Source organism: Eleginops maclovinus, chromosome 15 (assembly GCF_036324505.1).
Source record: "Eleginops maclovinus isolate JMC-PN-2008 ecotype Puerto Natales chromosome 15, JC_Emac_rtc_rv5, whole genome shotgun sequence".
NCBI classification, from domain to species: Eukaryota; Metazoa; Chordata; class Actinopteri; order Perciformes; family Eleginopidae; genus Eleginops; species Eleginops maclovinus.
In genome coordinates, this window is record NC_086363.1 from 14,935,209 (window position 1) to 15,000,032 (window position 64,824).

At 40.5% G+C, this 64,824-nt stretch overlaps 3 protein-coding genes and 1 non-coding gene across 8 annotated transcripts in view; 2 read left to right on the top strand and 2 right to left on the bottom strand.

The window, feature by feature from the left end:
* The window catches only part of ccnk (cyclin K), a 7,179-nt gene extending 285 nt beyond the window's left edge, over positions 1-6,894 (top strand). The window contains exons 2-12 of one of the 2 annotated variants that reach the window (XM_063902781.1): positions 405-467; positions 1,684-1,913; positions 2,277-2,358; positions 2,451-2,582; positions 3,053-3,158; positions 3,249-3,306; positions 3,844-4,013; positions 4,108-4,310; positions 4,563-4,593; positions 4,846-4,917; positions 5,547-6,894. In XM_063902781.1, coding sequence (XP_063758851.1) covers positions 453-467; positions 1,684-1,913; positions 2,277-2,358; positions 2,451-2,582; positions 3,053-3,158; positions 3,249-3,306; positions 3,844-4,013; positions 4,108-4,310; positions 4,563-4,593; positions 4,846-4,917; positions 5,547-6,070 — 1,623 coding nt within the window. In that variant the 5' untranslated portion in view covers positions 405-452 and the 3' untranslated portion in view covers positions 6,071-6,894. The remainder of the gene's footprint in view (positions 1-404; positions 468-1,683; positions 1,914-2,276; positions 2,359-2,450; positions 2,583-3,052; positions 3,159-3,248; positions 3,307-3,843; positions 4,014-4,107; positions 4,311-4,562; positions 4,594-4,845; positions 4,918-5,546) is intronic. The other variant, XM_063902782.1, reaches the window with a different exon arrangement.
* Positions 6,895-8,469: 1,575 nt separating this feature from the next.
* ccdc85cb (coiled-coil domain containing 85C, b) lies at positions 8,470-53,262 on the bottom strand. 4 transcript variants are annotated; one of them, XM_063901634.1, is made up of 7 exons: positions 51,787-53,262; positions 22,593-22,672; positions 21,415-21,456; positions 16,783-16,884; positions 11,996-12,088; positions 11,465-11,563; positions 8,470-10,736 (listed from the first exon to the last, which is right to left on the bottom strand). In XM_063901634.1, exons 1-7 carry the CDS (start codon positions 52,502-52,504, stop codon positions 10,647-10,649), a joined length of 1,224 nt encoding a protein of 407 aa, XP_063757704.1. In that variant the 5' UTR covers positions 52,505-53,262; the 3' UTR covers positions 8,470-10,646. The 4 variants fall into 4 exon arrangements, with proteins under 4 accessions (XP_063757704.1, XP_063757703.1, XP_063757706.1 ...); XM_063901633.1 differs by having other exon boundaries at positions 16,783-16,887; XM_063901636.1 differs by lacking the exon at positions 21,415-21,456.
* A 992-nt stretch (positions 53,263-54,254) lies between these two features.
* Positions 54,255-59,595, bottom strand: LOC134876615 (cholesterol 24-hydroxylase-like). The gene is made up of 15 exons (XM_063901632.1): positions 59,012-59,595; positions 58,810-58,887; positions 58,565-58,646; positions 58,338-58,408; positions 58,071-58,157; positions 57,822-57,960; positions 57,570-57,680; positions 57,319-57,481; positions 56,715-56,780; positions 56,072-56,144; positions 55,917-56,001; positions 55,430-55,540; positions 55,190-55,278; positions 55,032-55,098; positions 54,255-54,933 (listed from the first exon to the last, which is right to left on the bottom strand). The coding sequence occupies exons 1-15, from the start codon at positions 59,149-59,151 to the stop codon at positions 54,784-54,786; spliced, it is 1,512 nt and encodes a 503-aa protein (XP_063757702.1). The 5' UTR covers positions 59,152-59,595; the 3' UTR covers positions 54,255-54,783.
* Positions 59,596-59,667: 72 nt separating this feature from the next.
* trnat-ugu (transfer RNA threonine (anticodon UGU)) lies at positions 59,668-59,740 on the top strand. Its single transcript has one exon. It is a non-coding gene; the product is annotated as a tRNA-Thr (tRNA).
* Positions 59,741-64,824: the final 5,084 nt, after the last annotated feature.

Genomic DNA, 64,824 nt, shown 5'->3' on the forward strand with positions numbered 1-64,824 from the left:
TAATGCTAATTCTCAACTGTATTTATTTTACAATTGAATGTGTTTAGCTTGTCCGTGTCTTTAGCTGACCTTACCGGCATACAGTTTAGCCCATACATAATAGACTTATACCAACGCATTGGTGGTTATTTTGCGACGTTACCTCCACGCACGCCAACTTTTAGTTCCCATTAGCCATAGCTCGGTTAACATGATCAAATGCTAGTGAGTTGTTAGCAGTTAGCAGTTTTGGTATGCTAATTCAGCATATTCTTCGTTGTGTTTAATCCAATAGGAGTGTGTTAATCATGTCACATAATGAATGTGTGTCTGTATGCGTAGTGATAGCCTTGGCAAATGAATGGGATGGGTGGTGCAATGCCATCCATAATGTCCAACGTCTTCTTTTGCTTTTCCAACTTTAGGATTGTTAAACTGTAAGCAGCTAGTTAATTAATCTACAGAAACTGGACATGAGGAAAATACAGGTTAGCAAAATGTAACCCTTTCCTTATTTGCATAGTTCTGACTGACTATGAAGAAATGTTTTAAGGTAATTACAGTTACTAATTAATTGATGTTAAAATAAGTATACCCAATGGTGCAAAATACACAAGTACTATACGTAAGTACAACTTTGAACTACCTGTACTTCACCTGAGTATTTCCAGTGGGTCAGTAGTTACTTTGCAGGTTCATATGATTAATAAATAATTAAATCAACAAATAAATAAACAAAAACTTAAAAATGAATACAGGAAACCTGGCAGAATTAAGCTGCAAAATTAAATACATTTTTATATTATCAATGTCATTTTGCATAAGTACTTTGGTACTATTCGTGGATGGTAATACTTGTGTACTTTTACTAAAGTAAGATTTATAAGGCAGGACTTTTACTTATAATTTAATGGTGAGCTGTCCAGTAGCTATGTAGCTGATTTAAACGCGCAACAGTTTAGCCCATACATAATAGACTTTCAGTTGGTGGTTTTTTGCGAGTTACGTTCCGGACCAATTTAGTCCGCTAGCTGCTCCGACATGTCATGCTAGTGAGATGAGAGTAGCGTTTGTCTGTTTACTCTCGTTGTTTAATAACGTGTCAGCGAATGTTAATCGCATTTTCACATAATCAATGTTTTTGTGATGGTGGTAGCCTTGGAATGACATGGATGGTTCAATGCGACCAATAATGTAACTCTTCTTTGGCTTTTCCGCTTTAGTTTGTAAACTGGGCAGCTAGCTGAGCAGAGGAATACGGGTTAGAATGTACCTTAGTCCTAATTTGATAGTTTACTGATATGAGAATGTTTTAAGTATTAAGTACAAAATGCGTTAAAATATTACCCATTAAATAAAAAATAGTATTCATTTGAACTACCTTACTCACCTGGTATTCATTATTTAGAGTATTTCTTTCACCACTGAGTATACCTCTTAAAATCTCAGCCTGTAGTAAGGTTCAAGGTGTTTACAGGTTGCCCTAAACACAAGACTAGCATCTATATATTTCAGATAGAAGTAGAGGGCAACACAAATATGATACAGAAATGATCATGCTATTTCAGTGGTAGTGTTTATTGTTGAAGCTATTATGTTAGTCTGTCTGACAGTGTACCAAATACACCAGTGTTCCTAGTCTGAATGAAAACTATTTCCTGTGAATTTTGTCTATAACTGCGGTGTTGTTTTATGCATTGGCAGTCAGGTGCAGCGGGTCCATCCACCGTTGCCTCTCCTCAGCTCATGAAGGAATTCAAGGAGAACTTTTCAGGCCAAATAATTCTGGACCACATCAAGCCATGCTGGTACTGGGACAAGAAGGATTTAGCCCACACCCCCTCCCAGTCTGAAGGCCTGGACCCGGGGACAGAGGCTCGGTATCGGAGGGAAGGAGCCCGCTTCATTTTTGACGTTGGGACCAGACTTGGCCTGTATCCTCGATTTGGTTTTATTTGAATGTGGAAAAACAGATAATGTATATCTTAAATTATGATCAATGTGTCAAGACATAACAGCATTCAAACCTTGAAGAAATTATACAACTGAAATACCCTGTGCTGTCAAGATGTGGTGTTTTCTGCTTTCCCTCTCCACTTCAACGGAAATTGCATTAACATTTTGTATTAAAGACAATGAGTTATTATATCTAATGATCATAACGTCACATTCAAAGTGATCCATCATTTGTCTGAATTGATTTACATAGCTGCTAAAGAATGTAACTTAGCAGCAGCTCCCTATCTATCTAAATAACTGTGAGTGGTTTTTGTGATCTCCTTGACTCTCATCTTCAGACACTATGACACGCTGGCAACTGGTATCATATATTTCCACCGCTTCTACATGTTTCACTCCTTCAAGCAGTTCCCAAGATATGTAAGTTGAATGAATGGTATTTGTTAGATTTTCCTCTTCTTTTAAAATGGACCAAAAATGGTGGATTAATGTTGTGATTTGTGTCCCAACAGGTGACCGGTGCATGCTGCCTTTTCCTAGCTGGCAAAGTGGAGGAAACCCCCAAGAAGTGTAAAGACATCATCAAAACTGCCCGCAGCTTGCTGAACGATGTACAGTTTGCTCAGTTTGGAGACGACCCGAAGGTGAAGTTTGTTTAACTTAAATAGTTTTTCCCTGTATACTTTTTTTCTTTGTGCAGAACCGAAATGAATGGTCCTTTTTTTTTTACCTAGCTTTACACATCCCTTGCCTAACATCATGTTTCTTTACAAACCAAAACAACTAAAACTTTCAGTTAACTGCTACAGAAAAACAATCCTAGTGTTATTAAGGAAGACTGCCTGTTGACTGGTTTTTGTACACCTGAGTAAAATGTGATTTAAAAAAAGGTTACAGTGCCTCAAAAAAACTAAACGTATTCTGACTACACGGTGCACCTTTGTTGAAGTTACTAATAAGTATTTTGGCTACAGTTGTGCCACTGGGTCAGAGGTGGAAAAACATGCATCTAGCTGAAAGGCTGTGGATTGAGTAAGCCATTAGTCCCCCTGCTTGAGCCTGTTGTGTTTTTGCTCTTTAGTATATTTAAGGTATTCTTTGTTTCTTTCAACAGGAAGAGGTGATGGTGTTGGAGAGAATTCTGCTCCAGACTATCAAATTTGACCTGCAGGTGGAGCACCCTTACATGTTCCTTCTGCGCTACGTCAAGCAACTCAAAGGTGACACAGAAGAAGAGTGATCCACAGAGTGTGATACATTAGTTCTTTAGAAATCTGGTAAACTAATTGATGTCTTTCTTCTTGTTAAAGGTGAGAAGAATAAAGTGTGCAAGGTGCTTCAAATGGCATGGACCTTTGTCAATGACAGGTGAGCAGTTGGCATGGAATCTGTCTTTGTATAAGGCAGTGTCCACATCGGTTCTTTTATCTAGAGACATATTTTGAAGGTTATTTTTTAGAAAAATATAGTACGAGTGCAATAGATGAGGGCACCGCTAACCGTTTTTGACCGACATAAATCTTGTTTTCTGGCATCACTACAATGTTACGGGGAAAATTTGCATTTCGGTACGAGGGCACAGCGCCTGTTACCAGGTTAAGACAAATCCCTGTATCATATCACTGCTCTGTTAGACTGACTAGCTTTGCAACCCATTTCATTTTATTTGGGTTACTATTTATTAGTTTGATACAACTAGGAGATTCTTGCTCTTACTATGAATTACATTGTCATGGCTAAATCTAACAGCTGTAAAGTACAGAGATAAAAGTTTTAAAGGGCTTCTCCATCTCAGTTATGATAGTTTCTGTATTAAAGACATGGTGAATATAGAATGAAAAATAGGGTGATGTCTTTTATTGTGGAGAGAGAAGACTCAAACAGTATTCCCTGTGTCCCTGGCAGCCTGTGCACCATGCTGTCTCTGCAATGGGAACCAGAGATCATTGCGGTGGCCGTCATGTACCTGGCGGGCCGCCTCTGTAAATTCGACATCCAGGAGTGGACCGCGAAGCAGTCGTCACGGCGCTGGTGGGAGATGTTTGTGCAGGACGTCCCAGTGGAGCTGCTTGAAGGTATTCATCAATACACTCCCTGCCACTCGTACGATATTCAGTTTCATCCTTTCTTCAGAATTGTCTCAGCAAACAAAAACTCTTGTCTTCCCAGATATTTGCCACCAGATCCTGGATCTGTACTCCCAGGGAAACAAGCCCATCCCTCAGCAGATTCAGGAGAAGGAGAGGGCAGCTGCTCCCCAGATCCCTCCAATCCCACAGGGACTGCCACCAGCCCCTGCCCCTCCCCCCCCACCACCAAAGAAGACTTCACCTCAGGGAGGCAGCCCCGCACGCCAGCTTAAACGCTCACATGTGAGTATACGCCCGAATTGCATTGCTTAAAACAAAGGCCAATGGAAAGACCCCCGATATAGATTTTTGAATATGTTTATTTAAAACACAATATATGACTCGGCAGCTTAAAGACATGAAGAAACTATTATTTTCCGCTTCGCTCTAATGCATTATGTTCCCTGTAATTTTGTCTGGAAGTGTATATTTTTGTAGAAAAACCCCTGCTGAGTATTTGCATTCATGTTTTTCATGTTGTTTTTGTTTTTTCAGACATCTCCAAAAGATGAACCAAAGGCTCCAGGTAAGACTGGTTAAACCTCATGCATCCTAAATCCTTCTCATGTGTTTAAAACGGTTTACCTACTGAAATACCTCCAAGCTAAGTTTGCTAATTCATTGACTTCAATCAAGATAAGAAAAATGGCGACGTTACAGTTTCATTCTGGAGATTCAAGATGCCAAGGGATTTATTAATACTGAAGCCTGCATCAACGTTTCTTATGCCATCACTAAAGTTTAACATCTTTCTTAACGGGTCTCTTTTCATTGACAGAACAAGTTGGATCAAAGATAACTCGACTGGAGAGCCCCATGCCCCCTCTGCCTACATCGCAGCCTCCCCCAGGTAAAATTACTGCTCATCTTAAATTGGTAGATCTAGTTTGGGAGGAAATTGGAGTGATTTAGAGTTGGTTATCCTGCGTCTCATTTGGGACACTTCCCTTCCCTGCATGTCGCACACTGTGAACACAGCGCTGTCTGAAATCGCATCCGGCTCTCCAGCGTTCCTCCCTCAATCTTCTGCTTTTTGCTGTACCTGGCATTTAGACGCACTTATGCCCTCTGAATAGCCAATGTAAGCACAGAAGAATGCAAATATAGACTTGGCACCATAGTATACGTGCTGGCCCCTTCCCAACACCCCGCTGTCTGTTTGCGTGTCCCATCGTAGAGCATTAATGAACAGCAGAGACCCCCTACCTGGGCCCCCAGCTTAGAAAGCAACCCCTCTTAAAGATTTGAGTCCTCTCAGTCTGCTTACATAACCAGCCACTCGTCTGTTTCCCAACACACGCATACTCCTAGCCTCAGCCCAATCCCAGACCAATCTGATTAGTGCTTGAGCCCAATAATGAGACCTCCTGTGTCTGGGAACGGAGAGGTTATTTTGAACATTTTGGAATGACTAGCAGGGTTATTTCCCAGAAAAGATGCCAAATTTCTAAGTTGTTTTCTCCTTGTCCACTCACTTAGATCGCAAAGCCCCGGTTCCTGCCCCTCCCACGGAAGCAGAACCAATAACCGAAGCTGCTCCTCCTCTCCCGCATGCTCCACCTCCACACAAGCCGCCTCCACTACCCCATCGTCCTCCTCCACCTCCGCCCTCCAACTACATCATGTCCACCACCAGCTCCTACATGTCTGGAGAAGGCTACCAGAGTCTGCAGTCCATGATGAAGACAGAAGGCCCCTCCTATGCCCCGATGCCTCCCAGCTATGCGCCCCCTATACCGCCGTATCATGTCTATCCACCCCCTGCCGCACCACCTCCAGGCCCTCCTCCTTCAAACTACCCGCCGCCCAACTTGGCGCCGGCGTACCCACCGCCAGGCTACAACAACTACCCGCCTCCACGCATGCCTCCAGGCCACGTTCCCCCTCAGGTTATAGGTCTTCCTGCTGGCTACCCTCCACCCCCCGTGCCCCCAGGACAGTCACAGGTGCCCATGCCCCCTCTGCCTGGCATGCCTATGAATCACGGTGGGTGGATGAGATGAGATGAGATGAGTGAAACAACGGTCCACGAACTGAAACTGTGCAGAGCCACAGCTGGAGATGGAAACAACGGGAACTTGTGTTACGCAGCGGGCACACACAGACGGAGAGCCTGATCGCTTCCAGTCTGACTTTTGTTGACGGGATTCATAATGAAGCCTTCACAACAAAAACACTTGAATGGAAAAGTGAGACCTAGATCCAGCAACTTGTAATGAAACTGTTCACTGTTATTGTACTGGAAATTTAGCAAGAAATATTAGCACCCTGAGTTCAGATTTGTCAGATATGCTCATTCATTAATTGTGGAGTTTTTACTTTACCTTTTTTGAGTAGAATAAAGGTCTTGTATTTGCTTCTACACTATCACCCTGATTTTGATGTTTCAAATTTCCACTCGTACAAACGTTTATTTTGCGGCAGTATGTTGTGTTTTTTTTACTCAACATTCCTACTGTTTTGCTGAGAAAAAACTTGAGAAGGCTGTACATGCAGTAAGTAGGTAAATAAGTCATACTAGATTTCTGTGAAAACACAGTCTTGTCAATTTATGCCACTGCAACTAATTTCCTGTCGAATGTTTTAATGGATCTGCACTGCAGACAGTATTACATGTAATAAATACAAGTCATCTAGCTAATCATGTCTAACACTGGACAGTCAGTTATATTTGTACATGTCTGTTCTTTTCATTTAGGCTTCTTTTTTTGAGTTCAAATCCTTATGTGCCTTAGTCAGGCTTCTCTTTTCTGTATCCTGAACGCAGCTTTTGTTTTGTGTCTAAGTGGGATTTACGACAATAAAGACCTGCTTTTCCTACTTAGAACTGAGTAGTGCGTTTTCAATCTGTAGTAGTCGAAAAATGCCATTAATCTGCACCACTGTATGTTCTTATCTGTAGCCTATAAACTGAAAGCAGATAAAGATATTAAAGCTAATTGTATAAAGTGGATATAGTTTAGAATGTCTTCCATAAAACCAACATGCAGCGATATATATTACTTAAAGCTACATTTTAGCTAGTATTGCCATCAGTATTGGTTATCTATTTCAACTGTTTTACAAAAAAAAATGACTTAGAAAAAACGAAATAGTATAGTATGTCAAATATATGACAAAACATGAAAAAGTAGGGTATGTCCAACATATGAGAATACAACACCTAGTCTGTGCTGAAAGGATCAGAAAAAACAGCATAGTCTGGTACAAAAATATGATAAATGACAAAAAATACAACGTAGTATAATAGGTCCAAAAGATCAGAAAAAGAAATTGGTATAGTATGTATCAAATTATTTGAAAAACGTAGTATTTTAAAAACAACATAGTGTGATATAAACGATATAATATGTCCAAATCTCATAAAAAAACAACATAGTTTAACATTTGTCGAAAATAAGTGTAAAAGTTCATTAAGAAGAAGAAGATGAAGAAGATTCAACTTTATTGTCATTGCACAGAGTACAAGTACTAGGACAACGAAATGCGGTCTCTGCATTTGACCCATCCTAGTGTTAGGAGCAGTGGGCTGCCATTATGTACGGCGCCCGGGGAGCAGTGTAGGTAACCAGTGTCTTGCTCAGGGACACCACGGTGGCACTTGGTCTTTCGGGGACTTGAACTGGTGACCTTCCAGTTCCCAGGCCAAGCCCCTATGGACTTCGCCACCACCGCCCAAAGCGACGTAGTATGTCATGTTGAATCTGAAAAGACATGGTATAGTATAGTTTGTCCAAAATATGATAAAAAAACAACATAGTATATTGTGTCCAACATTATATAGTAATTCATGTCAGAAAATCTGCAAAAAAAACACATGGTTTCACACAGCTCGAAAATATGAGCAAAAACGAAATATTATGGTATGTCGAAAATATGAGCAAAAACAACATAGTATAGTTTGTCGGAAACTAGAATAATATGTTGATATATGAAAAATAAACATAGTATAGTATGTCGAATGTATGATAAAAGACGACCTCGTTTAGTATGTCGAAAATATGTCAGAAAACAGAAAGATATAGATAGAAATATTAGACAAAGCAACTTACTATAGTATGGTGAAAATTTGAAAAAAGATCATTGTATGGTATGTTGAAAGTATATGTATTTTTTAAAGGACACAGTATTGTATGTCGAAAATGTGAGAAGCAAACAGTGTAACAGTTACAGTATGTAAAAAAATGTTGAAAGAACGACAAAAAGAGTCTAGAGTATGTCAAAATTGACATACGTGAAACATTTCACGAAAAACTTGAGTTAACATGTAGTAGTATATAGTTTGTCGAACATTACAGAAAAAGTGAGGACATAGTGTGGAGCATCAGCTTCACTTACAGAACTGAACCAGCAGAAGGCAGTCTAACCACAGGCTTCATCAAATAAAGACAGCACTTCACAGTTTCATTAACCAACTTCGTTTATTTTCTCCCAAATTGTTCTAAAAGTGGACTATTTCATGTCTTCCTTTCACCAGCCACATATTCATCTCATCAGTGAAATTCATGAAAGAAGTTACAGCCATGCTAGTTACTACAGGAATCAACATTTACTCTGTAGACTCTAGGATTCTGTACTGTGGTTTTAGCATATAGGCAGAAAAAGAAACACTATAGATGTTTAAAAAAAATACAGTTGGGTTCCAAATCAAACTACCATGCAGGAAAAAATGTGGCACATTTCAAGTCAAATGCCATTTATAAAGTATTCAAAATTGCATCATGGCTTTAAATCAGCTCCTAGAAAAAAGGACACTTTTAAAAAAACCATACTTTGATTTATTTTTGACCCCGTTGCTTGAGAGGAGCATGGCGGACAGCCTCAAAATGTTCTAATTTGGAACAAATAACACTAGAGATGGGAGAGCCCGACCTCGCAGTCACTAAACGTATCTATCAAATAACTTTGAGTAAATATGATACATTTAAAATATGACTGATCAGTTATCGATTGCTCTCCCATCTCTATCTGACACCTTGCAATAAATACTTTGACAAACAGCGTTTGTTTATTATGACATCAAGAAATACTCGTTTTTAAATGTTAGTTTTTTTTCAAGAGACATCTACGGGAAGACTTATCTCATATTCTAATAAAAAAAGATTTGAATAAACATGCACCGCATAAACACACCTGCTGAATCCACAGAAAAGGACTGAGCTTAAGAAAAGTTTTTCCTTTCATCTACTGAGATATAAAATGATAAACATGTAATTAGGAGCAATCCAATAATGCTGTCCAAAACTAAACTTAGGGTTTAATATTTGGCCCTGACATTTTTTTTAATAATGGGACAAGGCTATGGATTCAGCAAATGCCTTCAGCAGTCTTCAACCGCGTTGTAACCAGGGTTCAATAGAGAAGAGGAGGATTCACAGGCAGATGCTACAGCTGCAAGGGAAGCATTCAGTCTCTCCACACTCACACACACCCACCCACCCACCCACCCACACCCACACACACACACACACACACACACACACACACACACACACACACACACACACACACACACACACACACACACACACACACACACACACACACACACACACACACACACACACACACACACACACACACACACACACACACACACACACACACACACACACACACAAAGCTGTAGCCCTCCCAACCTGAGAAAATGATTGTCGAGCATGCAAACAGCATACAGTTTTAGTTCATTTTTACAAAGAATATTAGCCCGAGGAGATGGTCTGATTCAGAATGGCCTACAGAGAGAAGGAATTACAGCAACACATCTGGAGAACAACTAAAAGAAGGAATTTAAAGAACAGTAAGTTTTGTTTTTTTACCAAAAGAAAACCCTGTTTAAAAAGGTCTGGTTGTGTATGCTTTTCCAACTAAAATTATTGATCACATGGCCACGCTAGAATACAAAAAAAGATAAAAGTAAAATCAACAATAACATTGAAAGTAGTGCTATGGTTTTATACATAATATACACAAGTTAACAGTGATCTCTAGACGTTATTATCCATAGACTTGTCTTATGAGCACAAGGTGCTAGGTCACAGTGGGTTTCACATTAGTTAACACTTTGATGCTAATGCTAGTTATACTTATTGACCACTAGGGGGAAGATACATGTGACAGGAGCTAGGGGGTCTCTAAAGGAGGTACTATCAAAATGTATCTGAAGATACCGCCATCGTGTTGACTTCAGATCCACAGCAAGACGTTGAGAGATTAACGCCCCCTTTTTTTCTGTGCTTGAAACCATGTTTTATCGTTAGCTTAATGTAGCACAGCTATGCTCTGAGATTCGAAAAAATTGTAGAGAGAGATCAATGTGTGACCTTCAAATTAACGAACAAAATCGGTGAAACTAGCTGCCGACGCTTCATAAGCTCTGAGATAAAAACTGTTGTGCATGTGGATAACAGGCTAACCGGTCCATTTGGTAGCTATCTGAGCCAGTCCTTAGAGAGCGTCTGTCGGAGGAATGCTGGGTTCTGTAGGCAGTAGGGGAGCACGGCATGATGGGTTGTGTAGGCGCAGGTGTTTTCAGGTGTGCACTGTAAATCTCTCTCTCATTCTCTTTCTGTTGCCATGCTACAGCGGCCCTTTGAACTGGTTCCCAGAGAGGTGCTGTCTGATGGACAGCTTTGATCCTGCTGCATCACCCAGCTTTCTCCACACCACCTGCAATACGAAGCGGAGGGAGACGTTGAGAGAGGAAGAGCAGGAGAAACAGAGACTGAAAGAGTAAGGATAGGGGGGGAAAAAAGAGACTTTCTTTTTCAAGAGTGAACTCTTCAAATACTCGCAGTTTTACTTTAAGCTGCACACACACACACACATAGACACACATATGTTTCAGTATCTCTGTCCTCTGTCTCTGTGAGATCTCTCTGCCAGTGAGTGGGGGCCCCCCCAGGGGACCCTAGTGATATTACAGAGGTACTATTGTAATGCTCCCCGGATTCCTGGCCTGTCACATACCTCTGCAGGGCCCAGATAGCCTTTTTTCTCTCTAATCAGGGGACCTTTTATATCCCGGGTCGGGTCTTTCAGCACCCATAGAAAAAGATGGAGGGAGATAAAGGGGCAGAGGAGGGGAAGAATGGAGGGGGAGTTATTTTTCCCCCCGCCGCTCTAGTTTAATTGCTCTGACAGCTCAACGACGAGCCTTTACTTCAGTTAAGAGTTGGCTTCGGAGCAGGGGAGATGGAGAGACAGATAGAAAGAAAAGCAAGAGGGCCAGGGACACTGCTGCATGTCATTCCAAACCAAATGAGTCCACACGAGGCTCCCTCATTAGTGAAAGCAGCTCAAAACCTGACCTGATTTGCACCCAGCAGAGGAGAACTGTGTAACTGACGGACAGAGGGGACAGAAAGAACTGGAACATTGTGAAGTGTTGCACTTACGTTGCACATCTCTCGCACAATGGCCTTCTCTTTCTCGCTGAGGTCGTCCTCGTAGTCTTCGGGGACCTGCTTGTCCAAGTTCTCGTGGACCTCCAGCACCTGGGGACATATGACATAGCAGTCGTGTGATTAAAGACAATTAAAACATCAGCATGCCAAGATTTCCGACTTGTTTTTCTTGAAAGCTGTGTTTGTGTAACATTAGTTTTCTTTATTATACTATGATGCTTAACCCCTGAAATGAGAACTTATCCCCTGTGAGCTAAAATTATAGAATAAGATAAGATTATTCTGCATGGCTTGTGTGAAAGTAAACAGATGTCTTCTTTCACTAAGGAGTTATGCAAGAAAGCAACGTTTAATTCAATGTAGCATGGGATGTAAAAGTGTTCATTTTCCAATACACAAATCAACATGGAACAGGGGGAAAAAAAACAAAACAAAAAACCACGTTTTGAATAGTGGGATGGTGATGGTGAAAAAAAGAAATTATCCTCGCCACAATCCTGCTCAAATTTAAACTGTATGTACCTTCATGGCATGAACCACGGCCTCAGGCTTCTGGGCGCAGGACAGGTAACCTGTGGCAGGAGAGGACTCGCTGGTGGGGAGACGGCCAGTACCCTGGGGGGAGAAGAGGGTGGTAAAATTAAGTGTTTGTCTCATTTCTTTCAGTGCAAAGCAAGAAAAGGTGACAAAGGATAAAGCAAGAACATCTGGTGGACAGGACAAACTCCGGTCTTGTCACAAAAAAGAGCACCACCTTATTTTTGAAGCTCAAACACAGAAAAAAAACCCTCTCTGCTTCTTAATGGGCTTTTGGTTCTGATTTACAACGAGGGATTTCTTGTACTCTAGCAGTGAAAATACCATCCCTTTCATCCCAATTGATATCACCTGTCCTCCCCTTGTATTTATCTTCCCTTTCACTACGCATCGACTCGCAGCCAGGTCTGCTACCTGCACAGTGTGATGTTAACCCGGTATGATGGGAGCAGCCAGTCAGGCAAGAGGACCCGGGGGCCGCTCGACTCATCCCAACCCCCCGGTTAGTTCCAGACAGTGGCTCTCTGTTAGAGGGACACAGAGATCTCCGGGACACACAATGGCACCATTCACTGTAACCTGGCATAGGGGCCCTGCATTAGACACAGCTCTGTGGCTCTGTTAGCCAGGGTTCAATTCTCCGCTCGCCGCTGATGCATTTGTCAGATCCCTCCGCACCCGCTGGCCCCCTTTTAGGTGCCAGAATGAGCCCACACAACCTAATAGCACAGAGATAAAATAATAATCCCACTGAAGCCAAAGGGGATGTTTGGTGGAAACTTCCTAACAGTCTATTCATATCACAACAATCACTAAACTGATGTTGTTTTGTTGCTCTTACAGGGAGAGCCTGGCAGCTGTTTGATGATATTTATATAGTTTTTCTCAGATGGGGAATCAATGTGCTTAAACTGAAAAAAACACACAAAGCTGTGGTTTTGCTCTTTTGTTTTTAAGTCGAAAAGAAATATCAAACATGCCTTAATAATATGGAGATGAGAGTCTCCTGCCATAAGGAATTGCATTCATGAGCTTTGATTTACAAAAATAAAAAGGTTAATATGAATTTCCTTCTTCTTTGTATTAAAAAGGTTGCCGTTTTAAAGCAGGCACACAAGTTTCTGCACCACAGAAAGAGTTTTCAGAACACTTGCAACTTAATATATTTCTCTTTGATACATTAAAAGGGGCCCTATTATACTCCTTGGGGTATTCCCATTCCCGTAGAGTGTTATATAGGTTTTTGTGCATGTAAATGGTCCGCACAGACTAAAATCCCTGTGTTCCACACTCCCCCCCTACCTGAAACTCCTCCATTGGACTCCTTTGTTTACTTCTGGGACATAGTGACCTCACCATGCAGCACTTGCGCTTCTATTGGCTGGTGCTCCAACTCATTGTACGTAATATACTAAGCGGCAGGGCATCTCTAAGAGGTTGACCAATCGCAACAGCTAGCTAACCAATCAGAGCAGACTGGGATGTGGTTTCAGGCAGAGGGTGTAAAGAGGTGCTAATGCTGATAAAAAAAGACAATGTTAAAATAAATATAACTTGTAATGTTTTGTTACAAATTACATTATTTTCCTTTAACAAAACAAACCAAAGTTCTGAAATGTTATGTGTCATCGAAACACAAGCATAGAGGAATTAATCACAGCTGATATAAAGTAATCCTAAATTAATATTTCACGAGCTACAACATCAATCAGTAATAATAGGACACTATTTTAACATATTTTCATATATTCAATTTAACATTGACAGGGGATATGTAGGGCGGCTGCAAATTTATATTTTTAAAGTGCATTTGTGGTCAGATTTTGAATGCAGGACTTTATCTTGAAAAAAAGTTTTACAGCGTGGTGTACTGTAATAAAAGTATTATAATAGTATGTTTTTCACGACTGGTGTTACATAAATATCTCATGGTTTGATCCCTAGCCCTACTTGCAAGAGCATCATTATGTAGAAATAAAACAACTTTCACAAAGAAATACAGGCAATAAAATAATCATCAACCACATTGTGGCAACTTGTTTTTGAGTTTCAAAAGAAGTGGCTGGCTGAAAAATCTTAAGTTTTGAAAAACGGTCTGCATGATAAAACATGCAAAACCACTGTGAAGTTCCTTTAGAATATGGAGTAATACGTGGACATTCTCACAATTAAACTGTTAAAGTGGAATCACGGTTAAGTCCACAGTTATGAGGGAACATCTCCCTCCGAGTCAAGTGAGTTTCTTCTTGGTAAAGGTCACAGCAACAAAGTGACGGCTTCATTTTCCATACAGATTTTCATCCACTTGACTTTGAAGTTAACTAAAAAAACATATGTTAATCATCACTTTGTTTGATGCTCTCTACTGTGGCTATTATTTGAAATGTGTAAACACTTCCTGGCGGCAATCGGGGCCAGGTTTTTTTTTTGTTTATTTTGTGCTAGAGCTCAGTAGGGAAACAGATTTGGACAGCAAAGAGACACAGCCGGCTCCGGGCAATGTTTACTGTTCATATGGATGTACAGTCGGGGATGGCTCGGTTGCATAAACAGGCCTGATTTAGGCCTTGCATGATGAGGAGGGAAAACAAACGCTGCCAGAATCAATGGTTTGTGGTTGGAGAATAGAGAATCAGAGCCGACTGCTGAGTGTTTGTGAGAATCATGCATGCTGCCTGCTTCCTTTCTCTATCCATCTTTTCTCCTCTTCTTTTCTTTTTATCTGACACCCTCATGCACAATCACTGACCTGAAACTGGGCCTGAGTGAGACAAAGGACTAAATCGAAAGGATGAGCTGATAGATTAGGAAGGGTACACACAACGAAGAGTCCAGTTCACTGAAGTACCGCCGTTACAGTCTCCCACAACTCTCATCTCCTATTTCTCTCCCTCTCCATCTCCCAGCAAGGGCCTTCTCTTACACGTAGATGAAATTGGGGCTGCATTAGAGAACACGCTATCGATTACTATACAACTCAACATTAGTGTGTCTATACGGAGTTGTCACGACAAGAAAGACATCACGAGGAGGGGACACAAATTGCACAAATCACAAGAATAAGTTGTCTGTGCTCCATGCGACTCATCAGCAACTACAGTATCTTATTCTGAGCTTGCTTGGGTCTATTCTGGTAGCCCGTAAACCTTGCGGTAACACTAATAAGTATTCCTGCATGTATCCCCCCCCCTAAAACCTACCTTTGTTTTTTTATCGATCAAAAAATATATATATTTATAAAACGCTATATAATAAGATATATAGAGGAGCTTTTAAATCCATTTTGTCACATTTCCAGCTAGCTAAGCTAAGCTAAGCTAACCTAACCTAACTGGTAGTTTGCTGTAGCTTTATATTTACCATACTAACAGGAATGTGGTACCAATCTTCTCATCTAAAATACTTGCTAGACTTTGTTGATGTAAATATGACATTTTAATTTGTTTATGCATACAGAGACATAAGCTTTTTTAATAACTCGAAAACTCATGCGGCCTAAAGCTAGCGGGGACAGTAGCCAAATAACGGGCTTTCTTTTGTCATTCAGTTTGAAGTTAGCATTATTATCTATCATCTATTTTGTAAAATATAGTTTTAAATTTGCTAGTTTATACCATAAAGGGAATTTCAAGTTTCCTATATCTCCTATTCAATCTAAATTGGACATGTGTTATCAAGCTGACGTTAGCTCTGTTGATCCAGTTTCAATAATAAGAAAAACTGGCTCCACAGCGACATTCAATGTCATGTCAGGAAGGAACCAAAATTCACACCTCGAGTCAATATCATGACCTTCTTCCATGTCTTCCACACTGTGAAATTAAATAGGGGGGAGACAGCCATCAAGATAATTTGCAGTTTAAATCCCTCACCCTGCAGGGAGAGACCTCTTGCAGGGTCAAGGTTTCATGGACATTAAGGAACCTCCGAGGCAGTTTTGACCCGCAAGCTTAAAAAGGTGCAAACACACTCAGCCTGTGACCTCACACTGGGCCTGTGATTAAAACACTATATTGATTTTGACACACAAAGATTTAGTCCTCTGGTTAGTGCAGCAGCCCGGCTCTGACCTCCCCTAAGCAGTCAGAAAACAATTACCCATGCCTCTCCTCCCCAGACACTGGCTGGGTCAGGGGTGGCACTGGATTGTGGAGGATTATTACTTTCATAGTGGGATTCATTTTAAACAGGCCCCGGGGAGGAGGAAGGGCACAGGATATGAGAGGAAGACAAGAGAAGGCTGACTCCTCTTTATTTTCTGTTCTTTTCTCGCTGTCTTAGTTTCCCTCCTTCCTCTTCTGTACCCCCCCCCCTCCTCATTGCCTACCTCCTTACACTCACTCTTTTTCTCCCTGTGTATGTGTGTGTGTTTCACTTCCTGTCATGTGTAAGAGAGCGTGAGGTTGCCTGCAGAGGTATAATTGGAGTTAAAAGTAAAGTGGATTAGAGCTGACTTGACTTTATTCCACTGTGGAGGCACCCTGCAATTAAGTATGTGTGTGTGTGTGTGTGTGTGTGTGTGTGTGTGTGTGTGTGTGTGTGTGTGTGTGTGTGTGTGTGTGTGTGTGTGTGTGTGTGTGTGTGTGTGTTGTGCAATCAAACCCCATCTTTGTACTTAACCACGTTTTGTATAAGCAAAGTTATTGTGTTTTTCTTTGGCTATGATTGTTTAGATGTTATGAGTTGGTGTCTCATATATGCGTCAATGTGAATCCTCAAGTTCATTTGTGAGTATGTGTGTGTATGTGCGAGTTGGCCTTCTGGGTACTGACCATGTGCATGGCGTCCTGGCGTTGGGGCAGTGAGGACAGCTGGGACTCTGAGTGGTACAGGGTCATTCCCTTCCTCAGGGCACGAAGGTCACCTGGGTTGCACTGCTGAGCAAAAAACAAACCAACAAAAAAACAGAGATATAAGGGTTCAGTGCCATGCCCTCACAAAATGATTTAGCTTTACAGCAAAAAAATGTGATCAAAAACCCAAAATAAAATCCACATTGGGTCACAGGCCTTTTTAGGTTTTCTGCTTTCAAGGCTCATTGATCATTGAGGGTGCAATACAATGCATATTATATCAACTTCAGACAAAGATAGTGTATTTCCTGAACTCACAATCTACCACAATTACATTTAGATTAATTTTGATTCAGGTGCCTCCGATTGATTAGAAAAAACTATCATGTCTTTTTAACACAATCCTTTACATTAATATCAATTCTCAAAAACGCTTCTATAACATGATTTGAAAATAGTATTATTTGGCTCTTCCAGGTATTTAAATATAATATTTAAAAATCTTTCTTCTCTAAAAAATATAGTTTAAACAGATGTGCTACTTTTGAAGGTAAGCCCCATGTGTTCCCCTTGACGTCGATATTATTGGATCATTGAACATTGCATCAATATATATCGATCCAGATTGATGGATATGATCAAGTTATGTATTGAGCAGGACATCCCATCAAAAATATAACCTTGTCTCTGTCCCTCGGTTCATGTGGGTTGACTATAAACTCGGTCTCCGAGCTGTCAAGCCATGGAGCCATCAATTGAACCATTGGCAGAGAGCAGATGAATTAGTGTGATCTAAGTGATGTGGGTGCCCTGTACTTAGTTAAAGCATCTGGTACTAAAAGTCCATTGCAAGTGTTGCAGGTCTGTTATTATTCTGGCTCAACCTGTTTTGCTCACGTAAGCTTAAGGATGCATAGATAAGCCACATTTGAGAGGTTTTGCATTTGCCGGAGAAGGTCCTTGGTGCACTACTTTTTTAAATCTAAGAAATGTGTTAACAATGCCGCTAATAATGTGTGCTTTACACAATTCTATTTTCATAAATCACTGTTGCTCACTTTTTAATTTAGAAGAATTCCCTTGGACAAATTCTTGATGCATACATTGCCATTTGTCTTTTGTAACCAGACAGATACGAATCAATGCTGGTTGTGCCGTCATCAAGAGCCATAACGCAGGGACTGAGTTCCTCAGATATTTGACCTATTAGCAACCAAAGACCACTGGTTCCTGAAGGCGGTAACATGGCACCACCACTGTTCCCTATGACATTTCTCATGCCACGCACTAGTGTTCCCTCTGCGCGAGATGCGGCGTGTTAACACATGTGATCCCCCGCAGCGCTCAGGCAATAAATAGCCCAAATGAGCTGTGTGTCTATGAATGCATGGACATTGTGCTGTGTTGTCTGCCTCTCTGCTATCTCTCTATCACACACACACACACACACACACACACACACACACACACACACACACACACACACACACACACACACACACACACACACACACACACACACACACACACACACACACACACACACACACACACACACACACACACACACACACACACACACACACACACACACACACACACACACACACACACACACACACACACACACACACACACCTTTCCCCTTGTCTTCTCTCTCTTTGATAATCCCCCTCCTCGCCTCTTCTCCTTCAGCTCAGAATCCCGCTAGTGGTACTTTAACCTTTCACAATCCTTCCCTTGGCAATACTTGATCTATCCTCCGGGTTCCATATTCATGCCCTCAATTCTGTACCTTTGCGAACATCTTTTTATCATTTCTCCAGGCTTTGTGTCCATCAGCAAGCTAGGCCCTAAATGTCACATCTGGAGGCGTGACATAAACACACAATCCATGAAATGAAAACATATGTCAACGCAATAAGGGGAAATATTGTACCGACACGCTTTCCTGCATCTGAAGAACATTACAGTTTCCATCTTTACGACCATTCCTGAGTTGGCCTTGACCGCTGAGACCGACAAAGCTATTTGTTTGCCAGACAGCTGGGGACCGTTGGCCCTCTGCAGTCTTCTTGGCTAGCTCCTCCATTTATCCATCCATCACAATGTTCTTGGAAGTGACAGAGAGAAACTGTGGACACCACGCACCGTGTCCTGTCTGAGTTATGAGGGGCAGGGGTGATGCCGCCTTGACAAAAGGGTAGAGAGAATGGCAGCCCTCCATAATTTATTGGAGTACAGAATCCGATTAATCACAGTGGCCTGTGATCTTGACCTTATCTTTGATCTCATTTTACCTAATCTACTAGAAATAGTTAGATCTACAAAGCATGAAAAACAAATGTGTTTCTTTGTTTATCTGTGTCTTAAATTGGTGGGGTTAGGATGCTAACTTTTACCTGAGGTTAAAGCTTTGGCTTTTACCGAAACATAATGTGAGTAGCCTATAGACTGTATAATAGCTTTCAATTGCCTGAAGTTTTAAAGCCTCTATTTTGAATTTTATTATTTGGATGGGTGGCCCAAGCCATCGCCAATTTGGTAGTCACAACATTATTTTACCCTCTGCTTATTGACTGGGAAAAATAAATGTATCTTTAGTGGAATTGAGGTATCAAAAATTAAAGTGCAAGACTGTAAACCATATTGGGTGACTTCCGAGAACTGAAAGGTCAATGTTGTAGCAAAGTTCACCCTGTTCCAATCCATCTTCCTTTCACTTCTGTCTTCATTTAAATTGGACCTGACTGCAGTGCATGCTCACAAAGTGAGTTCAATCTTAAAGGATGCCGTATCATCGGAATCATTCAATTCTCAGAATCACACCGGACACTTACATGTTAAAGATAAAGTGGAAGTGAGCATGAAGGGAGAGCCACAGAGTGCCTCACCCTTCAGTGAGCTAATGCAGATAAGTAACGGATGAAAGACATGGGAAATCCGAAGAGGAGAAAAGAACAAATAGTGTACTTGAATGCGCCTGAGCATGTTTGAGTATGACCGTCGAACAAACCTGTTTTTTTCACATTGTTTTGACCTGTGCTATGCAAGCACTTGTTCATTTTCACCGTGGGACATGTTAACTCCCTCCCCTCTACAGTTACTACAGTCAAATCCTTCAGTCAAGCTGGTTTGGAGGGTCAACATTCCAGCGATAAGAGGCTATTGTTTCCTTCAGGCTCAGCAAGTTTCACTGGTCCAGTTTCATAACACAGGAAGTTAGGAAATATGTCCACTGAGGCAACTAATTCCATGTATTCCACCTTGTAGCATTCACACACATTATTAAGTAGATTAATGCATAAGAGCCAACTTACTCAGGACGCTCTATTGCCTCCATTACCCACTGGAGTACACTTATGTTTTCATTAGCAGTGTTACTATTTATTACAAGCCAGGGTTTATTAATCAAACACCTATCAAGGTAGGGCAGACATTCCATCATTATTCCGTTGCACTCACACGCCAGGTTGTCAGCAATGCATTATGGATATCTGGATCTACCTGAGTAGCCCCCTCGTGTCTTAAATTATTCAGCCCACCAGACGTCCCGACAAGCCGGGAGTACAAGAGTGTGTCATTTATGCACCAAGACACATTGTAGCATCCATTCACCTCAGGTAGCTCGTACTGAACATTGTGCAAAACAGCTCCAAGGACAGGAAACCACTTTCTTGCAAAGATAGAACCCATTCAAGCAGGGCCACCTGTGCTCATTGGACACAGAAGTAACACCTCGACAAGGTAATGCAAAACTGTTTTTCTAGGCCTTAAACACTAACACTGTATGACAAGGGCAAACCGAACAACATATAGTATGATAGTAATATTATGTCTAACACCAAGTCACTTGACCAAAGTTAGATGACAAAAATGATACCACTCTAATTTCAACAATAAATGTGTAGGAAAAGCCAGCAGCCATGTAGCTTAGCAAAGGTAGAATAGCATAAAGACCGGACCAATTGTACACAAATCCGTCTATGGTCAATTATTAATCTCATAAACTGACTAACTAATTGTAATCCTCTTTTCTCAAACCTTACAAAAAGTGTGTAAAAATCAGATTATGTGTTTGTTTGCAGGATACTCGTTAGCTAGGTATACAGTGATAACCATAGAGTTGAAAAAACAACATTATTTTCACACTTTGGTTTGGTCCTAATTAAAGAAACGATATATATAGTTTTTTTTTGTGATGTTTAGAGGTATTAGTTATTAATTTGTGTCACTTGTGGACCGAAGAACGCTAGCCGTTTTCCCCATTTCTAGTTTTCAAGCTGAGCTAAGCTAAGCTGACTGGCTTTAGCAACATACTCACTTACACTACAGACATACTGTAAGAATGGTATCAATCGCATCCTCTAAATTATACCAAAGAGTTGATTTAGCACCCATGTAAAAGTGTCAACATAAAATTAACATTTTACCTCTCAATGTTTCAGCAGCTAAGTGCATTACAGTGTACAGGTGTTGCTTTATTTGTGTCCACCCTCTGTAAATGACAAAGCAGCAAGCCCAAAGCTTTGAAAGTCCCTCCACCAAACTGATAAAAGACTGAAAAGGCTCAACCAGCAAAGGAGTCAACAAACTGTTCCAAAATGTTACCTTTTTTGTCTGTAACTGCGATAAACTATACCGGCTATTGGCCTAGGGAGAAAAAACATAACAGTGTTCATTATTTGATTAATGTATTTGAGGAGCTGTTAAAGAGAAAGAGTATTATTCTGAAGCTCCACATAAGATTAAAAAAATACTGTAAAAAAGAACTCTCAAAACTTTATGGAACAGTGTCCTGACTAATGGTAGAGTTAAGACTCCACATTCTTATAATGTTCAACTTGTAACAACTGAATGTGATTCTATGACATTCTAATCTATATTAAGTTCTAGACACAAAAGAAACAGATCATCAATTCAACTTTGAACAAGGACTATTAGTCGACTCTAAGGAGCAGGGTCAAATTATACTGTATGTCTTGAATGCTGTGAGACAATGTGTAGCACAAATTGTAGCATTTAAGGGCTAATTATAAGGGATCATTTCATCCGTGACTCTGGCCTACACTCTCTGCCTACATAAAAATCTACTGGGAAATAATTGGGGTACGAGAAATCCCTTTTTTTAAATAAAGGCTTTGATTAAAACTTTGAAACTCCAGCTTGCAATCAAATGAAAAATGAGCAATGAAAAGTTGTATTAATGTTTGACAAATTAATGAGCCATATTTGACAAATGTACCCCCCCAAATATGACCATTTCACATGACTCAGCTATTCATTTCACCGTCTGTGGTTGTGCGTATGCAACACACTCCTCTAGACTGACATGTGAACCCAATATGAACCAGGACCCTCCTTTCTCACACTCCCACCTCCACTCACTCAGCCCTCCATGTTTCACATTTGTGAGAAGTCAGAGCAAGGTCAACTTTGGGAGAGATTCTTTACTCTGTCACTGTCACTGAATGCTAGTTTCCACTCCCTTTTCCCCTCCTCTCATCTCTCCTGCGCTCCCACAGTTCGCCTCCAGGGCTAACATCACTGCTAGCGACCGACTCCCCATGAATTAAACATCGGTAAACATATTCTATGACTAACAGGCGGGCTGTTGTGAGGAGGAGACTTCAAGGAGGCATCATGCAACCACTTTACCTCATCACAGCTGCCTATCACATGTTTTGGGTTGAGTTGGAGAGTGGGGTTAAGGGAAGTTTAGAAGTTCAAAAAGTAATGGTGTGTACTAATATGCCATAGCATTTTAGTACACTATATTTGTTCTTTACCTGTGAGAGAAGCTTATTGTTATCGTCCTCCAGGATCCGCACTTTAGACTCCAGCTGCCTGATGTAGTTGGTGGAGGAATCTAAAGCACAGAAGGAGAAGAAAAAAAAGAGGGGAGGAGAAGTGATTAGCATTTCAAAGACCTCAAAAGAAAAACTGGCAGACACGACCACTGGAGCAAAAAGGACCAAATAGAGATGCTGTGCACTTTGAGAGACCCAATAAAACATTAGGGTTTAAAGTATTAAATTGAAATATGTACAATATCTTGTCTTGGTATTAAACAGTGTTCTTTTTTATTTGAAACTTCAGTACCTGAAATAATTATTTTGCAAACCAAAAACAATAACACCAGGTCTGATTATGTAGTTTGTTGTGCAAACGGTTGGTCATGAATTAGAATACTTAACAACATGTCTGGTCTAAGTATCAGCAGAGGTAAAAAGGAGGCACTTAAAAATAATTTAAGTATTAAAATGTACCAGTTTGACCTCAAAAAATGTGGGCAAAAAAACAAAAACAGATTAATGGTGTTCAGTGCTAAGAGCATAATTCTAACGTTAGCTCACATCATCTGCACAATGACATGCTAACATTCAGAAGTGTATGAGTGCAGCTCTAGCTAATAATAAAGGTCTTTCGTTTTAGTCTTAAGCTGAAATATGATGGTATATAACCGTAACACATATTAGAGTAATAGTTAAACTAGTGTTGTCACTAACTTTTTAGTAGCACAGCTTTAGCTAATGATGAAAGTCATTAGTCATTTAAGCCCTACCTTTAAACTGTTTAGCTTGTAAGGAAGTGGTTAACTTCTAAAGGTTTTATTCCGGCAATGATAATAGCAGCTTGTACAAGGTGTGCTATAAAAACTGGTCGTAAATTGATGTCAGGGGTCAAGAACTGAGTGTTCCCACCCAGATTAGCAGTGCTTGACCTAACTTTCGACCCCATACTGGAGTGGGGCCATTTGCCAGCTTGGCCCACATTCTCTTGTTCCACTTATTCACTGCGAAACACACATCAATGGCACATTTGAGAATTGTTCCAAAACTGTCTCTGCACTGTATAGACCTGAAAAACAATGCAACTGCGGCCCTAATTGCTCTGCAGAGATTCCCTAAGCTGTTATCTCTGCATTAAGATGAAACCCCGGTGCTGAGTTCAAACCAGGGACAGGAGCTGTGTGAAGTGTGGAGGTGCAGTTTGACTCAGTAGGTGGCACAGTGCCTGTTATCTAAAAAGGCATGTTTAATTTACAGTGGGATCAAAGCCGAGGTAGAGCACCTAGGCAACTTGTCGGGACTGCGCACATTATTTTGTGGTGGAAGTGGAAGTACAGAGAGACAGGCAGAGGAGAGGGTGATGGGGAGGTTAAAGATGAATATGCTGTGTTGAGCTAAATTGCAGATTAGAAGCCATCGTTTTAGGATACTGCACACACACGCATTACATCACAGCTTGTTGCACTGGTGACAAACTCTGTCTTTAGTTCGTTTGTTTATAACTCACCCTGATTAGCCTGTGTAATTCATGTAACCTGGTTGATCTGCACTTTGCAACCAGGGGGCGCTAATCTGCAGACACATGCTTAAAAACACACAGTGGCAGACTGGATTCTGTAGATTTACAGTCACAGATATTAGCTGCACCCTTGTTTCACACACAGGTGAACATAGGGTATGTTGAACCACGCTAAATATAGCAGGTTATTTTCAGCTTCCTGAAAGACCCTGAATTCTTAAATTATGCGACGCTAGATATCTAGTTCCCAAAATAGGAGTAATTGATTAGAGAAACCATAAGTAGTTAGATTTTTGCACAGAAATAAAGATGATGAATTGGCCATATATATATATATATATATATGCTCAACTGGTTTTCTAGAAAGGGTTTTTTAAAGACATTGAGTCAGACTTAATAGCACATAATGTTCTTTTTTGTTTTTGTACAATTCAAAAGCATACACAACTCTCTCAGTATCAAGTCTATCCTTCTAGCATCCTAATGATCTGTATTAATAAAGCAAGTAAAAGTTGCCAGCTCAATAATATAATGGATGGTGAGGGATCTGAATAATGGTCAGCTGCTTTCACCTGATTTCTCCTCATAACTTTTTATGTGCAACTGTATTATGTGTGAGTTTCAAAAACAAGGGGTGTACTAATGGGAAACCATTATCACTTTTAGAGTAGGTTAAAGATATTAAGCAATTTGATGGCTAAGGCTGTTACTAAAGATCACTTTTTCAAACGTCAAATATTTGAAATGTAATTGTGATTATGTGTTTCCCAAAGTCTAAGGTGATGTTTTTAAATGTCTTGTTTTGTCACTCCAGAACCTAAAACAGGCTCATGAATCTTTTATTATTTGCTTTTTAACGACTGTTTTTAAATCGTTTGTCTCTATGTCTTTCATTTTTGTAAAGCACTTTTAATTGCCTTGTGTTGAAATCTGCTATATAAATAAACTTGCCTTGCTTAAAGATATTTAGTAAACTCTAATAAAAAATACATTAATTAAAAGAGCCCCAAAAGTGCCTTTTCTGCCATTATTGCATAAAGAAATGACTTACATAACTTAAAATGTAACCGTCTATCAAAACCGTTAGCAATTTCTTTAGTCAACTAACCTTTGCAGTTGCACAAACAATCCATTTGCTACCACATCAAATATTTTCACATGTACAAAATTGATCGGTTTCCTAAGACCTGGGTGTAAACTGATTGAATGAGAGCAGCCCCAGCAGGCCTATCTAAGTCTAGCCCCTTTGATTTTATAGGAGGGTCAGTGCAGACAGTGCTGTCAGTTGGACAGCTAAAGGAGAAGGCTGCAGCGGCCAGAGCTGGTAGTGTTAATCCTCTCTTCCTGCCTTGTGACCCCCCCTAATCTGAATTCATCTGCTGGCCTGACCTGCAGCCAGATCTCAAGCCGATTAAGATGAAGGTTCCTCGGCCTTCACTCACCACCACCACACTCAAACAACAAAGGGAGAAGCCTCAGAGAGTGAGGGGGGAGGAATTGAAAATACATGTTCATCTCTTTGTTTCTCCATGGTGTGTATATTTAGATTATTCAGAGATTGAGATCTCGTCGTCAGTAATCCAATAAACTCAAAAGTCGCCCGAGTCTGTCTGGCTTATTTTTCATCTCCTTAGGACGAATTAAACAAAAAGAATCAAGATAAGCGATCAAAGATAAATATTGACGTATAGCTGAGGCGAGAGAGAAATCCCACTGAGAGGAGCCAACACGAGGAGCAGACTATTCACATACCGATACACCATCTCACCCTTCTTCTATAAGCCTTTGATGCATTGGTAACGTTAAATCTCAGAGCCTTCAGCATCACACATGAGATGATTAAGAGGTCATGCCTAAAGATCTGCCGTGGGAACGCGGGACAACATGCACACAATGCCAGGCCACCACCACACACACACACACACACTGTTTGCATGCAGAGAGCCCAGACGTCACCGTCTCTTTAACACCCGGCTCCAGACAGCCATCCTGGCGGGAGAGGGGTCAGGCAATCAAACTGTTCCCTCAGCTCCCCTGTTGCAACACCTCCACCCTTTTTATCCTTTCAGATTCTCCACAATGCTCCTATGTGAGGCTGGATGAAAAAAGCTACAGATCATACAGGGATCTGCAAAACTCAGCTCTGCAGCCAATGTTTTGTACACAACAAGCACACAAGGGAGAGGCCACTATTACTTATGCATAACCTGAATGCGATCTTTAAGGCTGATAAAGTGAGTGCGAGGTGCAGGGATGTAGGAAAGTATAAGAGCAAGCAGTAAACAAAGCAGAGAGAGAAGGGGAAATGTGTCCTTACAAAACAGTAATAAGCATGTTTTATTATTTACCTCCGTACAAGTGTTGTTTACCAAATGAATTGAGCCGATGTAGCATTATGCGTGTGTGTACAGGACAAAAGGTGATGCAGACATTGGCGCGAGTGCGTCCCCCCGCTCAGCACGTCACTTTGAATCACGTCAGTGGCGCTGTGACCCACTTCCAGCAGCCACTCCTTCATCTACTCTACTCCGCTCCACTCCCTATTTCCCTCTCTTTCTGTTTTATTACTTCTTTTTTTTACCTTCCCTGCCCATTGTATTTATGAACTGCTCTTTGAGAGTGTATAGATGTTTTGTTAACCTAGCTTTTTTTTCCAGAATGGGGCTGATTCTCATTACTTTTACAGGATTAGCTAAGCTTACCAAAAACTTGGTGCGGTCCTCTAAAGGTCATGACCCCAACTGGTTCCTCTTTGTGTCCTACTGTGCCCCAAACATCCCATCCCCATCTGTCTATTAGAGCTCATTTTGCCTCTGCATCATGCCATGGTGACTCAGCATTACATTGTTTGCATGTTAGGCAAACTGTGCTTAGAATAGAGCACAGTTCTTAATCCAAAATGCAAAAAGAGTACATCTGCATAAAAAACATTCTTAGAGGTCTTTGCAAACACAGTATCTTTAAAGATTTGCATCATTAGCATTAAAGTATATTCATGACCTCAGAAAAAAAAACTAGTTTGTCCAAATGTGTTGGGTCTGCAAGCTTTTTCCAGAGCGTTCGACTGTATCGTTATCAGCAGGAGTCATGGATAGTAAATTAAATCTGTGATCTGCTTTGGTTGAAAGACAGCAAAAGCCAGTGGTTGGTCCTTGAGTTGGGATAGTTTTCCAAAATCTACATCATTTAAGCACCAAAGCAGTATGTTTTCAAGTATAAGCTTCTTAACTATATGCATGCTGTAGAGGTCTAGATTTTTTGGGAATTTTTGTTTGTGCTCCAATCCATGCCGACTGTAGTTTCTCTTCATTTCAATTTGACGTGAATAGCAACGGACTCGCTTAAGCTGTATTATCCAAACACTGAACATCAAGTCTGCATTCATTTCTGTCACATTGTTGTTTCTTATTAATGCGGTTTAACTTTGCAATGAAATAATCCATAACAAGGACTTAATGTTCTGGTGGATAACACGAATCCACCAAAAGTCTGCAAATACACTTAATAGATCATTTTGTGGGATTTCATATTTTCTTATAATATCTTATAGATCTGATAATAAGACCAAATCAAAAAATTAATTATGTAGCCAAATCTTCATATTCCTCTGTGCTATAGACCTTTTTTGAAATCTATTAAAGATGTATAAATGAGCTCCACTGCGTAACATGCTTCTTCATGACATTGAACATGGGCACTGAGGTTTATTGTAAGTTGATCCTACATACACAGTGCTTCTGCTGTTAACTCGCCCCAGTGCATCCAATTTGCAGCTAAAAATAGTCCCCAACAAATTCACTTTTGCATTTTGCCATCGCGTTTACCTCTGTTTGAGAAACGTTGGCTGAAAACTACACTGCCCCGCTTTTTTAGGACATGTTTATGTTTTGTTGTTTGTTTTCTTCAGTAGGAACTAATGGGCTAGACTTCAAGCTATAAATCATTTTGGAAAGTCCATATCATAAAAAATGGATGGAAACCAGTGGTTGCATGGAAACATTTTTGGAATACAGCAAAAAGGGTTTATGTGTTAGGGTAAGAAATGGTCTAAAAAAGGATTAACCTTTAAAAGTTATTGTCCTTTGAGTGTGCACATCTTGGATAATATACCTAACATTTTACGGTATTTTCAAATGAAGTTTTCTTCTTAGATTTCTATATTACCCTTCCATCTTTTCATGTGTTACTTCTCTCTGTCACGCCCATATGTTTCAACTCCCAGTAGGGGGCAGCGTGTGGGACTAAGTTTATTGGAGGTCAATGCAGGCCACTCTTTTAAAAGCAAATTGGGAAGTGCAGGCGTAAAAGCATTGCGCCAGGCATGCCGGTAAATTGGCACTGCATGAATTAGGATGGCGGTGTTAAAATTAGACCAAACGTGTACAAATGTTCACCCGGCATCGTGCTGATTCTGTCGGGAATGTTATAATTACAGCAAAACTAGCTTCCGCACTGTTGACTCCAAGGTCCTTGCTACATCAAAGTAGCTTTGGTAAAATTGTATGGTTAAAAAAGACCATGCCTGCCTTATGTTTTCAACTCAGGTCCCACGGCCCATAGAAGCCTGCAGTGCATTGAAATCACTCTTTTATTATTCCTGGCTCAGCTCTGGCTTTCATCTCCTATTCACAGCTATATCGCAGTGTTTTAGCACAGAGACATGGATATTCTCTTAGCGGTATGTGTATGTGCGGAGAATGAATGAGTGCTCATGTGTAGCATTGGTAAGATAGGGAATTGATGTGGGATGCATGGGTGTCTTAAGCTGACTGTGTTTGTGTGTGGGAGGAAGGGAGAGCAAACAAGAAGGTTTGCACAAGAAAGGGGATTTTTAAACCCATCTGTGATCTATACTGTATATGTGTGTATGTGAGTGAGTAGGCTATGTGTGCTCAAGGCAGGAGGTTCGGTCAATTACCTCAAGATGTTGAAGAAAGAGCAGGAACAGTCCAAACATTCTCTCTTTCTCCTTTCTCTGTGCCACCCAGGTCAGAGTACAGAAAGTTCCATGAAATCTGACCCCACCAGCTACAGAAAGTCCAATTAGTCATACGGAAACATTTCCATTAACCAGAAACTTTGACAACCTCTTGAAAAATGTGATTTTCACTGAGGCTTACTTTACAAATAAAAAAAAAAGGAGGGAAAGGAGAAAAAAGGGAGGGAAAGGAGAAAAAAGGGAGGGAAAATGGGATGTGGCGTAAAAACCTAACAAAGAAGTGGCACCACTGCCTATAGTCAGAACACTGGTGGTCGATTTTTAGTACATAACATTTTAGAAGAGGGAAAATGCTTCAGATAACTGACTCACATTTTCAATTTAATATCTCAAATGTGAATAGTGTCAGAGTTCATAGTAACTTCCAGAAATAAAAGGCCTTTGATTTCACAAATAACTCAATTTATGATAACATCTGGCATATTTTATCAGCTGTATCTAGCTAGATGGATTAATGCTAACTTTGTGAGCTGGTTGAAAGCAGTAAAATCTCCAGGTGACTTATTAATGTTGCAGGCTGACTCCTTTCAAAAGGAGAGCTTTGCTGCTGGAGTGTCAACTTCCCACAAAAAAGAGTGCAAGCTAACATTTGCCTTAACTAATGTGGCATTCATGACCAGCTCCAACACAGACAACATGTCATCCCTGAACAGGGCTTTGTATAACCCAATCTTCAACCCAACAAAACAGTTTAGTTAGCGAATGATATGCTCTTGGCTTCGGAAGTAACGCCACATTATTGGTGGCAAGCTAATAAGTGAAGCATGCTAACAATTGAATTTGCACCAGAACGGAAAAACAAAGCTTTTAAACCATTCTTTACATTGTTGGCTTTGGAGAGGATAATTAAAGAGCATTCAAACTCTAGGCCCAACTCTGGAAATGTTGCTATGTGGAAAATTCAAGGCTCGACAAGCCCTAAATGCATTACAGTTGCTAAGCTATAGTATGGTTGAGAAATATTAGATCAGGGCATTGACGCTTTAAGAAACAATGGGTCCCTGGGTGCAGACATGTCAAGGGCCCCACCCTTTCTACATACAGTAAAAACAAGAGCCACATATTCAAAGGGACTTATTTTTGATTGTTTTCCTCTCTTTGTATAAGTGTTCATATTCAGTTGTTGCACATATCAACACACAAGTGCTGATGAGTGATGTTAGCCAATAGGTACACAAAGATAGCGATGTGTTATGTATTGCATGTCTGCATGGGTCTATTGCACCTACATGCTTTCATTCCTTCTTGTATGTATATGAACTATATATGCATGCATTGCTTTGCCAGCGTGAGTCCCTGTATGTGTTCCCTCCCCTGCTTGGCTGCCCACCTCTCGGTCATAGCCAGGGCAATCTGACCAGAGACGAACAAGTTAAGTGGGCACCCATGCTGCATTAATGAGGGGGATGCAGAACCTGGCAACCCAAGCACGTAAACCACAGGCCCCTGGAAGGGCTTCAAAGGCTCGACTGGCTCATCAGCTAGTGGGGAGCTAACCCCATCCGACAAGACATGGCACCCGCTCTAAGGGAGAGAGAGCGCCTCACCTCCCCACGCACTCTCTGGTGTGTGTGTGTGTGCTTGCGTGTGTGCACGCGCGTGTGTGCGTCTGGAAAGACATGTTTTTTCATGTGCATGTGAATGTTTCTAAGTGTGTCCCTGTGTGTAAAAACAGCCCATGTTGAGTAACATACCAAATGGATTTTGCTTAAAAAGGACAACGTGTGTGCATCAACAACTCTTAAAACATTGGCCAGGTGAAATAGGCATATTTAAAATGTGCTGCTGGTACACAGCTAGGCCAAGCAGGGTTTACAAATAAGTGGGGACAGCTCAGTCTGGATTTAACTCCGCACTGAATGCTTTTTCCCACTGATGTGAAGTAACAGAGCACAGGAGGACTCATCTGTGTCCAATACAAAACTGCTAGAAGGATTTTCCCTTGAGAAGATTTCAGAGACTTACATATTCAGTACACTTTTGTGTTCAATGCCATGAATATTATTCTGTGAGTTGTTTGATCTCGCAGTGGAAACAAGATTGCTGATTGCATGTGAGGGAATCTTGGACCTTGACCACATATAGATACTAAATAAACAAGCTTTGTGTTCACTGTTAAAGAGTAATACTTTGGTTGTAATCAGTGTTTGCTCTTCACTATCATTGCTTCTTTGTCTACTTCAAAAACAACTTCCAAGTAACTCCTTTTTCAAACACATTTGACTTTAAGGACTTTGATTAATCTTACGGAGAGCTGAAGCAATTGGTTGCTAAACTACATTCAACAAACAGGGATTTAGTTTTCCATCATCGGAAAATACATTGGCGACAAATTGCTAAAACAAATTAAATGGAAAAATACCAAATATTTTAGGGGTTTTCTTCAATTTGTAAAACAGTAAATGCAATAGTTTTGGGATTTGTACTGTAAGTCTGACAAAAAAAACAATCTTCAGCATTCTGAATCAAGTTCTGGGAAATGTTGGGAGAAATCTGGTAAGAATATTTCTTTGCAAACTTTCGCAGAACTTCTGGCAAACCTTTCTCTACATCCATTTAGTTTGTTTCAAGGTGTATGGAGATTTTAAATAGATAATTTTAAATTTAAAAAGAGGCTTAAACTCTGGTAATATTTGCATTAGAAGGCACACCTTTATCAATAATATCAATGAAGTATCGTTAGAAAATAATCACCAAGGAAAAATACTCTTTGGTTGCAGCTATTTTATTGACCAAATCAAACTGTGAAACTGTACCGATAATTTACATTACTGAGGCCCTCAAAGATTCTTGATCCACTGAGAAAGTTCCTAAAGTTGAATAACACTTGAAATGATGGTCCAGCTTCCAAACCAGTCAGTAAAATACCTTGAATACCTTGTTATAAATCCTACACCAGTTATACTGTATTTGGAAATTTGGAAACATTCTACATTTTTATGGAAGAGTTCAGTGTAAACACATTACAGAACATGTTCTTACTTTTTCTTGTTCCCTGACTCAGGGCTAAATCTCATTTCCTCTCATATGTCCCAACATAAATCAACCTATCTAGATAAAACAAAGGGAAGTTCATTTTGGACTTAATGTGATCACACACAAAAACCATAGCATGGTACGCAATTACACCTGTACAGTATTTGAAGTTGTTTGGAGTTCAGCTGGGGCTCTTTAAATGTGCCGACAGTTGTTAATGTCTATTGAGTGTAAATTGAAGAGCGGTGGAAATCTCTTGTGTCCAGCTATTGATTGGTGTTCCAGCATGCTTAGTGGGAAAGAAAGAGAGAGAGCTGGTTCATTTATAGGTATTCCAGCAGACAATAACACAGACGTGTGTCTCTTTGCTGTCACACATCGCCCCCACCCCCACCCATTTCCTTATCACGTCATCATCACCCTCGTAGGGTCAGCGGACGCCTTAAGCGCATGGCATCCCGGAGATGTGTCAGTGTACGTGTGATGCTCGTATGTGCTATGATTATGGTGTACGTGTTAATGTGTTGATGTGATTCATAAATAACAATCATTGACCTAGTTCCAATCTGGCCCCTGTACCCTATCCCCTCCCACTTCCACTTTGTTTGCACATTGGAGTGGAGGGTCTGCAGTATTAAAAGGCATCCAAAACCAATTAGCAGGGAGTGGTGGTGGGATTTAATCCCTCCATCAGCGAGTCTACGTTAGTGCTGACTTAACCAGCTGCCCTTACTGACCATGTGCATCGCCTTGTTTTGTTCGTCATGGAAGATGGTCCGTGCCAACAGATTTTCAGTGCGACTACCCTTGGAATTGGGCCATTTCTTGAACATAACATAGCAGTCAAACATCTGTGCCACAGTTTATTTGTTTCTATGATCAGGCCACTTGTAAATCTAGTGCCCTATGCCCTTAATCTTTTGATTAGGTAAGAAGAAAGGCAATATGGCAGCCAGTTCAGTTTAATCCCATGAAATCAAAGCTGTGGGCTTATATTTTGTCCACAAACTTAATTGCTATGTCTATGTGAGCGTGTGGTGGCATTTGGAGATGGATTGGCCATCGGCTGTGTTTAGTCAATGGTAACATACATGTTTTATACAATACAGAGTTGCTGGGTAAAAACTGTCAATAGACTGAGTCCATAAAGGCTACTGGTACTGGTGTTTTATAAGACTTTCTAGGTTGAACAACGTCTTCTGAGCAGTATTTTCTTATTCCCAGATGACTTAAAAAGCTTTTGTGACACTACCGGCCCTTGACACTGAAGGTCAGGGGTCTAAACTCGTGACTGATTCAGGGATGGGACACAACATTCCTTTGGTTCAGTCAACCAGGTAAACTAACTACTAAACTAAAACAGCAATTTCACTTAACTGTGTGTTGCCTGTAAATGTCTGGATGTCATCAACATGCCCACATTGCCCATGAAAGGCTTTGCAGAAGAGGCTAAAGAGATGGCTGGGTTCACCTCGCATAACCCAGAACCAATCACAATGTGTAAACAAACACCAGAGGGCATTGTGAGTAGGGAACGTCCTTCCCGAAGCCCATGGCCATCTTTAACCTCATTCCTCTACCAGTAACCACGGTTTCACCACCACAAACCCCATGGCAACCTCATTTGCATACATCTGCATACCTCCCCTTTCCTTTTAAAAGCCTGTCTGACTGACTGCTGAGCTGGCAAAGGTTGTGCTTACATAAGCAGAGTCTACCAGCTAGCAGTTATATGGTAAATACAAAGAATGTTCCTTCAATAAGCATAACTCTGAAACCCCTTTATTATCGCCCTCTGAAAATCCCATCTGCCATGCGGGTTCTGATGCATTCTGCGAACTGGGGGCTTCTTCCACTCCAGTAAAAATAACCTTTTCTTTCCAGTGACATCATCCAGTGGTTTCATTACCGTTTGTATGAATAATATCTGCCCTAGAACTCATTCTAATGCAAATCAGAGGGAATGGAGTAGCAGGCAAGATTCAACTCGTGGCTCTATTTAATCCAAGTGTTAAAAAATCCATTTTGCTCTGGTGTTTTGGTTGACTTATTTTCTAAACAAGCCTGTAGAAACATGTAAGCAATTCTAAAATACTCTGTAAAAGGGCTAGGCTACTGGTAATAATTACCTCTAAACCGCATTCAAACATAATGAACAGTTGCATTTTTGGTGGTGTCCCTGGAGAGCTTTCAAACAGCAAAAAGACAAAGCTCTCAAATGAAACAAAGATTCACATGTGTCATCCTTACCGACTATTAACAGAGCACTGATTTTTGAAAAAGGCTATCAGCAAAGTAATTGCCACAAAGAGAAAGAACTCTTACATAAGAGTTGTCCTCATAGACAGTTATCTCGTCCTAAACTGTGGCTGAAATTGGCTTGATGTTGGACTGGAGTTCCATAGCCTTTGACTCGCCCCGACAGCAGCATTTTGATTTGTGGTGAAACTAAGCAAGGGCGACAGTGCTTATACTCAGCATTTGTCGGCAAAGAGGCCTTTAGAAAGGAAACAGGAGAATCAGAGCGAGTCGTTCATACAGTTGATACTGTGGAGACAGAACACAAACTGGCATAAAAGTCAAGGGAATTCTATTACAGCCCATTATGAACAGTTAGTTCAGGCTTCTTCTGGGCCTCCACTATAGACGAAAACAAGAATAGCCTGGACTCATTATCCATGTCACCAAATGTATCTCTTGGTTTTTTCCACCCAATGTATCTGGCTTTGAGTTGCAAACATCCTTATCCTGTTTTGCACTGTAGAACGATCTTAGACAAATCCAAACGGCACATGTTGCTAACCGGCACATCCACAGCATAAAATCTCCATGTACATTTTAATCTTCCAAGCATCTGCGAATACACAGATTCCCTTTCCCCTGCTGATGGCAAGACACTTTGCGGCTTGACATAGAGAGAAGGAGAAGAAAACCTACATCTGTGTATGTTATTACATGTGAATGCTGCAGTCAGAGGTGTGAAACATCACAGAGAGGAAGAGTCAAGTGGGCGTAAATGCCAGCGACCTTTTAAGAGGCAAACTTCATGAGCCTTGACAAGCAGACATTAGGTTACCCTTCTGTTTTTATTTTTAACACGGACTTCGGTTTGATTGGAGCTGCCCAGCTTTTCTGAAGGTGCCTGATCTTGTCTGATTGTTTCCAGTTTAGACTGACCTGGAGCACAGTGCCCCTAAAAATGGTGTGTTTGACTGTTTCCAGCTCCATATTCATACCGTGGTGCTAAAAGGATTAGTTCATTGATTTTTTTGTAAGTTATTTGAGTCTAATACAGCAAACTGTTGAACGATCCCACATCTCCAATGTGACTTCTTCCACTGTTTTTAAAGAAAATCAGTATCACGCAATGGGCATTTTATTTTAAAACCAAATAAACTAAACCAAAGACTATATTGCCAGTTTTTGGGCTGGCATTGGCGGCTTGGTTAATTTCCAGAAATATTTCAAGATGTATACTACTGAAAATAGTGGAGATATTATTAAAATGTGAAAATAATAGTAACAGAATAATGGGAAAAGCAGCTTTGGACAGAGTTGCGAATAAAGAAAGTTGGAACGGTAAAGGAAAATGGGAAAATGCCAACCCCCTCCCACACACACACTGTGTGCTGACAGAATGATTATGAGCTCTACAATGTGTGTAATCAATAACACAACTCAACCTTACTCAGCTCCTGTTGTGTGATAGTGATTTATCACACAAATAAACATTTAATTGCAGCTAATGAATGGCATCATGGAGCAGCGTTGTTACAAATATAAACCCTTTTTCCATCCTTAGGGCAATAATGACATTTACAACTGCTGCTGCTGTTCAAACCAGTTTACAATTTAGGGCATTACATTTTATCCGTTGATGGAGTGGATTACGGCATTATATATATCCAGTAGCCCATTCCATAAGGGAGGTTTTAAATGTCATTATACACTGTGCTGTTGTATGGTATAAGAGTCCCTATTCCATAACTGCCACTTCAGCACTGAAGCACTCCATCCGTTTAATAGGCCTAAGCCCACCCCTAACTTTATAGCCATTTGGTTTATTAGTGTACAGTAGCTTGTACAGGGGGCACACATGCACACGCAGACACATACACAAGGGTGGGGCAAATTCTATTAAGAGACTACTGGTTTATAGCCAGATGGTTAACGTACCCTTAATCAATCAAATGAAGACTATAGTACAGTGGGACTCCATTTCACATACACATACATAGGCAGTTAAATACCTCATAAAGCCTAATGGAAACTCATTAACCGGTAATTGGATTATACAAGACCTCCCTGACACCCCATCGTCTGGTCGTCATGTCATGCATACTCACTTTATGATGCATGGCTATCATTTACACAGCAGGCTGGTTACAGTAGCAGTTTGGTTTGACACATAATCTGCCAAGCATCATCAATCTAACAGCAGTCTTTGAAGATCTTTTGGGAGTGTGGGTCCCATAAATAAAATGCAAAAATTGCTAAATGTGTTCCCAAACAATAAAATATAAATGTTTGTGACAGGAAAATTATTGGTGTAGCTGACGCTGATACGCTGCCACTGGATTCCAAAGCCACTGAAATGTTGGAGATGGTTGAATAACATGAGGAAATGGTTGAATAAAATAGTCAGGCTTCTGGGTAAATAGTATAAAAACTCCCCTCAAAACTGCTCCTGAATCTTCATGAAAGGACCTTTTCAAAATCTAATACAGCAAACACATCTAACTAGCTTGGTTAGGGATTGACTGATATAATATTAAAGAACTTAAAAGGAATAGTTTTGGAAATAAATGTACTGAATTTCTTGCAGAGATAGATGAAAAGATTGATAATACTTTCCTGTCTTTGTTGTAAGTTTAAAGGCGCAGCTTTTTCGCGTACATTAGCTTAGTGACAAAGTAACGAAACAGGTAGCGTGGCTTTGACCAAAGCACACTGGTCCTCTGGTTGTATGGCATTTAGGAAAATGCTAAGAAAAGGTCCATTACGTAACCCCCCTTTAAAACAACTTTGGCAAATTTATACTTCAACTTTTGTACAGGATGTGTGAATAAAATTCCTTCTTAGAAAACTATACCCCTGATTTCCCTCGTTTTTACTTTTTTGCTAATTAGCTACGTAGCTGCTGGCTACAGTTAGTTATTTACCACACAACACATCAAAGGGGAATCAATCCTATCATTTAACTCTCATTTGATATCTCAAAACATGACATCATTAACAAATGACTATCATACAGGTTTTTTTAACCTAATTTTGAATACATATTTTTACACCAGGTAAGAACTGGAACTTCTCCCAGCTGCATGTACTCACAGCTTGGGCATTAAGCATGATGTCAAGATTTAACAGGGCCATAGACATTTTATGATGTGTGATCTTACAAACGTGTTGCCAAGTTAACACCCAGTATTTTGCTCTGAGGCTGTTTGTCTACTAAAAGTCAACCAGCACACCTCCATTACATTACAGACCTTTGCAGCCACAGTGAAAAAGCACCAGAGATGAGACAACAACAGAACTAACTTTAGCCGGGTCAGACAGTGCTTGGCCTCCATTGTCTGTTGCAGAGCCAGCTGTCCTTTGGGAGCTGCTGTGTCAGCTCACATTAGCTTTGACTGACACAGATCAGAGCGAGCCAGTGGTGACCAGGTGGTCCCTCTGACTCAATGGATCTCTCTAACAGAGCCATGGTGAAAGGGAGGGAGGTCGACAGTAAATCACTAACTGTTGGCAGAAAGAGCCATGGATGGAGAGACAAAGTGAGAATGGAGGAAGAGACTGTGCATATTGTGCCTCAGGAGATTTTAAACAAGACTTAATGTTTTATATTTATAGCTTTGTAAAAGTGATTCAGAATTTGCAGCCGAGGAAGGTTTTATAGACGCTACGTCAGTGCTAACTAGACAACTCTTAAGCCATTTTATGCCTTTTTGCAAATGGAGGGTTATCAAACCTTTAATCATCTTACCTTAAAAGCTCCAGATTAGCAAATGGGAACATATGCTAGCTCTTTGTCCTCAACACAAATCTCTTGCTTTAAAATTCTACTTGATTCATTGTGTTGAACTCCAACACTGCAAATGCATGAAGATAACTGTTGGCTGTGAACTACCCATAGGTGTGAATGTGTCCATGATTTGGCATGTGGTGCACGGTGTGCATTCATGTGCCATTTCACCCAATGTTCTGGGAAAGGTTCCAGCTTAATGCCACCCTGTGCATGATAAAAGCAGGTATAGGAAGCGATGGGTGGATTATTGATTTTGTTGCATGGTGTGTGAAGTCAGCACAGAGAACAAAAAGAAAAATGTATGCCTGGCTTTTTAATTAAACAGTTGCTGGGTAAAATATAGAATGTGGCAGGCCATTCACTGATATGTATCTGCATAATATTTGACCACAATTGTACTTTTTCAATACAGCTCCATTCCAGTAAAATAACATCAGTGTCCAACTTCTCCCTCCTTGACTGGTGGAGTAGTTACTATAATTGGAGACTTCTCTCACATTTTTCTTTCCACATGTAGACTCCCATGAGGCAGTTCAGCAACAGGGCAAGCTAGCCTGACTTACTTAACCGACTTTTTATTACAACATAATGACACTTCGCTGCGCTCACTTTACCTTTCATCCAAGTTCCTGTCAGCACACTCTTCTTATTGACATTCCCCAGAAATGTAACGCCAAGGCAAGGTCCCACCCAAGAGCTATTACCCTCTTAAGCCTTGGACATTTCACAATCGTACATTATCTCAAACTGAAAGCCGTACGTCACAGCAAAACTGTAAATAAGTCAACTTTGGACCACCAGTGAGGAACTTGATGATAGCAGCTGTAAACGCTCCAATTTGGATTATGATGAAACCCATTGTTGGTAATATACATGTGTATAAAATCAGAGCTACAGTACATCAGAGATTAGTATAGTGTTGCGCTGGTTGGAGTAGGTCTACAAACTGGAATGTGGTGAGGGAATGTACAGCATGTTTGCCCTTTGTGTGTGTACTTGTATAACAATCCAAGGTACAATCCTATGTCACAAAAGAAATGTAAATGTTCTCTTCCTGGAAGGGTAAAAAGGCAATGTAAAGCACAGCAATGGCAGCCGTGTGAGGGGAGATTAAACAGATTTTTCTGAAGAACTATTACTTCTCTGGAGATAAAACAACCTAATACAGTGCCCTGAAGTGTGGATTTTTTAGCACTCTTCAGGTGCAGTTTTATTTCTGGCCTTTCATTCTTGTTTTTCCTTTTTCTCCTTAACCTCTCCACGCGAGCAGCTGAGGTTTCAGTGATGGACAATTCCCCTCCTTATATCCACTTTAATTTACTCCCGTCTCTTTCTCCCTGCTCCTCATTCTTCTCTTTTTGCTCCATCTCTGCTTTTTTTCATGTGTCCTTGTTTCTTTTATCCTTTCATTTCCTCCCCTAACCCCCGACCACCATCCAGTCCTCCTAATCCTATCACTCCCTCTTGCACATTTTTCTTAACTTTCGTCATTTCTCATATTCCCCTTCTCCTTAGTTCTCCTCTGCAGCCTGCCACTGATCGGGGATTCTTAAAAACATCCTCCGTCAGCCTTTCCACCCGTTTGGTGAACCGCGCTGCCACCACTGTGGTGAATACAACATCAACACAATAAGATTCAGATCCATGGTTCTGCTTTCGTAATATTTGGCAGGCTTTTATGAGACTATATTCTCATCCAGCAGTCAATTATTGACTTTTGCAATGGAAACCACGCACTTTCATCTTGTTCCATGCATAAATACTGCACCATATGTAGCATGGGTTTGGAGAAATACTAAGCACATGACCACAGATTCCCTCTTCATCCTTTTTTCATTTAATGCTTATTGTTTTTGTTTGTAGTTCATGTGCCGACTACAAGAAGACCCTACAGGTCCACGTATCTCCTGAGGGAACAGATATTTAAAGCCACCAAGGAAATTCCTGGATCTAGATGCATTCCTATGCAACAAGATTCAACGAGTGTAGAAGTTTCTCAAAGGAATAGAAGAAAACTTGACAGAGGAAATACATCAAGGGTGAGAGAAGTACAGTAGAAAGCAGCAGAGCTAAAAGAGGAGCCACTGTGTAGAGTGCGCTACACCCCATAATACTGAATAAAAAAGGAAAGTATCCTAGCAACAAGCACAAGGAGAAGCTGCTTGCTCTGCAGTGTCCTCTGTTGCTCCTGGATCTTCAACCTTGCATTTTATTTTAGAAGTTCTCCGAAACAACCCTCTAGGAGAAGCTTCCCATCCTTTATCCTTCTACTTCCTGTTAGGACAAACTGATGCATCCTATTAAGAGCACTTTCACTAAGTATTCATGTCATCAAACACTGTTATGTCTTCTAAAGGGCTTAGGAGAGTGCCTCAGTTAATACAGTACATATCAGACGCAGGGCTACGTGCCATGTATTTAAAAGAGTAGTCAGCAGAGATACAGCGCTGGTACCGTTCTTCTGATCCTTTTAACAGAGAAGCCCTCCCCTCCAAACCCTCTGCCACTTTTCAGAGAGCCTCGGCAGCGCTACAACATTAATGGTTTAATCGCCTTACATCTTTTGTTGACCGAGAGGAGGGCAAGCAAGACAGAGAGGATATATGGGGGATAATACACTGTAAAAAAAATCTCCTGAAAGCCATCTTGGCAGTTCATGTTAGTCAATCAATATTGAGATCAAAAATAGTGATGCAGTTGCGGAGAGATCCAGGTCAGAGTGGAGTCATCAAAGAGACGAGCGTGATTTCCGAGAAAGATTTTTCTGAGTGAGGCTACACATGGGTGGGTTCAATGAGTTCACTGATCGGCCTAACCTCAACCCAACATTGTTGAAAATGTCACATCCTCAGCGGCAAGTCTGTCAATTGGAAGTGTCAGAGGTTTTTAGACTGGTCAAAAATCTAAATACCGGATGGGCAGTTTTAAAGCAGCCATACTATGACTAAGATGTACTACAGTGACTTCAGGAGACAACTTTTAAAAAAGAGCTAACCAAAATGTGCTGATGCTGAACTCTCCCAAAAACAGCAGCAGTGGAGCAAAGCAGTGGGAGATCAAGAGTAAAGAGGCCACAGTGCTGGAGAGGAGAAACGGGCAGACTATAATTGACTGTCAGAAGTGCCATCTCCTCTCAGCGTGAGTGAAAATAGTTCGAAATATGCTGCGTGATGCCCCCCTAAAGACCAATAACTGGTTTAATTTGCTTCAACTGACACCTTCCAACTCTCAACAAAGCCATAACGGCCGTCCTGACAGAAAAGAAGTGTTGGTACCATCTTTTCGTTTCTATCGTCCATCGGATCAATCAAAAACCGAAGCCTCCCTATTACTGCTTCCATTCTCCATCTATCAATCCCTACATCAAACCGCTGATAGAGTTTAAGAGGATTGAAAGGAGAAACAAGAACATCTTATGTTCTAGATAATCATGTGGCATCCATGATGGCACATCCACGAACATTAATACCTCAAATACCATGACATCTAGCACATAATGAAAGGATAAAATGCATTTCTACTTACACCTCTCCCTCTCATCCATCAAGGTTGGCAGACATTAATTTAGTCAGAAAAACTCCCTTTCTGTGAGCTTGCATTTTCCTACGATTATCAGCTTTCACCTAAGCGCTTTATGATTGTGTCAGTCGCATCGGTGGAATCGAACATTCTACACTTGGCAGATAAATATTGACTTACTCTTATAATCTCTGGCCAAGCCCAGGCAACTGGGGGTGGTCTTAATACCTTTACAATAGAATTCAACAGCAATCATGTCGTCTCTTGACATTTGTATAAAAGCAACACGACTGGGATGCAAGAAAAACCATATGAGTGATTCCTGAATCAATAATGTGGGGGAATATTGAGTATGTGTTCTCTAACCTTCCTTATGTGACATATTGAAATCATTAATAATTAATAAAATTATTATCAGTTATAAAAAAAATTTCCTTTGGTACTGAATTCCCAGACGCCCTCTTGTTTGAAGATACTTGTGATTCAGTGTTATCTCATTTCCCGTGAAGATAGGAAAGATTAAAGTAGAAAAGAGAATTCCCTGTACACCTCGATCAAGTCTTCTCAAAGTTCAGACAGGAAAACACTTTGCCAGTCTTTGTGACAATATATGGATAACAATTCATTTAACTCAAACTGTTTGCTATTGTGGCTCCAAGTGTTGGAGCCTCCCCATTGATACCAGGACAGCAGCAAGTCTACAAATCTTCGGCTGACGTCAGAAAACCTGTTTGTTCAAACCACACCTTGGACAGTAAAATGAAAAAAAAAAAAAACACTTGTCTTGTCACTAAAGTCTTGGCTTATTTGAAGCTAATGCACTTGCCAGTTTCTTGATGTTCTGAATTTGTATTCTCATAGTTCATTAGACTTATCATTACATTGAAATTAAATGTAATGTGATGGAACAACAGGTCACATTGACAGGTGTGGGGCATTACTGGAAAGAAATAGGCGGGCTGTTATATTGTAACACCTCACTTTCTTTATACTCAACATACATAACATACACTCGTATTTATAAATCAGTTACACACATACATCCATATATTTCAATCCCCTTTGATTGATAACTTGTCATCCTAATGTTTCAGAACCATCATCCATGCTTCAAGTAACAAGAACAAGTTGAGAGTAATGTCCATCTCAAGGCCCATCCCAAACCAAGACAGAACATGTTTTCTCAAGTAACACAGTCCAGTATTGGCACTTAAAACTGGCCGGCTACAAGAGGAAATAAGCCTCCAGAATAGCAGAGAATGGTTACCTGAAACCATCCCAAAAAACTTCCTGGGGATGGAGCAACAATGTTGACTGTACAATTCATTCCAGATGCTTCAGCCGACCGTCAAAACTCCACATTATCTAATCCATCTGGAGGGTGTGCTGCAACTTTCACATATTTTGCAGGCACTCCAACTATGTCCCAATCATGGCTGTGAAGTTATCATCTAAGCAACCGATCAAGTGCTTCCATATTTCATTATCGCAAACAATTTTTAAGTCAGCTAAAACATTTGCACAAATTCCAAAAAAAGAGTTATGAGCCATTCCATGTGGGAACGCTTAAAATGTGGGCACAGAAAACAATCTATAACTGTTAAGCTACAGGCTGTAGTGACGAGACAGCACTATCTAAATACAAGCAAGGTGAAACCATCTGCTGACTCCAGTCTCAATGTCACAGCAACCTAAAGCAGAGAGCTGACAGGCAGAAAATCCAGATAAACACCTTGTTCCTCAGGCCTCGAAAAGAAGCTGATGAAGAGGTGTTCGCTCTCGGAGTTGCTGACTTTTGGCAACCTGGGACTGTTCCACTGTCGAAGGTCACTGGGTCTGTGGCATAGACAGAATGGAATTGCTGATGGTGAGTTTATGGTGCAACCTCAGATGGGTATTTGTCGCTGTGCCACCTGAGCTCAGTAACTCTCCTGTGCCTATTGTTTGCATCTTAATAAGTTGTTTAGATGTGACATATGACACAGATCAATATGGGTCCTGCTAGGGGTGCACTACCGCTCATTAAAATCTTTAGCCAGTTAAGGATATGCTAAAAAGGTCTATAAAGGGTAGGCCTACCAGGTACCTTTGAGAAAATGCCCTCTACAAGCTGGGTATTGATTTGTAAATCAACAATGCAGTTTAAGATAATAAATAAATATGCAGTGATTGGCAAAACAGGACATTAAAGTAGTTTTTAGAGGTTATTAATTTAACTAAAAGTCTGTTAAGTCATTATCTATCTCGGAATGGAAACCGCAAAGGATTGAGACTATGGCCCACTGATGAAGAATTGCAAATGTATATTGTAGTATTAAGAACTGGTTATTTTGAAAAGAAAGCCAATTATTGACAGAGTTCTTAGTTGGCTAATAGTGTTGCTGCCCACTGTATTCTGGGACCTGTAGTGCTAAACAGCTTTTGCACTTACCTGCAGTAAATAGCTTGTGGATAAATCAGCCAGAAATGAAAACTTACGGATTGCTGTTTCAGCTAGATACTTAGAGCTTATAACAATGTTTCACTGACTAAAATGAACCTTCTTATGTGTCTTGAATTTGCCAATTGGTGAGTCACTTTGTCACTTCAAACGCAAAGCTCATAAAGAAATCATGTGAAATGTCACATTACTTTAAATGTTCCCGAAAAAAGAAAGTAAAACTGTTTCAGGCAGAGAAGTATCTTCTAATAATAACTGATGCTCAAGTGAATTGTTCATATAAGTTAGTAAAGCCGGTTTACTAATCAAAGTGAAAATGAGTATTACTCGCACCACACCCTGTTGAGGGAATTAACCCTAAACCCTACACCAACACACTCACACAGAGATGACCTAGCTCTTGATGGCATATTTCTACACGGGTCAACCAGCATGGAGGTCGACTGTGCCCAAACCCCATCCCCCTACCCCCTACCCCTTCCTCCCCTCCGCTTCAGTGACTGTGAGGCTAGGCGTGGGCGCTGTCCACTCGCCCCACTGATCATTGCTGTTGCCTAGGCGACTGAGCAACCCAGCCCCTCCAGCAGCCCGAAGCCCAATGATCAGAAAAGAAGGACATACATCATTTAGATCGGTGTAGACAGAAGACGGAGACGCGGGGGCTGAGAAAGTAGCTAAAAATGGTTTGTGAGATAACACATACGACACAAGAGTAATGTCAGTGACAACCAAACAAACAAATGTTGAAAAAGGCTCCAGCATTAGATCTTTCAGTGGCTCATGCTAGCTCTATAACCTCATTCTGTCTGCAGAGCAGAGCGATGATGGGAATGATCGGACAGTGCATTAGACAGCAGGTTCATAGTTATAGATGGATGCAGATGGAGGGAGGGAGAGGGGGAAGGCAGGAAAAGTGAAGCCTGTCTGGTAAAGAAAGACAGGGAGTTCAACAGCGAATCAGAGACTTTCCCATCTTCCTGTTCCTCTTTCCGTGCGGTCCCATTCCCGCTGTGTCACAAAGAGGAAAGAGACCCACTTCCTCTTTTGTTTATCCAGGAATGTGGGACGTCCTGACAGGCTGGCTTTTCATTGACAGTGCACAGCTGAGAGTTCCCCCTGTGGCTCTTTCTCTCGACCTCTCCTGTGGGTATCTATGTGTGTGTGTTTCTACTCCATTATCTGTGTTATCAGACCACCAGGGCCTCCCACAGGCAGACAGGGTGCTGTGAAACGCAAGCCAGAAAGTGCGCTGCGCTCCGGGGGAAACTGTCACACTAAATGCTTGACACAATTCAGTCGCTGTGAAGGAATTTTTCAGTTGAATATCTATAAAACTCAACATAATTAGTGAAAAGAATTCTAAAAGTTACAAAGGCGTAGTTCATTGCAAACTCCAAAACGTTACAATGAAACACATGATGTCAGCATTTCCTTGTGAGTCACTTAAAAAAACATCTTTCTACAGCATGTTAAAAAGCAATCCTATCAATTTTGATAATTAGAATAATCTTAGACCTATAATTTTAGTTTAGTCACCAAGAGTAGCTTGATCGTGCACCTTGGAGTTGTTGCCCTTCATGAGAAAAGTACAAAGGGGACCATTTGGATGAGGTTACAAAGAACTTTTTGAAGTGCAGAAACATGCATTTGAGTATGGACAAACAGGATAACAGCGACAGAAACTTCCTATTCCTGTTAGGACACCCTTTTTATAGCCCTGCATACTTGAAACCACAGCTGAGAGAAAAACACCATTGTGTTGTTGAGCCTCTGGTTTCATTTGAAACCAGAAAGGAGCTCACACAGAGAGAGGCCAGGGCTCGCTTTGACTCACTGGTGATTGATTGTTTATTTAAGGTAAACACAAGAGATACCGAAAGCCCTACTGATGCTTTGAAGAAAAGAAAATAGCTATGAAGATTTCTGCTTTAATCCTTTCTATTAGAAAGTGATCTCAATTGATGTTTTAATTCAAAACTGTGCAGTTTACTTTTAAAACTTTTTCAGAGTTCACTTCAGAGGGAAAATTGACCAAAGGCTTCAGTCACACATGAATGTAAATATCAAGGCACTGCCTAATTTGCGTTACTGTGATAAAACGCACAGACACACGGATGGCTGACAGGGAGGGCTGGTTTATACAGTTTCTTTGTTAGCTTTTAGGTCATGTCACTCCCCCAGGGTAAAAGAAAGGAAACTGAAAAGAGAGAGTGAGACAGAGAGGGAAAAGCCTCTCAATCAGAAAGGGGAAAAGTTCACACTCGTATATTAAGACAAAATAACACACATAAAAGGCCAGGTGCTAAAAAAAACCCACTTCAAGACTGACATTTTTTATTTTAACATTCTCACTGAGTTCATTATAACACATTTTAACCTAATTTGGTTAACATGATGACTCAACAGAGTGACTAAACATGGCTTCTTAGGCACAGCAAAATACACATGAAGACACATGTAGAATGTCATTGCAAACTGTCTCTGGGGATGTGAAACAACATATCAATTAATCCATTGTGCTGAAGCTCGGATGAGTCTTAATTCTCGGTGAATCACTAACCTATCGAACTGGTTTCTGTAAGCCACCCACAGCCAAAAGGCCTAACAGGCCAATGGTAGAGTCTGAAAAGTACAGAGAAAATGGCACAGATAAAAGTCATGTAACTCATGTAAAAAATATTTGGAACTAGAAGATATGTTGGGCTAGCTGGCTGTAGCTGCTGAGCTAACCGCTAACACGCTAGTGGAGACATACAAGCAATCACAATAGCTGCCTGAGCTTCTTTCTCTGTACTGTGTCGTTTACTCCCCCCTCTGCGTTTAATCACTGTGCACCACTTTGCTCAATAATTTATACTCAAACAGCGGATGGTTAATTAAAAGTGGATGGTGCAACACAGCTAATAAACCAACCGTTTCTTCTTGTGGAACTTGCAACACTTCATTCCCTAAAATGTTAGCACTTTCAAGCAACTTTATCGTGTGATTTTGTGGGTTGAAGTTTACCAAAGTTGAACTTAGCTTAAAATACACATTATCTTCCATGCTGTGTCCCAATTTTGGTGCTGCTATTGGAATTAAATGTATTACACAGTAAAATGTGGCCATTTAAACGCTAGTATGACCATGTGTTTGGTATGGGGAAGGAAAAGCTACTGTTAACTTTTTAGTAATGAAGGTCCACTAATTTAGCCTGCCACAGTCAGCAGTCAACAGAAGTTGGGCGTGATTTAACATCTCACTGGCCTCTAGCACATACACATGGATAAACAAAGTCACATACCAGTATGTAAGAAAGGCAAGGAGAATTCCACAGCGGCTGCATAAATGTGCCAGAAGTAGCCTGTAGCCATTGTTGCCATACTAAAGCATGTTACTAAATTAATTGCACATTTTGTTATAATGCATTAATGTCCATGAGTATGGTAACTTATATTTGGTGACTAGAGCTAGATGGCACTGCACTTTCTGCTACTTCTGACTCAAATAGGTCACCTGTCATGGGTTAAAACTTTAAGTCTTTCATTATATTGGTGACATCATGCGCATAGAACCATTTCTAACTCACTTGATGAAAAGTATTACCCTCTGTCCAACATGAGCTGCTACACTGTCCTTTCAAAATGTGGTTTAAAAAAAAGCTAAATATATTGACGTAAGCCTTATCCTTTCTCCTTCCCTGTCCACATCTGAGAAACATTGCTCTCTGGCTTGTTGAGAGACACTTTATCTGATGAGTTATTGTTCCTTTAAAACCATTTAGCGGCTCAGATGCCAGAAGATGGTGTGAGGGTCTGTTAAAGGTCAACAAGTGTTATTGCAGAGAGGCTCTTTATCAGTTCATCTGGACAATGTCAAAGGAGACCTTTGCTGTCTCGCTTGGCCGCTCTGTCTTCATCTCACACAGCTTTACTCAGTCTGTGTGGCACTATAGGGGAGCCTTATGCAAGTTCTCTGAGACAGCATCATATTTCAGGCAGTCTTTGACTGGGACAGAGTTCTGGGACCACCTAAAAGGAATGCAGACGTTACAAATTTGGGAAATAATGTGGTGCAGTGATAACACATTTTGTAGGCCGACACATAGAAGCTCCAAACAATTATGAGTTGGGTATTAAGTGACATATTTTATGTTGTAGAACCAAACATTAAAATCTCTTAAGCCTGTGTTAACGACAGACCTAATTGCAGGCCTCCACAACCACAACCACAAACATGTTAAAAAAATACCTTGACTTCCAGAGATTAAAGCATTGGGAAAAAACTCAAACTAAATTCCCGGTTAAAGGACTCTTTCCTTCAACAATGTATAGAAGTCACCTTTAAAAGGTTATGAACACAGTGCTGCTCAATGAAACCCCTGCTGTTCTTTATTGTTTCATTTCTACAGAACAGAAGCCTTCTCACGCATTACAGCACACACCCTGTCCGGGTAAACATGCGGGGGGGGGAAGGTTCAGCCGTGTCAATGCACAAGAAATTCAATTAAGCAGACAGCAGGATGTCTCAGAAAAACCAAACCTCCTTTGAGCACAATATGCCCTCCAACAGTCCCCCACTACTCCACCCTGCATCTCCTCAGCCAACCCTTTACCGCTGTTCAGCCACTCCCCCAACACCAGCAAGACCCATTGAGGGCCCCCTTTTATTCACTCCTCTCCCAGTGCCTCTCTTGCCTCTAAAAAAAGGGACAGACTTTCAGATTTAACATTGCCAGAAACATTTAAAATTTGTCTGAAAATGTATGAAACAGAAGCCTCAACCAACTGGTGTCTCTTTTACTCCTGGGACAGCAAGCACATTCATCCTACTCCTCTTCTTCTTCCTGTCCGTCTGTGCACGTCTGGCAACCGGACAGATGCTGTTCATTTAGCACTCGAGTGGCAATCCTTGAGCTTGTCTCCTAAATACCCAGGGGGAGCAACTGGCATTTGGACAGTATTAAATAAAAGCCACTCTGCGGACCTCACACTGCAGCCACATCTGACCTCCCAACATGGTCACTCCGCTCAGATTTCAAGCAGCCAATTGAGTAAATCTGTGCCAGTGAAGAATGCTCTTACTAGTCAGGCATGGAGTAGCTAGTGTCAACCTGCGAGCAATTACATTTCTATCCAAGCAGGTTTTGAAAGGGGTACTGGAGTGATGAAACAGTTCTGGGTACAGTCAACTTATGCAGGGTTTCTGCAGGTTTAAACAAGTTCCGTTTTGGGACAACATAGAATGAAATGCAATACCCATTTGTATTTCAAAGCCACACTAAAAGAAGTATGAAGGAGAAATAGAAGCCTATGAATGAAAGCAGTCCTAGAATTACTTCCAGTTCATGGTTTTATTGACTTGTTTCAACAATACAATAGTTATATAAAACAGTGATCTAAATCTGAGTTCAAGATGCCATGATGAAAGTCACCTTAGAGGTACTGATGCACTCAATGAATGACTGAGTGGAAAACCATTCTTTTCTTCTTCGCCCAAACAAAAAATATATTTTTACAACCCTCTTAATATTTGTTAACATTACAAAAGAAATTGTATTCAGGAGAACTTTAGACTTTTTGTTGGGCCTAAATTGAATTACAGACATTGCAAAATTACCCACGGTGGCCCTGTTATCTAATAGTAGATTAGAATCAATGTTGCTCTGTTGTTATTTTTTATCGATTGATATCTTTGGCACCATCAACAGCAGTCCTGTTTTTTTCCCGCATGGACTTGTTTGCAATTATGTATGAAAGATTTGTGTTGCTCAGCTCTATTTAAGACAAGATAGCATCTACGTCATTACCAATGCAATGGTTTAAACAATGAAATATAATAAACCTCCTCTCAAGTGAGGCGGGTCTTTCCCATGCCAGCGTGTCATTGTGTGTGTGGGTATTTGTATTGTCAGTGATGAGCACAAAGAAATTCAGGGGCACACAATGTCACACACATTGGGCGAAACAGCGGCTTAGAGAGGTGCTAGGCCTCTGCAGACACAATATTGATGTTATGTAACAGGAGCCAAATACCACACCAAAAATGTGTGTGTTGGCATGTGAACGGATTAAGGGTGGCGGTTTTTTCCTTTCGTGATTGTTTCCATTATTTTGTATTTGTTACCTTCATGGATTTGAAAGTCTACAATGTCCCGGAATGCTCGATGGACAACGTGACCTTTGTGATCTGATTTGAAGCTGCTTGCTTTGAGCTGCCCCATCCCTGTAAATCAGGGGAATAAATGATAAAGTTTCAAACGGATGGGGGATTTTTTTTCCTCCCATGAAACAGAAATTACTCCCCTTGCCAAACAGATCGCAGTGAGTTATCATCCCATGTGCTAGCTAAATGAAGCTTAGTGTCCTCCTGTTCCATCAGGGCATTTTCATCCCAGCTTCAAGCTTTCAGCCATGTATTTAGGTCTTAACACAGGGACATTGATTTTCTGGTCCCATGCCATGCATTTCAAACGGGCCCTAAGCAGACATGAGTGCTCTTCCACAAGCAAAAAGGCAACAATGATAATCATTGAATGACCCCAAAAAAAATCAATTTGCCTGTGTCCCCTTCTCTAAAAGCTATTAAGATAAGTCCTGTTCCTTAAGTACCAAAAGTGCAGTGACCCAAATCAATGCAGATTCAAATGATGGGGTAGCATGGGACTGAAAAGGCCACTTAAGGATACTGTGTGGTGTGTGTGTGTGTGTGTGTGTGTGTGTGTGTGTGTGTGTGTGTGTGTGTGTGTGTGTGTGTGTGTGTGTGTGTGTGTGTGTGTGTGTGTGTGTGTGTGTCAAAATCACCCCAATCAAGACTTTACAGTTAGGTTAAGCCAAGACCCCACATGCTAATCCCTCACAGCAATTTTGATCAGCATATGGTGTCAGTGCAATCACCACTGACTGTATTATAAGGAATGAAACCGTGAAGATGAATACAGATGTAATGGGGCAGCAGCGTTTTTAAAGTAGAACCACGTAGTAGTGTAAGAAATAAAGTAGAATTTCAAAAGCTGTTTTAGGTCAGGGGTAACTTTTGGTCATCCATACCATACTTTTGGCCACATGGATGAAAAAAACATTTTACCAAAGGAATGCTTTACCTACAAATGATCTTTTCTTTATCAATACTGGATTTACTCGCATAACTCGAAGAGAATAAGTAATAAAACATTGAGAAAAGTCTAAATGACTGGAGGTATATGAAGGACGGATTTAACAACAGCAAAACTATATTAAAACATCAACACAATTTATGCAGTACAATCCAAATGTCATTTATGCAGTCATATGCACACTACTTCCCAAACATATGCATTTTCAATTCAACTTTACCAATTATTATACTTCAGACTCACACAAGTGTCAACTGTTTATGCGGGTGTTTAAGTAGTGAAACCTATTGAGACTTGGATTATACTGCATGAGTTGTGACTGTTTTTAAATGGATATTTGATATAGTTTTTCAGTTGTTAAACGCAGCCCTCATTGACCTGAATTCCTCAAGTGTTATCTCCAGTTTTTTGAGTCTTCAAAACTTGCAAGAAAAACCTGTTTTTTCAAGAATTTAAGGTTTACATGGGGTGAGTAATTGGTATACTTATGGTCACGTTGTTGCTGATGTATTCTTTTAATGTAAGGCCTGATCAATTGGACTCTGGGATGTGTGTCACTGTGTTAGGCCAGGACAGCCAGGTGTGTTTCCACAGGTGGAGGGGGTATGTGTACTCACCATTAAGTCCATTGGGGATACTCCTGTGGTGGTGCGGTGCTGACAGGTCATCCATGGACCTCCTGATGGTGGTGCCTAGTTTACTGCTCTCTGTGGCAGGCTTGTGTATGTGGTTGTGATTGTGGTGATCTGGGCTTCCAGCACTTCCTGTGCTGGATGTGCTACTTCCATCTCCGACATCCCTGATGGTGCCAGTGCCACCATTCAGGTTGGTCAAACTGGACTGACTGTCTATGGAGCTCCTGGACCCTGCTCCGTTCCTCTCTTCATCCAGCATGAGGATGATCTCCTTCAGCTCAGAGTTCTCCCTCAACACGGTGTCCTGGTTAGCCTCCAGCTCCTTCAGCTTCATCATGTAGTTGCCCACCTCCTTCCACATGGCACTGGCAGTGAAGCGGCCGAATCGCTGCCACTCCCGGGAGAGCTTCTTGCCCTTCTGTCGGTCGTCGTCCAGGAAGCAGCAGAGCTCCCGGAGCTCATGGTTGTCGTCCTGCAACTTCTGGTTGATCTCCTTCAGGCTCCGGATTTCGTGCAGGTGCACCTGCAGCCTTCGGTTGATGTCTTTCATCATGTTGCCATGCTCGATCATCAGGTTCATTTTCTCGCTGTCAACCCTCCTTAATCTCCGGACCAGCTCCTCTTTGCTGAACCGAAGCACCTCCTCGTCCGTCAGCTGGCTCACCTCATCCTTCGCTCCCTCGGACGGATTTTTGGCCATGGCTGTCTCTGGCTGAGTCTCAGATAGTGTTAAAACGGAGGCTTGAAATTTGCTGTCTAAAACTAAATCAACAGAGCCTCAGTTGCGGGATTGTGTTAAAGTACATTGTCCAAAATATGAAAGCATCGTTATGCCCTCCTCCTCAACAGGCCGATAATTAAAAGGAAATATTAATGTGATGCTATGGCAACCCGTGCATGAACTGAATGCCCTCGCTAATCTCGTAAAGGAATACCCTTTCTGTAGCCTTTTTCCAAAACAACTGATCGTACTAACATTCGGTCAATAACGGAAACACATGTTTTAAATCGATTAATTACCAGTTACTTTCAATCAGGTCCTGGTTCCCATCAACATTCCCATCGCAATGTGCGCCCTCTCCTCCTGACATCGCTCCATTCAAATGATGGTAAACAGAAAGCGAAACAAATTGAAATAAGCAAATGTTTGCTTTTACAAAAAATAGAAAACGTCGCGTAAACACGAGCCTCTTTTAAAGTCCACTCGGTGCTCTCCTGTACGCGTTTCACCGTGAACAACGCTCCTCGGATAAGCTTCTTTACTGAGGTGGTGTGTTTGCGGACGGAGGATTCAAGCCTTTCCACTCAGCCTGCTCGGAATTAGCAGCGCCCCCCCTCCTCCTTCTTGTCCAAACACTCAGGTTCGGTTTGAAATCATTCAAGGGGATTTCGGCCAAGACGGCCAATCAAGACGTAGCAGAGCAGCGTGCAGCAGCAGGTAGATGAACAGTGCCGAGGCTCACAGTGCTCAGGCTCAGCCCTCTTAAAGGAACAGAGACCAGTTGGACTGACAAAAACATATCATTCTTCTGTAAAAAAATAAAAGAGTATCAACACAGCCCTAGCTCATCGCTTTGAACAATTTAATAATATTCTACTCTTGCATAAATTACTAATTAACTACTTAATAAACAAGTGAATAGACACATTTAAGCATTTTCTTTATTAGTAAAATATTTTTGTCAAAATGTTTTATTTGTAAGCTATGCTAAAGCTGTTTCACAAGTAATTGGCCTAATAGCAATTTTTTTCAAATGATAAAAAATTATTCATCACCTAACACACCTATCTTGAATTGATATAGGGCCAGGGCCATAAAGTGGGGGGACCAATGGCCACCTTAGCCTTTTCCTGCCCGCTGCTTCCAGCGCCATTGCTCGGACCACACCCATCATTGAACACCTTAAAACTTAAGTGAAACCATATCGTACCAGGAGCGTAAAGTGATGGGGGAAATGGCCCTTTCATAACCCTTGCAATAACCAATCCCAATGTCATACCTGACATTCATTTGGATCATAACATTCATTGGGATCTCAGTCATAAACCTGAAAAGTGTTGTGTCTGCATCGCAAACTTATTGGGGTGACAGAATTTGTCAATAGACATAGATAGATCAGAAATATGATCAATGTAAATGACTCGAAACATTGTCTTTGGTAGTCTATGGTGTCTTCCATAGCATATTTTGAAATAAGAAACGTACCCTCATATACTCGTAAAGTGAAAACAATACCAACGCCGCTATTGTGGCAGGTAAACTCGGGATAAATAAAACTTGTGGTAACTTTGAGAGTCAATTGTCTGGGAATTTCAGTTTAACAGGTGCTCTTGAAATTTCTTTGCAAGGTCACAGCGACCCCCTGTGTACATTGTCAGTAATGCCACAGCAGGTTGAGTACATAAAAAAACAACAGGCTGGGCATTAAATCAAAACATATTAGGAGATATTCAAATAGCCATTTGTTTATTAAAGTGCAAAGCTAACAAAAAATACAATTTTCTTTTTTCTGCATAAATAAAAATAATTTCTTAATAATTCTTTTCATTTGTGTAAAGTTGATCAATTCTGCATGCAATGTTAGCGTTCAAGGTACACAACCAGCTCAGTGTGTATGGAAGAGCAGTTAGTGAGAAATAAACAATACATTCCAACTAGATTAAAAAGTAGTTCAAGTGTATTCCCATATCCCCATTAGTGTTTGAAAAATATCAGTAGTTACCGTTACTGCTTGTAGATATACTGTTAATGTAGATATACTGCTATGATTAAATTATATCATTAAAACCTGCACCATTAATACCATTTTCTTTACAATGAAGCAAAGACATAAAAATAATACGTAATAAAACAATTCTTCAGTATAAGCGGCTTTTGGTTGAATCAAGGGAACAAATCTGCAGGCAGTAAGCTAGCCTTAGCATCCCAATTTCACCACATTATAACCATCTTCTTAGTTCACAGTACATTACGACCATCTAATTATTGTGGTTCCTGTGTCTGACAGAGCACACCACTCCACTCTTCGGCCTGAGGGTGCCATTGTCCAAGATGTCAAAGCTCTGTCCTGGCGAAAGCGTAAAGTCAAACCTCTGGATCAGCTTGGCCATTATCAATTTGGCTTCCATCTGCAATCGCCCCACCACCAACAACAACACACATGAAGTTATTTCCAAGTGTTCTTATATTTTATTTGTTATAAATATGCAAGACTGTCACAACCCACCTGAGCAAAGTTCTGTCCTAGGCATGCACGTGGGCCAAGGGCAAAGGGGAAGTAGCAGTAATAGGGCCTTCAAACAAACATAGACACTTTAAGTACACACCTTTTTCCTGTGCCTACGAAAAAAAGACATTATTATGTGAATGTTGTATGATACTTACTTGGGAGCATCTGGGTGAAATCTGTCCGGATCAAATGTCATCGGGTCCTTGAAGAACTTTTCCATTCTCCCGGTCGCATACGAGCTGAACTGAATTTCATAATAATTGATTGAACATTTTGATAGCATGTAATGTCATTTTGGTTTGTAAGTATTCCAAAAATATTTGTAGTGCTTGTTTTTTTAAAGTAATGGTTGCCATTGTTCTGACACACACAGTTCCTGCTTTAGAGATACTCACAAAACACACGAATCCTTTAGGTAAGTTAATACCGTCGATGATAGTGTCTTCCGGTAACATACGAGTTGTGCCTGGAGCTGTTGGGTAAATCCTCAGAGTCTCTTTTAGCAACTGGTGGGAAGGTTACAGAGTGAAGTGTACATCCTGGGTCAATTACTTAAAAACAATGAAGAATAAAATGATTGAAGCCAAATTTCAGAGAAGGGGAAACTCAATGATTCATCAAAAAGGGGAATCTTAGCTCTGATATTGGGTTTGGTAAAAACTGACAGTTGCCCTCAGAGGCTAAATTAATAACAGAGGTTTCTAAATTGCTTACTAAATGGATTACTGGTTTATCTGTTGACTAAAGTTGTATGTTTTTGCAGACTTGAGCCAGAGAATGATTGAATTAATTAATAAATACAGGAGTAAGTTGCAAAATGGTTTTACCACATGCTTCACTCCTTAAAATCTTTACATAATTTCCTAACTTGATGTTATGTACCTGTGAGACGTAGATCAGTTTCCCCAGATCTTCATAACTGATCATCTGTTTCATCCCAATGACGTCATCAACCTCTATCTTTGCTCTGAAAAATAAAAACTACACTAAAGAAACCCTCATTTCAAAGCTGCATTATGAAATTGTTTGGTTCTTACTTCTCCAGTATCTCAGGATGTCTTGTAAGTTCCAGGATGCAAAAAGCCAGCTGATTGGCTGTTGTTTCTTGCCCTAAAAGGTCAGAACTTTACTTTAACAATTGAACAAATCTGGATAAAAAACACACACTTACATTATTGTATTAGGAACCCTCAATGCTCCCACAGAGGGAAATTTACATTCTGCATTTGACCCATCCTAGTGTAAGGAGCAGTGGGCTGCCATAAGTACGGCGCCCGGGGAGCAGTGTAGGGAACGGTGCCTTGCTCAGGGACACCATGGTAGCACTTGGTCTTTCGGGGACTTGAACTGGTGACCTTCCAGTTCCCAGGCCAAGTCCCTATGGACTTTCACCACCACCACCACCACTTTATATCTATACAGTATATAAGAACATTTCGCCTGAAAACATTGTAACATTTATAACCCTAGTTGTGATGATAATAATAATAATAATACATATACATATACATATACATATACATGACACCTTACCAATGTCAAAAAGTAATATTATACTCCAGAATTCACACCTAACCAGGGAATAGTTCAGAATCTCATATAAGTAATATTAAATTGTTGGGTGAAGCATTCTTCTCATTTTGGAGCTTTATGGACAAAGCAGTAACAACACAGACTCACCAGCAATGAAAAATGTCACAAAATTGTCCAACATCAACTCTTCATCTTCTGAAGTCATGCTTCCCTCTGGGAAGTAAGAAATTAGAATTAAAGAAGTAAACCAATGTTGAAGACATCAACTATAACTGGAACATAAATCATGACCCTGTTACTCAAGATAATCTGCAGACCTTGATGTGGGCAGTTAAATGTAAGAACTATTTGCTCTCTACCACAATACGCCTTAAACCCTGCAAGAGGAAGAGTGATTCTACTCAAGGACGGGGTGGCCCATGATGATGGTTCATATCTAACCGTTATCGCTAACTCACTTAGCATCACAGTGCTAGCCAACGTTACAGTTGCAACCCTCTCGAGTAGATGTGGCAGGTGTACTTTGGTAGAAAATGGTTCCTACATGCTACTGATCATAACAAGGTCTGTGGATCATCTTTAGAAAGCGGGTCATGATTTCTTGAAAAATACGTTGCTGTTGAGATTTATAAAGAAATGTTCATCATAATTTGAGAGAAGGCAGACATCTCTATGGAAAATATCCCGTCCTCAGGAAGTCACACAAAAACAATCAAGAATGTTTAATGTATCTGAAATGATTGAGCATTACCTTTGCCAGCTGTTCTGATGATCTGTGTGAGGATGTCCTTGGGAACATCCTCGCCATTTCGCATGGCGGCCTTTCTTTCATTTATCCACTGAGCTCCAGTTGCGCGCAGCATGCGGCAGGCTTCATTCACTTCTTTAATGAACGGTTGGTTTTTGGGATGGAACTAGAAATGCAAGAAGATAAGATCTCACACAGTTTATTGTTGTGTCACCACCACATAAATTCCATATACACTTGCTGTGAATTCATACTTTAAAAAAAATGTCTCTGATTTGGTAGATCATCCCCTTCAGAGTTAACGCGATGGCTTTAGTAAAAACGGACTTATCCTTCATATGGTCTAGATCCACACCAAAAGCAACCTGAGTGTCAAAAAGAGAACTAGGTAGTTATACAATTACCAGATTCATTTATGTCACACCCTGTTTTATTTTGTCACTTGCAATTAAAATGTTTTGGATCAGGTTTAAAGAACTCTATGCTGTAAAACTGTGACATAATACCTTAGCGATAACATCAAGGGTTACAAAGTTCATCAATTTGAGCATGCTGGCCTCCGTTTGGTTATCAGCTACATCTGTCAGTTTTAACATCAGTTTCTCTGCCCTCTCATTGAAGGCATCCATTAGACCTCTCAGATACCTGGAAATAAAGGTAGTTTGGGGAAGAACCTACAATGAATGCAAACACTGCATGTAAAATAAAGGTTAAGCAAATACTTTTTCACAGTTTGTGATTATCAAATAACTCACAAGCTGCTGAACGCTGGGTCCATGATCCGGCGCTGTTTATACCACTGTTCATGATCCTGTGCGGTTATCAGGCCATTACCTAGGAACCTTGAAAAGAGACATTTTGAAGGAAAGACTTTCGAAAGTTCAAAAATACACATCACAAATAACACTTGAAATAATTATAACTTTAGTGTTTCAAGTTCGAAGTGCTTGTTGCAGTATTTATATCAATAACATATGTATAGTATGAACAGGAGAGGTAATCTGACTGTGTAATAATAATACCTTACACCAAACAGGTTGCCGATTTTCTTGTAGGCATCATCTTTCGGGTACTTTGGGGACATCAGGATCTCCTAAAATAGAATCATCAAAAGAGGGTACATGGAAAGACAAGGTGTTATACTACCAGGGAATATGCATGTCTGTTATTGGCAAAAAAGGACAATAGATGGTTCACCTTTGCACAGTGTTGTGTTGTGCAATGCAATTGAAATATGTTGGCTGTTTACCTTGATTCCCTCTGGGCAGGTTACAAGGACAATGACATGATGCAGAAAATTTATCCTGCAAACAGACCCGTGAGTCTCACACCTGTAAATTACATTTTGATTATGGGTTTGGAATGCAAATAATACATTTGGTTACACCTAAAGTGAAGTCGGCCACAATATCGATCAGGAGTAACAGAAGTAATGACAACCTAAACTTTTGAAAGCATTATAGACAAAGAGTAATGCACTCTTTCAAGGCTTACCATTCTTTAAATTTGTCGTGTATAACGTCATCATTTTTCAATGCCTTCAAAAAGGTTGGTACGTGTCCTAAGAGAAAACTGTATAAAGAGAAAGCATGTTTAACATCACAATAGGTAGAGTTTAATTTAAGCTAGCTAGGTGAAGAGAAAACAAGTAGCATAATTTAGCCTTGGACTGTAAACAACGCCCTACTTTACTTACTTGTCTCTCGGGGGCCCAGGTATGTAGTCATATGCCATATGAATGTACTTAATGTACAAGCAGAAACCAAGAAACGCTATTAAAACCATAAACAGCAGAAACAAAGCAGTCCAGCTCAAAATTCCATAGAAAATTCCCATTCTGGTAGCCTTATGCTGACAGTCTAAAGTCAATCGTTCGTGTACTGTGCTCAACTGCGTCAGTGTTACCGATTAACTGGTGGTGTTACCGATTAACTGGGATATTTAGACTTGATTATTGCTTAATCATCCAATTTGGCCTCAGCAAACAAAATTATGCATCCTCTATACAAAAATATACTAGTAGTCATCTCTGTAAGCGTCCTGATATCGGCATCGCAACCACAACCTCACATACTTGTACTGAATGTGCTTCAAAGTGTTATGGAGCCTAAAAATGAATGTTAACGACAGTCGAAACAATTAAAAAGTGTATTTCCTGGTTAGTCGACAATGGCTCCTCAAAGTAGACGCCACCGACACATCTGCCTCACGCAATAGAATATCACCAGTTGATAGACTTCCACTTGATCGGTAAAATCTAAACTTCCGTATTGTTTTTTACATGGAAGAGAGACGCGATTGAAAGATAGACGCAATTGAAATTTTTATCGGAGGTGGAAGTGCAGTGGATCCGGCTCCATAGCTCAGTGGTTAGAGCACTGGTCTTGTAAACCAGGGGTCGCGAGTTCGATCCTCGCTGGGGCCTGATTAGATGATGTTTTTCACTTTACGTAGCAATTTTAATATCTGTTTGTACCTTGATAGCATGGTGGTTCGTTTAATTTGAAGCTTTATATGTTCACAGTGCCGAAATGCCTTCTGGAAGCGTAGAAACGTGCAAAACTATGCAGTTTATAATCGCCTATTTATAGATGACGATATGATGAAATGATGATTGGCGAATCAGGTTCACATTAACTGTAATGTAACCATGTTTCCTACGGTCATCCTTAACATTTCCACTGAATGACATTTGAATGAGTAATATCCAGTAGATGATTATAGGTATTGTTTTCACAACTTTAAGAAAATCACCAAACACAAACTAGGCCTACTTCAAGAAAAAGGACGTATTACATTATGTCTTTCGGCTGTTTTAGGTCACCAGGTTTTACATCAGACAAGGTTAGGGCCTTGAGATTATGTTTTATGATGTGGTTTGGTGGTGGGTTAACTAGCTATTTTAAAGTGGCTGTGTATTCCATCAATTTAGTTACAATCTGAGTTTATGTCAGGTCCCTTAAAATCTGAGCTAATATGCTAACCAATTAATGAGTCTATAGTTGGCCTATGTGGCAAGCAACATGAAGTGCACCTCGTAAACTACAGTTCACACTGAGATAAAAGTTTTCATCAAATGTAAAACTTTGAACTAAACTGTAATGCCTCCGACCTCAGAGTTCATCGTCAGTTTCAGACTAGGTAGGGAAATTCTTCCAAGACTGAAAATAGGACCAACAGTACCAAACGGAGCATAGGACTACGTAGATAGATGCACTTCACACATCACATCCACCCTGCTTTCACCTCATCTGGTGAAGCGAAAACCCTCCTTTGGTTCATACAATTACACAATCATCTCAAGGCGCACGGAATAACAGGGTAATTGTTTGAGTCAACACAGAATTTCATATAGGCTTAACAAAGAGATGGATATGGAAGTGATAGGCCTAGTGATGCAGATGGACATTGTTGGGCACTTATGTTTGCTCGTCTAACTGTATTGGCATCATTGAACACATTCTGGGGTGCTAAAAGGGGCTAAACGGCGGTGACAAAGTAAGCACAAACGTCACAAAATCAGATTTAGAATCAGTTATGTGCATTCTTCAGAATCTGATGCATTGACGCATAAGTCTGTACATAAAACTATTTGTATGAGGAAATACAATGATCCATATGATTAAAAAAGCCAATGGGTGACGATATGTACACATACTGTAGGATTATTTTTGACATGGTTAAGCAGGCTGTTTGTAGTTTTTCAGAGTTGCATACGCACAACGTTACGCTTCTGTGTTAAAATGCATGTGGTACATTTTTAAGTCCACCTATTTTAAGGGGAAGATGGAGACGCTAAAAGTAAAACATTGTTTCTGGGAAGGGTCCAGCGTTTGTGTTCATGTAGATGTATTGGTGATGTCATCTTATTTAACCCTGCAGATCAACTGATGATGAATTGGTGCAAAAAGCATTTAAATTATTGGTAATTGGCAACAAGTTTGCTTATTCATGAAGATTGTTTTTTGAAAGGTTGTATCTAATAGACTTTTTCATCTACGATCATAAATTCAATATTTTTAGGCCAAACAAAACACTTAAAAAAAGGCCTGCGGGAAAATGTGATACATGACCATTTTAGCTTTATATTGAACAAAATATTTTATGTTTTTGTTCCTGTTAATCTGGGAAGTTTTACTAAAAGGATGCCGCTCTTTGACAAAAACAACCTTTAAACATTTGCACAACTTATACACATTTACACAAGGAGACTGTCGGCTCGGAGGATTCACCCGCCAACCTTCTGGTCACAAAGTCTTTATTAATTTGATTGGATTAATCAACTAATTGTGAAAAAATATTCACATTATTTCCTAAAGATAATAACTAAATTAAGGCCTAATAACAACACATTTGATGGCCTATTATAAAGGAATGTTATTCTGAATAAATGTTCAAATGTGTGAAAATTGAAGCTGTATTGGCAGAATAGAAGTAGCTTTAGTATTAACGAAGACCTATGTAGTTAGTGGTGTTGACCAGCAGGGGGCGTTCTGTATCAGTTTCTCGAATTTCCAATATTCTCCCATCCCTGCTTTTTTTGAAAACATGAACTGCAGAATGAAGGAAAATCAGCAAGATCATTATGGTTTCTGAGGTTAAAACATATTCCTGCATTAGGTATTTAAATGACAAAGCTGTCCATGTTCATTATCCATCATTCCTGCAAGACAATTGTTGTGATCTTAGGCACCTAAGAAACCTCAGCTGACCTAAAGTACCACTTTCTTCTTACTTGTTTTCTACAATCCATCCACTTCTTCCACCACTTCATACCTGTGCATATTGTCCGCAATAACCTTCAAGCTTGTCTGCATTCTTATCTTAAAAAGAACGAACAATCATATTTTTGGTCCGGGGTCTTGGCTCTGTGTAAACGCTGGAGGCTTGGGGCTGTTTGATGTTGTTATGGCTGGCTGTCTGCCGCCCCAGTACTACTGGATCTGCAGGCCCCTCTCATGTCCAAAGGTATTGTGTTGGCTGCTCTTTTGATTATATTATCAACAGAGAGAGAGGGAGAGAGAGAGAGAGAGAGAGAGAGAGAGAGAGAGAGAGAGAGAGAGAGAGAGAGAGACGGGGAGAAAAATTAAGACTCCCAGTGGACATGAGTAAACAAACAAAAGTTTGCAGAGTGTGGCTCATCATAAGAATGTCAGTTATTCAGACTTCTCTGAGGATATTGATGTCCAGTGTTGGGATTATCGGGCTGAATATTGTTCTGGCCTGATAAAACAATTTGCCTGTACTAGCTCTGCAAAAGTGAGGAGCATAAAAGGTATTGTGGAAAAAAAAGTTTGACATCTCAAAAGAATGAAGGCATTGTCCCTTTAGAAGTAACAGTACCTGCAGGAGAATGTAACACAGTAATGGACACAGTTTATACATCTGTAGCCATGCTAGTAATACTACAGTATTGATCATCTAATTTGCTCCACTCTCAAATGATATTGCCTTGAAGTTTGAAACAGACATTCATGTCAAAATATCACCATCATCATCAAGTAAAAATGTTAGGTACATTGGTTGATATAATACTTTAAAAATGTACTGTTCATTAGCCGCAGAGTAGTTTGTTTTAGGGCTAACTAGCATGTTAGCATTCAATGCAAAAAATTCCCAGTCTGGGATTAATAAAGTAAATCTTATCTTTATCTTATCTTAACACACATAGATGTACAACACGGTAAAACATACCTGCTAACATTAGCATGTTGACATTAGATCGTTTTTAAATATTGCACATTTTAACAACATTTGGGCAAAAGAAAATGTCAGTAAATGATTGTCACCATTTCACCAAAGATACATTTATGCGCAAATTGAAAATGCGCATAAAAAAAGGGTTTCAACACACCCATTGCCTTTGTGAGTATGCTGACATTAATAGCATTAATGATAGTCTTGTTATTTTTTGTCAAAACTTAACCACCTGTATTTCCCGTATTAAACACTTTTGAAGTGGTATTTGTGCTCTAGAACTTTTGGTTTTCTGGCTTCTCATGGGGGAAGGCTTCATTTTGAGATTAGCTTTGTTGATCATCTCCGAACAAGGCCTTCGTCTGTGTCAGGCTGGTCAAGGAATGGTATTAAAAACTCCAGATAATCCAAAGAATCCTAATATGCACTGGCATTTTTTAAAGTCGTGTTGAGTGGCCAAAGCTTGTTCAAGGGTTTGTTTGCAATATGCTTAGTGTCTACGATGGCTGGTTTTAAAAACTTCACTGAATCCTTGTAAAACTCTGCATGATTGTAAGTGTGGGGTTACCCTCAGCACAAATGATCTGAGGAGGGAGGCAGCTTGTAACGGGAGCAGCGAGGGACATGAAGGGCCATGCTGTTTGCAGGTCGACCAGCCGCAGTACACCCAGAGGAAATCTCATGTTCCTGCCAGCTTACAAAAGTAAACAGATCTGTAACCACGGACTGCTGGCACCAGGCCTGGGCCACCAGCGCTATAACTAAAGGAATGAATCACATCGCACACAGTCAATAGCCAAAATGTTAGTCCCATTGTAAAAAGCGTGCATTTACAATTTGAGGATCCGATCATTTTACGTTTTGAACGGGAAAGAATTCATGCTAAATTGAGATAAAATGGATAGATTGAACTTCTATAAAACCATGGTGTACCCTTTCCTCTGTTACATGACACACATGCCCTCCATAAACTGTCATGTGTATTTTCCAGTTTTTTAAACGCATCCGCCCGGAAACCCTTTCTTCATTCAATATTTTAGATAACATCTTTTTAGCCACAGCGTTCTGAAAACTCCCCTCTCTTTTATGTTCCCTTTTTTTCATCTCTCCTCTACTTTCTATCTCTGCTTTCTCCTCTGTCTACACATCTGCGGTTATTTATCTGTTATTCTGCGGCAGCAATGTGGTCAACATGTGTCTGGCTTCCCTCCACGCTGCACTCATCTGTAGTCAACATAGGAGTCACTGAAGGACCACAATAGACCTACCAAGCCCCTTATCGTTCACTCCAAGGCAGAATGTAGTATGGTTAATGCGCAACATTGATGCATCCTCTGCTAATTGTGTCCCACTTTTGACATAATGTCCTACATAACCAGGACCCCCGCCCCCCTCCCTTCCTGTGGGTCAATGAGAGCAGGATAGACATCATGACCTACGGGAATTAAGAGTATCTAACTGGAGTATTGGGATTGCCTAAGCCTATGGATTTGCATTACCTCGCCCTTTGAACTTTTAATCTCAACGTTATTTAATCCTCGGGAAAGAGTATAGCCTCAGAAAACATGATGGGAGAAATGTATAAACCTAGATACCGCAGTGTAGATGGATAAAAGTGATGGTGGATGTTACTTACAGCACACAGGGGCTTAAGAGATTTTTATTTATGCGTTCACAGGACTATTTTCGTCCTATAGAGTGAAACCTTATGTATGATTTTGATTTCCAGCTGGTCTTTTCTGGAACATGAATTTGAAAGACTTTCTAGCCAACATTGTTATCCCTTATGCTCCTGCTTGGTCTTTAAAAGTT

Excerpts from the sequence above, each read along its gene's own strand:
- LOC134876615 (XM_063901632.1), bottom strand. The coding sequence starts at position 59,151 with ATGGGAATTTTCTATGGAATTTTGAGCTGGACTGCTTTGTTTCTGCTG. Across the intron at positions 58,647-58,809 it reads CACGACAAATTTAAAGAATG|GTGTGAGACTCACGGGTCTG; the intron begins GTAAGCCTTGAA and ends TGTAATTTACAG. Across the intron at positions 56,781-57,318 it reads CATCAGAACAGCTGGCAAAG|AGGGAAGCATGACTTCAGAA; the intron begins GTAATGCTCAAT and ends CTTACTTCCCAG.
- ccdc85cb (XM_063901633.1), bottom strand. The coding sequence starts at position 52,504 with ATGGCCAAAAATCCGTCCGAGGGAGCGAAGGATGAGGTGAGCCAGCTG. Across the intron at positions 22,673-51,786 it reads TATCCCCAATGGACTTAATG|ATTCCTCCACCAACTACATC; the intron begins GTGAGTACACAT and ends TCTGTGCTTTAG. Across the intron at positions 12,089-16,782 it reads GCCAGGACGCCATGCACATG|GGTACTGGCCGTCTCCCCAC; the intron begins GTCAGTACCCAG and ends TTCTCCCCCCAG.